The sequence below is a fragment of the Triturus cristatus genome, chromosome 6, assembly GCF_964204655.1.
Source record: "Triturus cristatus chromosome 6, aTriCri1.1, whole genome shotgun sequence".
NCBI lineage: Eukaryota > Metazoa > Chordata > Amphibia > Caudata > Salamandridae > Triturus > Triturus cristatus.
This window is the reverse complement of record NC_140589.1, coordinates 831,036,771-831,108,859: the sequence shown is the minus strand read 5'-3', so window position 1 is coordinate 831,108,859 and position 72,089 is coordinate 831,036,771.

The window sequence follows — 72,089 nt, the reverse complement described above, 5'->3', positions numbered from 1 at the left end:
TCCATAATTGCTAGCTGGACTGCAATAATTAACGCCTCCCTGCTTCACAGATCGATACCTGACTCTCTGAATGCCGGTCAACTCCTACACATCCTAAAAAAGCCGGCGCTTGACCCTGCCTCCCCTGACAACTTCAGACCTATCTCTAACATCCCACTCCTAGCTAAAGTTCTGGAGAAGTGTGTGAAACAGCAGCTGAGGCAACACATCACCAACTTCCACCTACTAGACGACTTCCAGTCTGATTTCAGGACAGGGCACAGCACGGAAACCACCATTCTCCACATCATGGATGATGCCCTCCGAGCCCTTGATCAAGGCAAAACCTGTCTCATAATCCTCCTAGATCTATCCTCGGCCTTCGACACGGTCAACCATGAAAAACTACTCGAACGCCTCAAACTCAGGATGGGATTGGATGGCTCTGTTCTTGAATGGTTTAGGTCCTTCATCCACAACCGCTCTCAGAAATTCCTAATTAACGGCAACCTGTCTGCTCCCTCTCCAATCACAGTTGGAGTCCCCCAAGGATCAACCCTGTCCCCTACCCTCTTCAACCTTTACCTCAAACCGCTTGCCGAAGTACTACATACCGCAAATATCTCCTACCACATGTACGCTGACGACACCCAGATCTACATCAAAATCTCCTTCCTCGAAGATATTCTTTCCATGAATGAAGCCCTGAAACTGGCTGTCCAATGGACCTCCTCCAATCAACTCAAAGTCAAAGCAAAGAAGACAGGATTTCTACTAATTTCCCCTCCCAAATCCAATCTTGAGACTCAGGTATGGATTAAGGCCATCACAGCCTTAAACTGTCCTCCGACCACCGTGGACTCTGCCAAATCCCTTGGAATAACCCTTGACTGTAACTTGACCATGCGGGACTACATCAACGCGATGGCCAAATCAGCCAGATTCCACCTGAGCTACCTAAGGAAAATCAAACCTTTCCTTGATACTCCCGACCTAAAAATGGCAGTCCAGTCACTTGTCATCTCTAGACCCTCTCCTGTCTACCCAAGATCTCCCTGGCACCTTTAAAAGCCTGCCTCAACGCGGCCGCTAGACTTCTAACAGGCTCAAAGAAATTCGACCACATTTCACCATATCTGAAAGCTCTGAGCTGGCTCCCTTTACAGGCCAGAATCCAACTCAAATTGGCATGTATCACGCACAAAGATTTATACTCAAACTGCCCTGCATATCTTGCCCAGAAACTTGTGATTTCCGGAGGCACCAGAAACTTCCAATCCGCCAGAGACCTCTTGCTCCAACCTGCATGTTTTCGGAAAAAGAAAATTTACAATCGGGCTTCCTCCAGGGCCGCACCAAGAATATGGAACTCACTGCCGCCCGCCATTACAAGAATCCTTTCTCTGGCTCGCTTCAAAAAACATGGCAAAACCTTCCTAATGGGCACATTCCTTGCCTACAATTCTGCCTTCTAATCATCCAATGACCTTACTCCACGTCTGTCTAATATATTCCCCTGGAGCACTCAGACACCATCCACCTGGCACCTCCGGGCATCCCACCATGGACCCTAGGACCTTGTTTCTCATATATTATTATTGTAAAATGTAATTACTTGTCCTTTTATCCCTCTATGTATCCAGCATCCCCCCACTCCAAGTTTTTTGTCTACTACTGCGGATTCCTGTAAAGTGCTCTGATACCCTAACAGGTCAAGTTCACACTCTTTAAAAACTCTAAAATAATATAAATACAAAATAAATAAATAAAATAAAAATATGAGTGATTTCTGGTCTCTTCTTCACTTCTTGCCCCAATATTGGGTCTTTCTTAATAAATTGCCAGTGCTTATTTAAAACCTGTCACACCTCCTTATGTTTCACATTATATGTTGTTATGTATCTATGTGTGTTACTCTGACTGCTTTTTTCTTTCTTAATGTGGTTACATAGGGTTGGAACAACACATCTTCCCTGTTCAAATGTCTTGCTTTCTTAGATGCTGTTTCCAAACTTTCTACAGAGTACTTCCTGTCTAAGAAGTGATGTTTCATGTCATGATCTATCTTGTCATACTCAGAAAGGGTACTACATGCTTTCCTGGCTCTGGAAAATTCCCCAAAGGTGATACTCCTGATAAGGGGTGAGGGATGGGAGCTCCCACATGCAAGATAGTATTTCCAGCGGTGGGTTTTCTGAAAATAGTACTCTCAAGTCTCTCCCCTTCCACATACACCCTAATATCTAAAAATTAATATCTAAAAATTCTACTGATTGTTTATTTATTTGACCCACAAAGTTCAAGTTCAGGTCATTATTATTCAATTCATTGATGAGTTGTTCTACTTCAGCCTCCATGCCCTGCTACAGCACGAAGACATCATCAATAAATCTGGAACAAATAAGAATCTTCTCTGACCAGTGCTCCAGTGGCCGGCCCCTGAGCATCTGCTCCTCCCACCAGCCCTGATGTAAATTAGCATAACTGTGGGCCCATGGCCGTACCTTGTTCTTGCAGGAACAACTCCTTCCCAAACAACAAAATATTCCTAGTTAAACACCATTCCATCATTCATTTAGAAGAGCATACGATTATGGTTGACAAATCTCATGGGTTCATCCTTAGGAAGTGCTCTGTCGCTTTTAATCCATTTTTATGCCTGATGCTTGTGTATAAAGTTGATGTGTCCAATGTCACAAGCACCATGTCTTCCTCCCACTTAATGTCATATATCTTTTTTAAGAAATCAGTTAAATCTCTCAGATATGACGGAAGTGTTCTTACTAGTGGGTTCAAGTAAAAATCAATGTATTTAGATACATTCTCAAATATGCATGTTTGGCGGATGTTATTCGTCTCCCAGGGGGATTGTTCAGGTTCTTGTGAATCTTTGGCATCCTGTAGAACACAGGGATGACCGGGTCTTTCGGTCTTACAAACTGATATTCCTCCCATGTCAGGAGTTATTGCTCTTTCCAGTAACTCAACCGTTCATTAAATTTCTCTTGCACATCTTCATATTCCCTCATGCAATCCGTTTATAGCACTCTGTGCTATTCAATTGAAGTAGGGCTTTCTTCTCATATAAATCGTCCCCTCAAAGGACTACATTCCCTCCTTTATCAGAGGGTTTTATGATTGTATTGGAATCTTTCTTGATTTTATTCAATATCCTGAATAGTTTGTACTCCTGTGCTTTTTTCTGGTTTTACAATTTTTTTTTCTTACAATATAATTCCCTCAAATCCTTTGTGACACTGTCCGAAAATATATCCACATTGTCTCTTGTTGTTTGTGGGACAAATCTGGAACTGGAACGGAATGGAATGTGGTCCCCTTCCAGTAGCGTGAGGTTTGACAATTCTACAGACTGATCCAAGACCATTGTACTATCTTCAGTGTCCTCATTTTGTAGTTCCCACATTTCCTCTAAAATAGGTAGGTCGAGACAGCTAGATTTCTTAGGGATTGGAGTGATTGAATATTTGGTTCTTCACTTTGATTAGTTTCCTTAGTTCTTACTCTATGTATTTTTGTCAGTTTCAATTTCTGGACAAACCAATATAAATCCATTCTACTATTTGTGTAGTTGAAACTAGATTGATGGCAATATGACAGGCCAAGTTCCACGGTCTCTTTATCATCTTCTGTTAGTAATGTAGAGCTCAGATTGATAATGGTATTATTTTTTTCACACTCCCTTGCTCTATTTCTTTTTGTTTGATTGCATTGATCTCCCTGGTTTTTCTCCTGTTGTTTCTTTGGTATCCCTCGCCTCCTCTTCCTTTCATGGGAAGATAGATGGTCTGTTCTCCTGTCTAACTGTAAAAAACGTAATTCGTCTGAGACAGTGAGCTTCATTGCCACATTTTTTCTTCTGATATTCTCATCTTGTTCTACTTCAGACCCTGTGTCTGAACTTATTTCACTCTGCAAGCTCACTTCTCTGTTCACACTACCACTCTGTACTTTCTGTCTTCTAGTGGTAGCAACCCTTCTGGCAAAAGTATAAATCTGCCCATTCTCTTAGTCCAATTTATCTCTTAAAAATGTAGTTGCTTTTCTGTCTTTAATCCTTTTTTCATACTTTACTAGGCAATTCTTCATGACACTTTTACATTTATTAATTCATGTCTGGACTGCTTCGCCCTCTAATACAGAAAGAGTTTCTTTTAATTCATTCAGTACTTCAATCCTTTCAATTTCTGCATATTTGACAAGTATTCTTATCATATTTGCTGAACTTTCTGCATTATTTTCAGCCCATTCCTTTAAAAGTCCTGGGTGCGAGTTTTCATAAGTAGGAGTAATCATTACTCTTAGTCCTCTGGGTACACGGCCCACTTGTAGATACTGTTTCAGAGAAGCTATCTCCCACCAGCGTGAGATTTCCATTTTCTTTAGTTTTTCCAGCCTTTGTAGATTTCTGCCAATGTCATTGTTCATTGCCTGTAAGGAAGTATTTTCTCCATTCTTTGATGCCCTTTGGGGAGTCTGCAAATAATTTTAATGCCTCCTGCTCTCACATCACACATTCATCCCCACTCATAATGGATTCTTCGCCGATTTAGTCCTGCTTTGCCCTGCTGTTATATCTCTCCCTCTCGCCTCCAGGAGCCAACAGCTGCGTTACTAACACCCGCTTTCCAATGCTGCGCTCTGCTTACCGGGATTCTGAGAGCATCATCATCAAGAACCCTCCGATCTCCGCTTCGTTTGCCTTTTTCTCCCTGGATACTCAGTCCTTTTTTGCAGTCCTCTGTCTCGTTACGGCTCTCCTTCTTTCTCTTGCGTAAGTTTACCGGCGTGCTTCCCTAACGTCAGTGGTACCGATCAAAGACTTCCTCCATTGCCTTTTAAATGTACACTAAAAAAACCTCCTTCTTTACAAAAAGGAAAGTGCAATCGGCATTCTGCAGATTTTCAATCTGGTTTTTATTCCATTTGGTGTAACATCAATGTGTTTCAGCCGTTACCTCACAGCCTTGCTCACAATGCTAAGCCACATACAGGGTTCCATTTAAATACTTTAAAAACCTGCAGTGCATTGGCATAGACATTAACAACAGACCATCACTTTCTCAGTTGTGGAAGATGTAATTTGACATTAAAAACATGGCGGCTATCTTGGAACATGTTTTTTTTCCACATTACTCCAATGCACCATAGGTTAAATACGGACAGTTCCAAAAACATTATAACTTATTCTTTTCATTGTTCAATACTCAATTACTTATAATATTTTTTATTTAATTAAAGTGCATAAGAGCTGCTTTTGGCGACCACATTTATTCTTATAATTTCTTAGTCATCGTCAACTATGACACCAAAAATGTCATTCTATTTTTGAAATTCTTTATTTTCTAAAGTGCTAGTGCTTAATAATTATGAAGTGCTAATGCTCCCATGTGCTAATATTTAAAGTGCAATCCCATTTTTTTCTAAAGTGCATGGTTGTTTTTAATAAAAATACATATCAATATCTGGGTCAAATACCCCTTGTCAAAAAACAGATACATTTATCTTATCTCTCTATCTCTCTCGCTCTCTCTCTCTCTCTCTCTCTATATATATATATATATATATATATATATATATATATATATATATATATATATATATATATACCAAGATTGTCCATAAAAGAAGACGCACTCACAGCAGATGAACTCCCCAGAGTTCTTTTTTTAAGGTAAACCAGTATGTTGCGCAAAGATAATTTACTTGCCTGACGAGTTTCAGACCTCTTGGTCTTTGTTCACAGGCACAAATGGAGCTGGAAGCATGCAGCACACAGCACTCTCCACTGACTAGATTTACTCAAAGCATGCTGGAACTTGTAGCGCCTTAATAACAATTTTTCCCTCCAATGGATTTGAGCCACAACATTTCAATAATAATTCTTTTTCAGCCCCCAGTGGGCCTCTAAATTTAGCAAGCAGGTTAAATCTGCTTGCTAAATTTCAATCTGCTGTACTGGTGCAAGGCTCTGACGAATTCAAAACCTCGGTCCCAAATTATACTCTAGTGGTGGTGCAGTCTTCCTGACCGGACTGTCGTTATTATCATACTAAGATTGTCCATAAAAGAAGATGCACTCAAAGCAGATGAACTCTCCAGAGTTCTTTATTCAAGGTAAACCGGCATGCTGCATAAAGATAAATTCCTTGCTTGGCGCGTTTCAGACCTCCTGGTCCTTGTTCACAGGCACAAATGGAGCTGGCAGCATGCAGCACTTCACTCTCCTCTGCATGCTAATTCGATAATTGCCCTCCGGCGGGCCTCCCCAGTGAGTAGATATCCTCACAGAAAGCTGGAACTTGTAGTGCCTTAATAGAAACTGTTTCCTCCAAAGGGTGTGCACCATGGACAATCTTGCTCTGATATATATATTACCTATTACCTACTGGCGGTCGCCAGTAGGTAGTTATAGTTACAACCTAGTTTCCATAGGAAAAGCATTTTTTGATTTGCTAATAACTTTGGCGTCCTTTGATTAATCTTCTCAAAATTCTCCCCCAAAAAGTCTATCCAGGTCAGCTCCTATCCTGAAAGTTTGTGGGTGATTTGTCAAGCGTGGGCTGAGAAAAAAGGGGGTCTCATAACGCGTTTTCCCCATGTAAATTACCATAGGAAATTTTGCGACGAGCTACTGCTGAACGGAATTACCCCAAATTTGGCAGAAAGGTAGAGCTTGGTTCAGAAAGCGACCCTTTTTTAAATGGTATAAATCTGTTCAGTAGTTTTTGAGAAATTCAAAGAATAATAGTCCAAAAATCAATTTCCCATAGGAAACTTTGTGCAAGGCTAGAGCCGAAACTACTGAATGGAATTACCCCAAATTTGGCAAAAAGGTAGTGCTTGGTTCAGAAAGCGACCTTTTGTTTAAATGGTGTAAATCCGTTCAGTAGTTGCTGAGAAATTAGAAAAATAAAAGTTTCGATATCTGGGCGGAGCCTAAGTCCTGTGCACGAGCTTCACTGTGATTGGATGTCAACACTCCAAACCAGGAAGTTTTGGCAGCCATCTTGTGGCTCGGTAGAAGCGAATCACCAGAAAACAGAGGAACAAAGGTATAAAACAAGAGAAGGGGGCAGGGTAGAAACACCCTGACCCCCTAGGCCTGCTCAGGGGGTCCCAGAACGACCCTCAAGGCCAAATAAAGCATTAAAAAATATATATATATATCGGCAGAATTTGCGCTGGGGTCGTGAATTAACACCACATCCTCTCCCATAAGTGCAACATGTAATCAAGTGGTCAACTGGATAAAAAAATAAAGATAACAAATAATTTAAAAGTGCTTTGTCGCTATTTGAAAACTCAGAAAATATGTCCTCATTTTAGTTTTTTAGAGCACTAACCATAATTTTGATGCAAATAAGACCCTCTCATATATGTAATTTCTAAAGGAAATGCTCTAGGTATTACAGTTATGATTACATCAAGATGACATCAGGCGTTCCACACGTGTGTAATAAATACAGAATGTTACCAATCTAGTTGTTCATTAGGATACTGTTGAGAGGCAGAGGCCAGGGGCACGGTGTCTGAAAATTGAAGGCAGGTAGGAGGGTGCAGAGGCAACAATTTGACCACACAGGGCAGGCAGGAAGGACAGTGGCAGCACAACAGACTATGGAGGGCAGTGGAAAGGGGGCAGGGGCAACAAACCAACAATACTGGCAATATAATAGACCATTGTGGGCAGAAGGAAGAGGCAAAGGTAGTATAACCATACATGCCAACAGACCCGATTCAGCCAGGAAACGCCCAATGTTTTTAAGCTCAAATGGGCTTTATTTGATCTGTCTCCTATCTACAATCTCCTCTTTTTCAATGTAACTCAAAGGGGAAAATCAATACCCAAGTTTTTTGTCAAAATCTCCCTCTTACCAAGCTCAAAATGTTCGCAAGTATGGTACATTGGATCATGGAAGGCAGGAGGAATTGTGGTAGGGACATGGACTCGCATAACAGAGGACCGGTGGGACATGGAGAGGTGCACCAAACTAACGCTACAGAACAGGCATCAGAGTTTGCAGCAGCACAATACACCACACAGGAAATGCGGGACGGGAATGCAGCACAACAATCCATAGAAAGCGATAGTGAGGGGACAGGACCATGCACATGGACAACCGAGAACAGAGGGGAAAGAGGCAATGGTAGCAAGCTGATCATAATGGACAGACAGGAGAGAAAGCTGCAGCATAAAGGGCAGGAGGGACGGATCAGGGTCATTACTATGGAACAGACAAGCCAGGAGGGAGGGAATAGGGGTCTGCACATGGAAACAGAGGGCTGGGGGCAAGGGGGCAGGGCAGGAGCAGCAAGATGACCATGGAGGTCAGGCAGGATGGGCACTAGAAGCAAGACACACCATGGACAGCAACAGTGAGACTATGATGGCATACACACAGACCATGGAGGGAAGGTGGGAGGAGGGCAGGGGCAGCTAGCTGACCACACAGGGAAGGTGGGAGGGGCTGTGGCAGCACAGAAGACCATGCATGGCAAGCGGGAGGGTTAGAGGCTGCACAATGGCTATGATGGGCAAGAAGGAGGGTATAGGGGCATGCACAATGGACCATGGAGGATAGAAGGGAGGGCCAGGACCTGGGCACAGACAAGAGAGGTCAGGGGAAGGGGCCTCACAACAGACCACGCGGGGCAGGCAGGAGGAGCAGTTGCAGCATAACAGACCAGGGAGGGCAGAAGGGTGTGGCAGTAAAATGGACCATGGAGGACAGGAGGTAGGGGATAGGGGCATGGAATGTGGACATGCAGGGTGGAAGTTGCAGGGACAGATCACAATCATCTGACAATGCTAGGCAGGTGGGAGGGGAGTGGCAGCTCAACAGAACACTCAGAGTAGATAGGAGTGGCAGGTCCATGGAACATGGTGGGCAAAAAGGATGGAGCAGGGGCATGCACAAAGACATCGGAGGGCAGGGGGAAGGAGAATATGGGCAGCAAGCTAAGCACACAGGCTAAGCAGGAGGTCAATGATGGGGTATAGAATTGGGCAATGGACGGCAGGAGGAGTGGACTGGTACATCATGCTAAATGAAGGGCAGTGGCAGCACATCAGACCATGCATGGCAGGAGGGAGGAGGCTAGTCCATGGATTCAGACAACAGAGGATAGGGAGGAGGTGGATGGGGCAGCAAGCAAACTGTTCAGAGAAGGATGGTATTAGGAACTTAATCGTTTTTAAAATGTGTGTCTGTGTGAACTACTTAAAATATGAACAAGTATGCAGCATAATCTCACTTTTATTCAGGAAGAAGAGGACGTTTGTGACTGTGACTCCGGGCTCACTTGGCAGAAACACCCCCTGACCCTCCATCCCCCATTGCTAGAATATAGTCCTGAGAGCACGATTGAAAATGAAAACTAGATGTAGTGTATGGTATAAACTATGCACCAAAAAGTGTGATATAAGATGAACCAGGCGTGAAATATAATATGCAATACATTGTGCGCAATGACAGATTCATTGGAGAGCGCAAGATAGCACAGGCACTAGCGTGTGCTATGCGATATGCACCTTGGAGTGTAATATGCACAGGGCAGTGTTGTGTAACTTAACTAGTCTCTAAAGTTGTAATATAAAATATGTGCTGGGTAGTGTAACGTTGCATATGCACTGTGACAAAGATATGGATCCCAGATTGTAATATGTATGGCAGAGCGCTGTGCGTTGTAACATAGGCATCGAGGAAGGCACGTTAGATGGGGTGATATAACCCGTGCGAAGGCAAGTGTGGCATGACATATTGACGGGGTGGTGTTACAGTACACATGGGCTAGAGAGTGTCATAGCATACGCACTAGCTGGTGGAATACAACACAGAGGTGTGTGGCACTCGGCGGGCACTGGTGGGTGTAAAACAGCATTGGGCTCAGCCAGGAGCACGCTGTGACTCTCAAGTGATGTTCGTCTCCTTTCCAGAGAGTAAAATAAAAAGCATTATACATTTGGCGGTGGATGTGTGTTTTGTTAACCGTGAGGGGGGTTTCTTGCATAGTTTTGGTCTAATTTTTGTCGAATCCCCTTTGAATGGCTTGGTGTGCGTGTTTATTAAATGTGCCCATCAACAGCTACCCATGTTTGTATAAATGACAAGGGTGCCTACTTGGAGAGTACCCGCTGGGGGGGGTGCCGGGATTAGGCACCGTAGGGCGTCAGACACGTCAGAGCTTCACTAGCGGTGTAAATATATTCCACGTGGATTCATTGTATGCATAGTCGCCTTTTAATGAATATCACGCAAATCGTCATGGTGATAGGTATGTACAGTTTGTCCAGCATGTCCTAGGTGTTTCTATAAATAAATATTTTAAAAAAAAATTGAAAAACAAAGGCCAGCCCTGGGGGATGGGGTCCCTAAGGGCCATAAGTGGCCTGAGCTGGGGTGCAACACAGCCCCCCTCCTAAAGATTTTTTTTTTAAAAGGCCATGCCCCGGGGGTTGGGGTCCCCTGGGCCGATTAAGGCCTCGGGAGGGGGGCAAAGTGGACCCCTTCCAAATTTTTTTTTCTAAAAAAAAAATTACAGGGCAGGCCCTGGGGGATGGGGTCCCCAGGGCCAATAAATTAAAAAAAGAAGGGGGGCCACACAGGCCCCTTCTTAAAAAAAAATAATAAAGCATCGCACCGGAGGCAACAGGGATCTCCAGTATGCGCCAGGGAGCTGCGTTGCAGACAGGTGTTCTGAGGCCACGCCCCTTTTTACACCTCTCTGCAACGCAGCTCTGTGGCGCTTACTGGAGATACCTAGTGGGCTAGTTTGACCCTAGGGACCCTTAGGATTCAAGGGGACTTAATCTCTCCACTTAGAACGGCCACAGGGCGTGTTTGCACAGTGGTGAATGGAGGGGACGGGGCCTGAGGTGACGTGTGCAAACAAGCCCTGTGGCACATTTTAAGTTGGGGAAATAATTCCCTTTCAATCCTGAGGGACCCTGGGGGCCAACTAGCCCACCAGGTGCTTCCAGTAAGCACCACTGTGCTGCGCTGCAGAGAGGTGGTCTAGGCCGTGCCCCATTTTACATCTCTCTGCAACAGAGCTCTGTGGTGCTTACTGGAGGTACCTAGTGGGCTAGTTGGACCCTAGAGACCCTCAGGATTCTTTCTGCATTTCTTTTTATTCTTTCTGTGCGTTTTTTTTCTTTCTTCACATGTCCTATCTCTGTAGGCATAGTTAGAAATTAGCATTTAAAAAACCTTTGAAATTCACTGAAAAAAACATAGGTTTCAGGCACGTTATAGTTAGAAATTAGCATTTAAAAAACCTTAGAAATTCACTGAAAAAAACATTGGTTTCTGGGGCGTTATAGTTAGCTGGACTTTTCACTCGTACAAAACCATTGAAATTCCCCTGTTATAGTTAGTTCAGGTAACTATAACTTGGGCACCCGCAATGCACTGCTGATGACGTCACATATTACATCACTCATGACATGGTCAGTGACATCACTCAAAAAATCACTGATGACATCTCAAATGACATCACTGATGACATCATCCTTGTGATAGAGTGGCAGACCTCCTCTCACCCTAATATAACCTTTAATACAAACATTCAAAAATAGAAACTAAAATTTTCAAAACAATGGACATACCAATACCATTTACAACAACCTATTCAGTAATACTAAGATCCACATACACATCCACTCATTCACCAACAGTCCTATACAGTCACTCATACATGTACTCACTCATCATATGTACTCATTCACCTCTACATCCTGTTACACAACGCCACTCATCCATAAAGTTACTCACACACATAGTCACTCATGCTAATAAAGAATCAAACATCCATTTACTTGCATACACAGTTATACACAAACCACCACACTTACTTCTACAGAAACTTACAAATACCAATAGTCTTTTAAACAATCACTTATAGAAACACATACTTATTCATACAGGAACTCTTCCAATCTCTCACTCTCACATATACTCACTTATATACACCAAAAGTCACATATACTAGTTTAAAACATATGTAGTTACTCATAAAGACACTATTGAGACAGTCATTCACTCACTAACACACCCATACACACACTCATCCACCCATACAGTTCTGCACACATGCTGTCTTCAACACATACAAACAGTGAGTCACTCATTCATACATCTATGCACTACGTAATCCCCCCACCGAACCATACAGGCACTCAGACGCTCATACTGATACTCAAAAAAACAACTAATAACCTATATAGACACTCATGTAGCTACTCACCAACCCATGCAGCTACTTATACACAAGGTGAGAGACTGATACAGATATTTACATATTAAAACATTACTCACTAAGTCATGTATTCACTAAGATACACTTAATCAGTCAGTTATACAATCAATTTTTCAAAAAAATCATCCATTTAGAAACTTATATACCCATTTATTCTTCCATTGACCTTGAGATATACATATATAAAACATATTCAATTTTCAGAAAAACACACATTCACTGGATGATGTTATCTGTCATCAATGATGTCATTTGAGATGTCATCAGTGATGTCATCAGTGATGTCACTGACCATGTCATGAATGATGTAATATGTGACATCATCAGCAGTGCATTGCGGGCGCGCGAGTTATAGTTAGCAGAGGAATTTCTATGGTTTTGTACGAGTGAAATGTCCAGCTAACTAAAACACCCCTGAAACCTATGGTTTTTTCTGTCGATTTCAAAGCTTTTTTAAATGCTAATTTCTAACTATAACGTCTCTGAAACCAATGTTTTTTTCAGTGAATTTCAAAGGTTTTTTAAACGCAAATTTTTAAGTATAATAGTAGTTATACCTATTTTTTGTACTGATTTTCTACAGTTTTTTAACTGTTTATTTATAAATATTTTATTCATTAAATAACATATATTTTTCTGAAAATTGCACACAAAAAAACATTTAAACTGAAATATTGTTTATTTTTTTGCTTTATTTTTTTATTTTAATGTATTTATATTATTTTCTTTTTAAATTTTTATTTCCAAAATGTTTTCGGAGTCGCGCACCCAAAGCGCACAAATCACGGTGGGTGTGCAGATTCTAGCCGCCATTTTAGAAACGTCGTGAAGGATCCGCGTACTGGGGCATTGATTTTCCCCTTTGAGTTACATTGAAAAAGAGGAGATTGTAGACAGGAGGCAGATCAAATAAATCCCATTTGAGCTTAAAAACATTGGACGTTTCCTGGCTGAATGGTTGTACTACCACTGCCTCTTCCTTCTGCCCACAATGGTCTATTATATTGCCACAGCCTCTCTTGCCAGTCCTGTATTGTTGGTTTGTTGCCCTTGCCCCCCTTTCCACTGCCCTCCATAGTCTGTTGTGCTGCCACTGCCCTTCCTGCCTGCCCAGTGTGGTCAAATTGTTGCCTCTGCACACTCCTACCTGCCTTCAGTTTTCAGAGTCTGTGCCCCTGGCCTCTGCCTCTCAACAGTATCCTAATGAACAACTAGATTGCTAACATTCTATTTAGATTACAAAAGTGTGGAACGCCTGACGTCATATTGATGTAATCAAAACTGTAATACCTAGAGCATTTCCTTTAGAAATTACATATGTGAGAGGGTCTTATTTGCATCAAAAGTATGGTTAGGGCTCTAAAAAACTAAAATGAGGACATATTTTCCGAGTTTTCAAATAGCGACAAAGCACTTTGAAATTATTTGTTATCTTTATGTTTTTTTATCCAGTTGACCAATTGATTAAATGTTGAACTTAGGGGAGAGGATGTGGTGTTAATTCCAGAGCTGCAGACTTTGCAACTGGGGAACCAGGTTGGAGTTTCTGCTTCAGCTCGACATTCTGTGATTCTGGTCAAATCACTTAATCTCCCCATGTCTACAGCCAAAATTAATTTGTTCTTGTGTGATGTAACAATGCTCATGTAAAGCACTCCAATACCTGACAAGTCTTTCACAATATAAAACTGCATAAACACAAAAAATAAAAAGTGTTTTGCACATTTCTGTCATTGGGCTACATGTGAGCTACATTTGGGTGATATTTGTGCTGCATTTAGGCTCTTTTGTCTCTGGTGGCCATCTTAGGAGATTTATTTGTTATGAAGTTTCCTAATTTCCTCATTTACTGCAGTCTCCTCAGTAGGAAATGCTTTCAGTTTTTTACTTTGATTCCATCAAGAAGGTATTCAGATGTGTCACACATTTGCCAAAAATTCTGAATGTTAGCACTCTAGTTGCTCATTAGATCACTGTAGTAAAGCTACTGCTCACCAGGGAAGTCTGCTGCTGGTATTCAAAGTGCATGTTTCAGTCTACATGTCAGAATTTTTTAATGAAATAGAAGAGGATTTGAGAAGTCAAAATGTGCCCTAATTTTTCTTTCTGCAGCACTAATTATAATTTCTATGGCAAAATGAACCCCCTCATTTTGTTCCTTTGCAAATTAAATGTTTTAAATGTTACCAATTTATTCCAATCAAGATGGTTTCTGGTGTGCCATATGTTTGTCATAAGTAAGACTCTTAGCGCTCTAGTTGTTCTTTAGCACACTTTGGGACATTCTGTCATTGGGCTATACTTGGGCTACATCTGGGTGATATCTGTGCTACATTTGGGCTCTTTTGTCTCTGGTGGCCATCTTGGGAGACTTATTTGTTATGAAGTTTCCTAATTTCCTCATTTACGACAGTCTCCTCAGTAGGAAACACTTTCAGTTTTTACTTTGATTCCATCAAGAAGGCATTCAGATGTTTCATTCATTTGCCATAAATTCTGAATGTTAGCACTCTATTTGCTCATTAGATCACTGTAGTAAAGCTACTGCTCACCAGGGAAGTCTGCTGCTGGTATTCAAAGTGCATGTTTCAGTCTACATGTCAGAATTTTTTAATGAAATAGAAGAGGATTTGAGAAGTCAAAATGTGCCCTAATTTTTCTTTCTGCAGCACTAATTATAATTTCTATGGCAAAATGAACCCCCTCATTTTATTCCTTTGCAAATTAAATGTTTTAAGTGTTACCACTTTATTCCAATCAAGATGGCTTCTGGTGTGCCATACGTTTGTCATAAGTAAGACTCTTAGCGCACTAGTTGTTCTTTAGTACACTCTGGGACATTCTGTCATTGAGCTATACTTGGGCTACATCTGGGTGATATTTGTGCTACATTTGGGCTCTTTTGTCTCTGGTAGCCATCTTGGGCGACATATTTGTTATGAAGTTTCTTAATTTCCTCATTTACTACAGTCTCCTCAGTAGGAGACACTTTCAGTTTTTACTTTGATTCCATCATGAAGGCATTCAGATGTTTCATTCATTTGCCATAAATTCAGAATGTTAGCACTCTAGTTGCTCATTAGATCACTGTAGTAAAGCTACTGCTCACCAGGGAGTCTGCTGCTGGTATTGAAAGTGCATGTTTCAGTCTGCATGTCAGAATTTTTTAATGAAATAGAAGAGGATTTGAGAAGTCACTCAGCACTAATCATACTTTCTATGGCAAAATGAACCCCCTCATGTTGTTCCTTTTTAAATTCAATGTTTTAAGAGTTACCACTTTTTTCCAATCAAAATGGCTTCAGGTGTGCAATACGTTTGTCATAAGTAGGACTGTTAGCGCTCTAGTTGTTCTTTAGAACACTCTGGGAAGCTGCAGTAGAACACAAAGGAATCAACTGACATTCTCTGCCCTTGTTGGATGTACATGTTTTACTGAGAATGTCAGACTTCATTCTCACATGACTGAGAAAGATAATGTGAATTTACAGAAAATATGCTCTCAGTTTAGCTTATAGATCACCTTCCAAACCTCTGTGGGAAAAGCATGAGAAAATAGTTTTCTCTCAAACATGATTCATGATATCCCAGCAGAAGGCTTTTTCACATGGTAAAATCACCTTAGAACACACCACAATTCCTAACATGAGTATGATACCATCAGCAAATGATTTATAATGTAACTAAAGTCTTAAAACCTTCTATTAACTGCAATGCTTTTTAATGAGGTGCTATCATGTATATTGGTCCCAAGATGGCTGCCAACACTTCTTGGATGAAGTGCTGACAGCCAATCAGATCTCACGATGAGATGTGTGGTTAGGCTCCGCCCAGATATATATGTGATTTTGCTTTTTATTTTCTCAGCTTCTACTGAACGGATGTATACCATTTAACCAAAAGGCACGAGTGTGAACCAAGGGCTACCTCTTTGCCAAATGTGTTGTACTTCCGTTCATCAGTTCGGGCTGTAGCTGCGATTAAAGGTTCCTATGGAAAATTGCATGGGGAAAACACGTTTTGGACCCCCCTTTCAGGATAGGAGTGGACCGGAATACGCCACCAGTTTTGAAAATTTCGCAAAGATTTGTTAACCGGCGCCAAAGTTATTCCAAATAGAATGTTGCGGATTTCCTATGGATAATAGGTCCTAACTATAACAACCTACTGGCTACTGCCAGTAGGTAATATATATATATATCACTTTCTTCCGGCGTCAAGCGCAATTCTCAAAGAACGGACACGGACTCAAAGTAAGAGCAAATAGTGATTTACTCCATAGTCGCCGTAACGCGTATATATACCGTTTGCATCCCGCCTAAGTTTCATGATGTTTCATCAGTCCCAACCAGTAATAGATGAAGTGGCTTCCAGTTCATGGATTGACAAAATCAAGTCAATATCCTGTAATTGAAAGTTCGATTTACAGATGTACCATCCACCTTTGGATCTATTGATTTTAGCTACCTGGTTCATGGCAAACAATCTTTCATCTTAAGATTGCTTAAAAAAAACAAATCTATTTGAGTACTGGTGTAGTCAAAGGATAGAAATAATAATATGGCTCTCTGTGCCTGGAGCAGACTTCTACTGGGTGCTCCCTTGTGTCTGGACAGAACTAAACCTCTCTGAAGAGCTATAATGATAGCAAAACACATGTCAGGGATTGCTTTTATTCATTTCAGGTTGGTTTGAATGGTATTTTACCAATCCAGAGCTGCAATACTGTGTCTGGAGTGGTAAAAGGCTTTTGTCATTTTACAGCTCGGTGTGGATGGCACTGTGCTAATCTTATGCTTAAAGACTTTGCTCTTAAAATGGCAAAAGACTTTGTCTCTTTTTATCTCAGCATTAATGGCACTGTGCTAATCCTATGCTTAAAAACTTTGAAAGAAAAGCAGACATTTAAGGTGAGCACATTCAGAGTGTTGCTGGTGTTGTACGGTGCTCTATGCAGAAGCTGTTCTCCACCTAAACTTGGGAACTGCCGAGGGTTCTCTGTTTTTTATCTTCAGATTTATGTGGCGATCTACGCCAGAAAGGGTATGGTATGTATATCTATATCCTACTTGTGGTCGCCAGTAGGTAGTTATAGTTAGGACCAAGTTTTCATAGAAAAATCGTTTTTCAACTTGCCTATATCGATGTTGCTTTTTTATGAATCTCCCCCAAAAAGTGCCCGATAACTCTTGTTGCACATGGAAAGTGTTGGGGGTCGATCAATCAAGCAGGGTCCGAGATTTTAGCCGTGACTATACCCCGAACTGCTGGATGGAAATTCAGCAAATTTGCCAGACAGGTAGCTCTTGGTCCAGAAAGGCCCCTTTTTTTTAAAGTTGGTGTATATCCGTTCAAAAGTTTTTGCAAAATAAACATAAAAACAAATAAGTATATATTGGGATACAGATTCTCCGAGAATCCGATAGTTCCCGTGCTGAAATGTGATTGGCTGCCAGCACTGTAACCAGGAAGTGTTGGCAGCCATCTTGGGACTGGGCTTCAGCCGAGTCCCAGCAGAAAAGAGAAGGGGACCGGGAAGGAGTACTTTGACCCCTCTAGGCCTCTTGGGGAGGTCCCATCGGGCAAAAAAGAGTATTTTTAAAAGTATTTTGGAGGGACCGCACTGGATCCATGGCTCCCACCCAAACAAAACAAGAAGTTCAGCCTCCCAGCTGCTGTTATATTTAGGCCCAAGGTGGGTCAGGTCCCAGGGACATGAGAAATTCTATAAACGAGGGGGCCACATGAGGCACTTGAAGAAGTGCCCTGAGGACTGCCATCTCCCCGGGGCACTGCTTTTAATGTATGCGGGGGTACCCCCGTTGCACCCCCCATGCCCCCCAACTACGGAACCTCCTGAGGCACAGCCGGGAGTAGGCAGCAGTCAGCGCATTGGTCGCTCTTTTAAAACTTGTGGAACTGTTTTAAAATATTCACTCACCCCTTTCCTTATCACACGATCTTGGTGTGCAGGTATCCCCCCACTCAGCCGTACGAGCGCTGGAAAGGGAAATCGCCGTCCTACTCCACCCGCCTTCCCTCACGCCCAGACAGTGACACGCCCACTCTGAGGCCACGCCCCCTGCAACCAGCATAAAAGCGCGCTGAATCACGAGCGCGTTAGATAACTACGGAACCTCCTGAGGCACAGCCGGGAGTAGGCAGCAGTCAGCGCATTGGTCGCTCTTTTAAAACTTGTGGAACTGTTTTTAAATATTCACTCACCCCTTTCCTTGTCACACGATCTTGGTGTGCAGGTATCCCCCCACTCAGCCATACGAGCGCTGGAAAGGGAAATCGCCGTCCTACTCCACCCGCCTTCCCTCACGCCCAGACAGTGACATGCCCACTCTGAGGCCACGCCCCCTGCAACCAGCATAAAAGCGCGCTGAATCACGAGCGCGTCAGATAACTACGGAACCTCCTGAGGCACAGCCGGGAGTAGGCAGCAGTCAGCGCATTGGTCGCCCTTTTAAAACTTGTGGAACTGTTTTTAAATATTCACTCACCCCTTTCCTTGTCACACGATCTTGGTGTGCAGGTATCCCCCCACTCAGCCGTACGAGCGCTGCAAAGGGAAATCGCCGTCCTACTCCACCCGCCTTCCCTCACGCCCAGACAGTGACACGCCCACTCTGAGGCCACGCCCCCTGTACTTTCTCCTACACTATATAAATGTGTAGTTTCCGGAAGCGCAGCGGACGAGCGCAGCGGGCGCGACGAATGCGCGCCGAAGGCGCGCTTAAGGCAAGCTCGTCTGCGCTCGTCCGCGCCGAGTCCGGGCACAGGGCCGTACCCCCTACCCATCAGACACCAGAGCTCAGGCACTACAATGCTGAAATCCTACACAGTTTAAGACCCCCAGCCACGAACTGCTCACGGCACCTCCTCTCAGCTGATGACATCCCTCAAACTTGCCCCAAGTGTAATTCGCTTCTTAAACCTAAGCCCAAAGCCGATTTAATCCACGATTACCACATGCTCCTGTTAAATTGCAGATCTCTGCCGAAACACAGGACAGAAATCGCCCTGTAACTAGACGAACTCACTCCGGACGTAGTTTTCCTGACGGAAACATGGCTTACCACAGACTCGGATCCTGCCTTAGTGAGCGCTCTCCCTCCTGGCCTCCAAATTACTCGGCAAGACCGTCCTGATGGCAGAGGTGGAGGCCTAGCAATTATCCATAAAGAACAGTTTCAATGCCGTGTCATTCCTGAAACCATTCCCGACTGTGAGAGTCTCGCTTGTAGCATTGTTTTTTCCCCGAACAACTGCCTCTCCAGTACTCTTATCTACCGACCCCCAGGTCCCCTTAACAATTTTCACCTTCTTCTCCCTCAGATTGTTGCAGAACGCGTTAGTACCTCGTCCAACTTTACTTTGCTAGGTGACCTTAACCTTCACTTTGACTCTGTATCGGATCAGGTAGTCACCACACTGGTAGATGACCTAGCCGCGATACAACTCACCCAATATGTCAAAACCCCCACTCACGTTAAGGGTCACTTACTGGACCCGGTTTTTAGCAACTGCTCAAACTTCTTAGTCGACTCACCTTCCCCGCTCCCCTGGACAGATCACTTTTTGGTGCCCTTCACATGGACCACATTTAAGCCTCTGTCGAGCGGACTAACAACTAAATTCATCCGCGCCTGGTCCCGCCTCTCAATCAACGACTGGTCCTCGAAGCTCGCTGCCAATCCACCTCTTTACAATGAGGACCCAGGCCTAGCTAACCAGGCCTATGCTGACTGGATCTCGCAAACTCTTGAAAAAACCCTCCCTAAAAATATAATCACGCTAAAACGCTCTCACAAAACGGCTCCTTGGTATACGGAGACTCTCAGGGACAAGAAACGCCAGTGTAGAAAAAACGAAAGACGCTGGCGTTTAGACTACTCTTCAGGAAGCAAAATCAGTTATCGAGAGTCAATCAGCGAATACAAAGCGGAAGTCAAACTTGCCCAGACCACTTATTTCTCCAACAAAATCCTCTTAGCTAAATCTAAACCCAAAGAAATCTTCCAGATTGTAAAAACACTAACCAATCCCCCTTCTAGCTTGCACGATACAAAATCCTCAACCCACTGCAATGATGTAGCTGAGTTCTTTCATCAAAAAGTCAATAAAATCTGTTCCACTTTCCCCCCAGCAATATCCCCTCCCCAGCTCAGTCCAACGCAGTCTTAACCACTCCCCTCCCTCAGCCTCATTTTATTTTGGACCACTTCCCTCTCCTGGATCTTCTCACTCTGGAAGCCATAGCTCGGAAAGTAAAATCTGGTTCTCCAGAAGACCCAGCCCCTCCAGACATTCTAATGTCTGCATCTCTAGTCACACTGCCAATCATCAGGGATGTACTGAACGCATCGATCATCTCTGGCTTAGTTCCTCCGGCATGGAAACAAGCCATGGTTCGCGCACTATTAAAAAAGCCTAATCTCGACCCGTCAGATCTCAGCAATTACCGGCCCATCTCCCTGCTCCCGTGGGTGAGCAAAATCCTAGAAAAATACGTCAACTGTCATCTGGTAAAGTTCTTAGAAAATGCCCAATTGTTAGACGCCACCCAGACAGGCTTCAGACCTAAACATGGGACTGAGACCGCCCTCCTCATGGTCACGGAGGAATCCAGAAAAATCCTGGATCAGGGAGGATCAGTGGCAGTGATCCTCCTCGACCTCAGCGCAGCCTTCGACACGGTCAGCCATGACACCTTGCTGCACCGTCTGTCCAGCGTCGGAATTAAGAACAAAGCCTGGCTCTGGTTCAAATCCTTCCTGGAGGACAGATCCTTCCGAGTCTTTGATGGCGAGGCCGTCTCCACCAGCAGACCTCTGGGGTGCGGAGTCCCTCAGGGCTCCTCTCTAAGTTCAGCCCTTTTCAACATCTATATGAGGCCACTGGCCAATGTCGTCCGCCCATTTGGGATTAAGATCATCTCCTACGCGGACGACACGCAGCTGGTGGTCTCACTGGCACAGGGAGCCAATCCTCCCACGTCAGGCGGACTCAGAGACTGCCTAATAGAAGTAAAAAACTGGATGTCCTCATCATCCCTTAAACTGAATGGGGACAAAACGGAGCTTATGCTCCTGGGCCCCTCCGACCCCCTTCTTTTCAATTCCCTGTGGCCCTCAGACCTAGGTCCCCCCCCAACACCTAAAGATAACATCAAAAGCCTTGGGGTCTGGTTGGACAGTTCCCTTTCATTTAAGACCCAAGCGACTAAGCTTTCGGCAACCTGCTTCGGCCTCCCCAAAATGCTTAAGAAAATCCTGCCTCTCCTCCCTATGGAAGCCAAGCAGGTAGTCACTCAGGGTCTGATACAGTCCCGCCTGGATTTTAACAATGTGTTATACCTCGGTGCCCCAGACTACACCCTACGCAGACTCCAGATAGTGCAGAACTGCGCGGCCCGTCTACTACTCGAACTCCCTCGCAGTCAATCTGTGAGGGCCGGGCTGGTTAAACTGCACTTGTTGCCAATTCGTCAAAGAATTCGTTTCAAAGCCATGTGCATTGCTCATCAGTCCTTTTGGGACACAGGCCCCATGATCACCCGCGATCTAGTCACCCACTACATACCCACCAGAAACCTCCGCTCTAGCCAAACTTTCCTGGCGACACCCGTTAGAATAAAAAAGACCAGGTCAGGCGGCAGGACGTTCACATATAACGCTGTTAAGTCCTGGAATGCTCTCCCTCTGCATCTCAGAGCCAACTCCAACCTCTCGTCATTCCGTAAGAAGCTAAAAACTTTCCTTTTCAACCTTCCCTACTAGTTCCTCTCAGCCACCTTATCAGGTTCCTCTCTAGTATCTTCTAGTGCTTGGACGCCCCCGGGCAGCAATTCGCGCTCTATAAATGTACTTCCATTCCATTCCATTCCATGCCCAGGGGACAGCCACTTCCCTAGGACAAATCTCTATATTTAAATGCTGTGGGCTGCACTGCCCCCTCCCCACAGCCCTGGAGATCGCCACCTCCCGGGTACTTAAAAATGTGTATGCGGGTGAATCGGTGGCCCTGCATGAGAATATGTATGCAGAGAAACAGATGACAACATTGCTTTTGCATGTAGGGAGCTGCATTTTCAGCAGCTCCCTGTGTGCAAGAGAAATGCAGGCTCCCACAGGAGGTGGGGAGCCAGCTATGTCCGCAGGGGCCTTTAGGCTCTCCCGGGGGGAGAGGAGGAAGAGGCAAAGTAAAGGTCAGAAATTAGGAGAAAGTTGCAGAATAAAGGTCAGAAATGAGCAGAAAGATGCAAGATAAAGGTGAGAAACTAGCAGAAAGAGGCAGAATGATGGTCAGAAACAAGCAGAATGAGGCAGAATAAAGGACAGCCACAAGCAGAAAGTGGCAAGATAAAGGTGAGTATCGAGCAGAAAGAGGAAGAATAAAGGTCAGAAATGTGCAGAAAAAGCAGATTAAAGGTCAGCAACGAGTAGAAAGAGGTAAAATAAAGGGCAGAAACAATCAGAAAGAGGCCGAATAAGGGTAAGCAATGAGCATAAAAAGGAAATATAAAGGTGAGAAACTAGTAGAAAATGGCAGAATAAAAGTCAGAAACTAGCAGAAGAAGCAGAATATAGCTCAGAAATGAGCAAAAAGAGGCAAAGCAAAGGTCAGCAATCAATCAATCATTCAATCAGTGTAGAGCGCACTACTCACCCGTGAGGGTCTTAAGGGGCTCGGGGTGGGTGAGAACAGCCCTGTTGGGGTCATTTGAAAAGCCAGGTCTTGAGGTCCTTCCTGAATTGGTGAGGTGTTGGGCTCCATCGGAGGTGAAGGAGGAGTTTGTGCCAGTTCCTGTCTTCGAGGTAGGAGAAGGATCTTCACCCTGCTCTGGTCCTGTAGAGGCATGGGGACAGTGGCTAGGGAGAGGTCGGCTGAGTGGAGGTTTCTCTTGGGGGCATGAGTGACGGTTTTCCTGGAGTCGGGGAGAGCTACTTGAACGTCTTGCGTAGTATGTGGAGGGCGTTGAAGCATACGGAGGAGACGGCATTGATCTGACAATTCATGGTGAGTGAGGAGTCCAGAATGATGCTGAAGTTGAGTGCATGGTCCATAGGGGTGGGTGGGTTTCCAAGGTTGGCGGGCCACCAAGTGTCATCCCATGCAAAAGGGGTAGAGACATGGATGAGGACTTCTGTTTTCTCCAAATAGAGTTTCAGGCAGCTGTTTCTCATCCAGGTCGCAACGGCATTCATCCCTTCTTGGAAATTGTGCCTGGTGATGTTGGGTTCCTTGGTGAGGGAGAGGATGAGCTGGGTGTCATCAACATAGGAGATGATGTGGAGCCCGTGGTTTCTGATAGTGGTTGCAATAGGGTCATGTAGATGTTGAAGAGTGTGGGGCTGAGGAAGTATCCTAGTGGTATGCTGCATCTGATCTCTGTCAGTTCTGAGAGGAAGGGCATTAGTCGTATTCACTGTGTTCTGCCTGAGAGGAATGAACGTAGCCAGTCTAAGGCCTTTCCTTGGATACGAGCGTCATGGAGCCTGGTGGCTAGTGTGCAGTGAGAGACGGTGTCCAATGCTGCTGATAGGTACAGGCGATGAGGGCTGCCATATGGCCTTGGTCAGGGAAGGCAGGGATGTCATCAGTGGTGGTGAGGAGGGCGATCTTGGTGCTGTGGTTGCTGCAGAATCCAGATTGAGAGGTGTCTAGGGTGTTGTTGGTTTCTATGACTTATGTTAGCTGGATGTTGACAGTCTTTTTGGTGACTTTGGCTGCAAATGGAAGCAGTGAGATGGGCATGAAGTACTTGAGGTCCAGCGGGTCTGCTGTGGGTTTCTTTAGAAGAGGGTTCACTTCGGCGTGCTTCCAGTTGTCGGAGAATGTGGCTGTCTTGAAGGAGCAGTTGATAGTTTGACGTAGCTCAGGTGCAATATCAGTGGTGGCCCTGTGGAAGATGTGCAGCGGGCAGGGGTCAGAGAGTGCTCCAGAGTAAATTCTCTTCATGGTCTTTAGGGTGTCTGTTGTGAGAGGGGTCCAGGTGAGAAGGGTCTGTTGGGTAGCGTCGTTGGGGGTGGGTGTTCAGGCGGTGCAGTAGTCTTAGACGTTAGAGTTGTTGTAGAGCGTCTTGATCTTGAGGTGAAAGAAGGAGCTGAGTCTGTAGCAGAGGTATTGGGAGTGAGGGATGTTGATTGTTTCGCTGTTGGGTTAGGCAAATTCCTGTATGATGGAGAAGAGTTCCTTGGAGTTGTGGGCTTTGGAAAGGATTCTGTCTTGGATGAAACTTTTCTTTGTTGAATTGATGAGTTGGTGGTCTGCTGTGATTGCTTTTTTTTGCAGGTGGAGCATGCTTCTGGGGTTTTGCTGTTTCTCCACATGCAGTGGGGGTGGGTCCAGAGCAGTTCCATGGTGTGGCTGAAGCAAATGTTGTTTTCTCTAGCGAAGATGGGACGAGTGTGTGTCCTGCTGGGTGAGTGGGGGTGGAAACACGTTGCTTGTGAGGTTCTCAAGGAGGGCGGTGGTGTTGGGGTTGCTGTGGTTGTCCAAGTGGAAGTTCAGGTCTCCGTGTAGTATGTAGTCTGTGGAGATGAGGGCGTGGGGTGCAATGAGGTTGGCGATGATGTTGGTGAAGGGGGTGTGGAGTCCAAGTGGTCAGTAGACAAGTATTCCATGGAGCATCCTACTGGGGTTGGGCTGGATCTGGAAGTGGATGCGTTCCATGGGAGGGCGAGCTGTCATCCGAGTTGGTGGTTGAAAATCGGAGGGAACCTTTGTGGATGATGGCAAGGCCTCCTTCTGGGCAGTTTGGGCAGTCTTTTCTCAGGATCTTGTATCCGTCGGGGAGGGTGGTTGCAATGTCAGGTGCGGAGCTAAAATTGGTCCAGATCTCTGTGAGGAAAGCATCAGGCATGTGAGTGTTGAGGAGGTCCCAGATTTCTACACTGTGACTGTGCAGGGAGCATACTTTGAGGATGATGCAGCTCATAGTGTTGTGTGCAGTGTTGTCCGGTGGGCTGGGGGTTGCTGTTGGGGTCCAGAGGTAGGGGAAGGTGCAGTAGCAGCGTTGACAGGAGATAGGGCTTTGGGTGTTGCCCGATGTCAAGAGCTGGCAGTTGTTGTTGCTCTGTCTTGGGTTGAGTGAGTGGCGAGTGTTAAGATCATAGCAGTGGGGAGTCGGGGACCAGGGTCCCTGGCGCTGGTCGCAGTCAGGTCACGGAAGGGCACAGATGGGCTTGCCTTTGGCACTCTGGCGACTCGGCCGCCAAGCAGCCACCATTAAGTAGAGGTCGGGGGAGGGCAATTAGCTGGGAGGCGGGAGCAACACGCTAGGGGGAGGGACTGCAGGAGCAGCAGCGTCGGGGAGTGCTGGAAAGGGAGCAAGGAGGGCTTGGTCAGCAAAGAGGAAGAGGTAAAAAGACAAAAATGGCAATAAGAGAGAGGCAAAAGAGAAAAGGCAGTGAAAGAGATGCAAAAAGCGAAAAGGCAGTGAAAAGAGAGGCAAAAAGAGAAAAGGCAGTGAAAAGAGAGGCAAAAAGAAAAAAATTGCAATAAATGTGAGGCAAAAGAAAAAAGGCAGTGAAAGAGAAGCAAAAAGAGAATAGGCAGTGATAAGAGAGGCAAAAAGAGAAAAACGGCATGGAAAGAGAGGCAAAAGAGAAAAATGCACAAGGACACACAACATAGCCGAATAGCAGAAGAACAGGCTGCTATTCCACAAGACCACCAGGGATGAGGCTCAGGCAGGAGCCTACGGGTGGAGGAGGGCCCTGTACACCTACCTAAAAGGGGTTCAAGGTTAGAGCCTTAACGGTGGTGATGCGCAGGGGAGTGCAGTGACACTGACCAAAGAGGTCAGAGGTCTTGCTCTTCTTGCCACGCAGTGGCCACCATTCAGTAGCGGTCTGGGGGAGGGCAATCAGCTGGGATGTGTGAGCGGGAGTGATACACCTGGGGGAGGGGCCTCGGGGACGCCAGCAGTGGGGAGCACAGGAAAGGGAGAGAGGAGGGCTTGGTCAGCAAAGAGTAAGAGGTCAAAAAAAAGAAAAACGGGAATAAGAGAGAGGCAAAAGAGAAAAGGCAGTGAAAGAAAGGAAACAGATAAAAGGCAGTGAAAAGAGAGCCAAAAAGATAAAAATGACAATAAAAGCAAGAGAAAAGGCAGTGAAAAAGAGGCAAAAAGAAAAAAACGGCAATAAAAGCGAGGTAAAAGAGAAAAGGCTGTGAAAAGAGAGGCAAAAAGAGAAAAACGGCAAGGAAAGAGAGGCAAAAGAGAAAAAGGCACAAGGACACAGAACAGAGCAGAATAGCAGAAGATCAGGCTCTTCTTCCACTAGACCACCAGGGGTGGCTGAGCAATACTCCGCTTGCTCACGGAACTCCACAGAATTTGGCAGAGTTTTTCGGTAACTCAGTGGAATTCTACTTAGTTAGGAAATAGATATAAAAAAGTACAAATTCACTGAAAGAACAAAAGGTTACAGGAACGTTATAGTTAGGAAATTGAATTTAAAAATCCTTACAAATTCACTGAAAAATACAAAGGTTAACAGGGAGGTTATAGTTAGGCTCAGTTTCACTAGGCTGCTAGGGCCTCCCCTGAAGCCCCGGGGAACACCACCTCCACGGGGCACTGTTGTATGCAAATATGGGGGACATTCAGCCCCCTTGCAGCCCTGGGGACCGCTGCCTCCCTGGGACTAAAATAAATAATGCGTGGGGGGGCTCCAGCCCCCATGTAGGCCCAGGGACTACAGTCACCCTCTTGGAGCACTACATGGCCCTGGGGACTGCCCCCCTCAGGGCTGCCTCCAGCAAGAGAGAGCATTTTGCTCTCACTTGCTCAAACCAGAGCACAGCTTACTTTTACACAGATGGAGCTGCATGTCAGCAGCTCCCTGTGTGTAAAAGCAAGGGTGGCTCCCGCAGGTGGCGGGGAGCTGGTAGGGACCGCTGGGGTCATCAGGTTCCCCCCATGGTCCCCTACAAAGTGGCTAGGGGAGAGGAGCCATGCGGGCCCCCTCTCCATTTAAAAAATATATATTAAGGCCTGGCCCCTGGGGATGGGTCTCTGGGGCTGAAATCGACCAGGGAGGGGGGCCGTGGGGCCCCCTTCCTTTAAAAAAAAAAAAAATTAAAAAGGGCCAGGCACCGGGGACGAAATGGCCAGTGCGGGGAGTACCCGGACCCCTTCCTTTAAATTATTATTTTTTTTAAATAAAAGGCCGAGCGGTACCCCCTTCCATTTTAATTTTTTTTATTTATAATAGGTTAAGCCCTAGGGGATTGGGTCCCCGGGGCCAAAAATGGTCCAGGGAAGCCCTTACTAATAAAAAGAAAAAGAAAAAAAGCTGGCAACTCGCCTGAGACGCCACCCTCTATCTCCACTACTCTGCTACTGGTTGGGGGATGAAGCCCTCTTGGCTGCTGATGGTCCTTGGGGGCCAACAAGACCTCCTGTTACCTCCTGTAAGCTCCTTGTAGTGGGATTGCTGGGAGGTGGTCGGAGGCCACACACCCTTTCTCCACCACTCCGCAAATGCGCCTCTCAGCACACTGCTGGTTTGCGTAAGAGATCCCCTTGCCTCCGGAGGGCCTCAGGACTGAAGTCGGTTTCTTCCCCCAAGAAGCAGTGCACCAAGAGGAGAATTTGCAGAGTGGTGGAAAAAGGATGTGTGAGAAGGTGGCCTGATATATGCTGTCCACTAGTTCTAGTGGGCACCTTGTATAAGTCCAAACAACCCCTTATGGTGAATTGGTTAAAGACAACCTTTATTGAAAGCTATCCTAGTGGTAGCTATGGAGAGCAGCCTTCAGGCTAAGTCTTGAAGGAATGTAAAGCAGCTTGTTTTACCAGTCTATAATCTCTTGAATGATCAAATGAAAAGACAACCACACCAGGTATATATTCAAAATATATGTATTTAGGTTAAAACACACCCCTCTAGTCTCTTTATGAGACTGGAGTTCGAAGTACTTTGTTTACAAGTTAGCAATTATCAGTAATAGCACAAATACACGTTCGGGCCCTAGGGGTGTACCAAACCATACACCAAAAAAGTGGTATAAGAACCACGACTGGGATAGACACAAGGCCTAGACCCTGTAGAATCGCTGGGACCGCAAGGAACCACCCAAGGTAGTGACACAGGGGACCCACGGGGACTGTATGCAATGTGTAAACACAACCGCGGGTTCTTGTTAGCTTCTATGGGCAATGTCGCGGTTGGAAATTTAAAGATTAGGGACACTTCTAATCGAGTCAGGATCAAACCCTTTTGGACTTAAGAAGTTCTAGGGCTAGCACCCACGGGAGCACCGGAGTACTCGAGTTACCTCACCCAGGGAATCAGGGTGCATAGGTGTCTTTGGGTGTCGGGTCATGTCGTCGATTGCAATGGAAGCCTGCAAAGAACTGCTGCTGCTGTGACCGAAGAGATCCAAGCCTGGATCCAGGATGTAAGGAACCTGAAAGCAGAGGGGACAGAGTCTGGGTCACAAGCCAGTGACCGAGGGCAGGATGGACCAATGCCCACAGATGTCGAGTGCTTCAGGTGAGTTGATGGGTGTCTTGACTCTTCAGCCACGAGGTCCAGGAGATGTCGACAAAGTTCACGAGTCAGATTCGAGCTGTCCCACAAATTCTGTCAAGTGCTGCGGTGTCAACGACCAGAATGGACCCAACAAGGCTTGGCAACGGCAAGTCACTGGAATTCAGAGAAAGGACTGCGGTGCAGACCAGCAAGGTCTGAGGGACTCACCCAGCAAGGGTAAGTCAGGGCACATCTGGAGCAACCAGAAAAGCCCAATTAGAAGAGAAGTTGCCTTCGTGGGGACCTGCTAGCCAATGGGCAAGTGATCGTGAAGGAGCCTCGAGCGGTCGCACTTGAAACGAGCCCACGGATCACCCGTGGAGTGGAGGCCAGAAATCTTCAGTACAGAAGGTGCTCAAGGCTGGGGCTACTCGGAGCCCAAAGAACAACTTCGAGGAGGACCAGGAAGATAGTGTTGCTGCAAGAGTTCACGGAGTCCAGGGGTCACGGTTCCACGTCACCCACGATAGCCACAAGCCTCAGCTTTGCTGTGGAATCAGGGTAGCCTCTGGGAAATCTGGAAATCCACCTCTGGTGATGCAAAGACTTTGGCGTCCGGTGGGAGCTTCAGCGATGCAGACTGGTCATTTGCTTCTTTGGTGCCTGCCAAGCAGGGGAGTCATTCCTTGACCCCAAGGGAGATTTCTTCAGTCTTCTAGTCAGGATAGAAAGTCGAAGGTCCAGGATATATGTTGCAGAGTTTCGTCCAGGGTAATCTAAAGTTGCAAGGACTGGGTTCTCATACTTATCCTAAGTTTGGGGGTTGGACATACTCTAGGGACCCACCTATGGGAGGGTTTGGAAAGAGGGGTGGTTACACCGATTTCCTTTGTCCAGTTTCATGCCAGAGCAGGGGCAGGTAGCCCCTGCAACTGGTTTGAACTGGACTATGCACAGGGACACCAAGTGTGCCCCCAGTGCAGGACTTCAAAGCACCAGTTGAGTGCTCCCGCCCAGCCCCAATACACATCTGCCTGTCTGGGGAGGTGGTTACATCTCCCTTCGACAGTAAACCTATTGTCCAGGCCTCCCCTGCCGGAGTTTTGGTCAGCAGCAGGAGGCCTGACCCGTGGCTGTGGCAGAGGCATCCATTTTGTGATGCCAGGGCTCAGGAAAGTCCTACCCGGTTAGACCAGTGTGAACATGTCTCTCCCTCTAGAAGGGTGGAATGCTACCCCCGCTGCCAGAACTGGCGGGGGGGGGGGGTAGTATTCCAAAGTGTTTGACATCAAACACGACATGTTTTGATGCAGCCATTCCAAAGTTAGCATTTACAGCGAGGTTATAATGCACTTAAGAGTATATGGTATGGCTGTATCACAGAACAGCCATAAGGAAGGATTTCTGAAAGCTGTAGAGGGGCTCAGCTCATGCTTGGGCACCCTCTCACACAAAACCAAGCACTCTGCCTTCAGGATTGTCAAGGCCTGCCATAGGAGTGACTTATAGGTTTATATGTGTCTGTATATATAGGTGGATATAGATAGCCTATACCACTGTAAGGGGTGCAAGCACACCCTTACCCAGGCTGCAGTAGCAGGCCTGTGGTGCTATTTTGGAGTGCTTCCCAGGGGTGGCATAATACATGATTCAGCCCCTGGTAGGCCTCTGAGGTACCTATGCCCTAGGTACATAGTATACCATATACTAGGGGCTTATAAGGCACTGCAGAATCCAATTAGATATGTACCTAATGGACATGGAAACCATTTTAGAGAGGAAGCAGCTAGGCTGTGGTCCTGATTAGCAGGGCCACAGCCAGACTAAGGTCGAAAAACAGTGAAACACCAGCAAAAAGTGGGGGTACCCATGTGAAGCAGATCCTACTCTCCTACAGGATGTTTCTGATGGCCTCTTAGAAATCCAGCAGTGTGGGTCTTACATAACATAACAGGAGGGCCCGTTGGCCACTATGGACTCTCAATAGCCAAGGGGACTTCATCCCCCAACTAGTAGTGCTCCAGGAGGCGTGTTTGCAGAGTGGGGGGCCTGGCCACCGAAAACCTCTCAGCAAACCCAATGTGTGGGACTTGCTGGAGGTAACAAGGGGGTTAATTGGCCCCCAAGCAGCCTCAATAGGACAGGGGACTTCATCCCTTTACCAGTAGTGCACCAAGAGGCACATTTGCAGAGTGGTGGAGAAAGGGGGAGTAGCCTCCTACTAGGTCTCAGCAATCCTGCTGTGTGGGACTTACTGGAGGTAACAGGGGGGTAGTTGGCGCCCCCTTTCCCCCACCCTGCAAAAGCAGTTCATGGTGCACTAATGGTTGGGGGATGAAGTCCCCTTTACTCCTGAGGGAACTTTGAGGCCAAGAAGCCCTCCTGATACATCCTGTAAGTCCTACACAGTGGGATTCCTGAAAGCTGGTCGGAGGCCTAGCCCCCTTTTTCCTCCACTCTGCAAATGTAACTACTAGTTAAAAAACCATAGAAATTCACTGAAAAAAACAAAGCTAACAGGGACAATATAGTTAGGAATTAGCATTAAAAAACCTTAGAAATTCACAGAAAAACCCAAAGATTATAGGGACGTTATAGTTAGGCTTAGATTGTATTTGTGCAAAACCAGTGAAATGCAGCCGTTATAGTTAGCTGAGCTAACTATAACTTGCACCCCCTCAATGTACTTGTTATGACCTCACATATTACATCACTCATGACATAGTCAGTGGCATCACTAATGACATCACTAATGACATCTCAAATGACATCACTGATTACATCACTGATTACATCACTGATTACATCATCACATAATCTCTGAGGCACCCACTCACACCCCAATATAGCCTTTCATTTACCCACTCCAACCCTCTACATTACCATTCTCAAAACCATTGACATACCCACACCAGTAACTACACACCCACTCACTGTTTCATAGGTCTATCACTCAGTCACCTATACAGCCACTCATACACCAATTCACTCACTAAGACAGCCACTGATATATTCATTCATACAACCATACAGCCAATCAGATACTGTCAGTCACCCATAGAGCTACTCACACACCTACTCACTCACCCATAGAATTGATCATACAATCACTTTCTCACCTATACAGTTATACCCACACACACCCTCACCAATTCATATAGATACTAACACATACTCACTCACCTATACAGTCACTGACACAAACACACACTCACCGATACAGACACTCTCACAATCACTCCTTCACACATACAATCACTCATATACTCCAACACTCACCTATATTGCCTTTCACATATGCAATTACTCACCCATATATCTCTGTCAAATCAATTCGCTCACTTACGCAGCCATACACACACTCAGTCACCCATACAGCCCCCTCACAAATGCACTCACTAACCCGTAAAGCCACTGACTCATCCACTCATTCACCCATGTGCACACCCACCCACGCAGACACTCATACACCCATAAGGTACTGAGACAACCGATCAATCACCCATAAAGCCACTCACATATCCACTCACCAACCCATACAGCCACTTAGACACCAACTGATAGACTGATACAGACATGCTTGCAACCTAGTCGCTCATCCGTACAGTCACTGAGATACCTAATCACTCACTTATACAGTCAGTCACACACCCACTGGATCATCCATAGATGCACTCATACACCCATTGATTCACCAATGCACCTTGGCATATATATTTAACACTTACAGTCACTGGATGATGTCATGAGTGATGTTACTGACCATGTCATGAGTGATGTAATGTGTGAGGTCATAAGCAGCGCATTGGGCAGGAGTAAGTTATAGTTAGCTTAGCTAACTATAACTGCTGAATTTCTCTATCTTTTTTACAAGTGAAATCTGAGCCTATCTATAACGTCTCTGTAACCTTTGTTTTTTTTCTGTGAATATATGTATAGAGAGGTAGTTATATTGATCTATATAGATAGACAGATAGATAGATAGATAGATAGATAGATAGATAGATAGATAGATAGACAGACAGATAGATAGATAGATAGATAGATAGATAGATAGATAGATAGATAGATAGATAGATAGATAGATAGATAGATAGATAGATAGATAGATAGATAGATAGATAGATAGATAGATAGATAGATAGATAGATAGATAGATAGATAGATAGATAGATAGATAGATAGATAGATAGATAGATAGATAGATAGATAGATAGATAGATAGATAGATAGATGGATAGATGGATAGATGGATAGATGGATAGATAGATAGATAGTTAGTTAGTTTAAAAAAAAAATTTTAACAGAATTTTCTATAGTGTGTACTTGACCCGAATCGGGTATCAGAGCACTTTACATAGCACTAGTTGCACTACATGAAGACAAATTCATTTTTGTTAGGCACGGGGAGATTAAGTGACTTACCCAGAATCACAGGATGTTCAGCGTCATTGCCAAAACTCGAACCTATTTCCCCAGATTCGATGTCGACCGCCCTCGCCATTAGGCCAACTCCTCTCCCGAATAGGGAGAGGAGAACATATGTTTTAAAACACTGAAATAATTAATTAATTCACATAAAAAATGGGAAGTATTTGGTCATGGAGAATGAAAACATTGTAGTGTATTCCAAATTGACTAGAGTCCAAAGACCAACATACTCCTCCCATCAGATATGGATAAGTGGGCAGGAATAGTCCACAAACTAAATGTGTAGCACAAACAGGAGGACATTAGAGGCAAAGATTTTTTTTGGCGATGGTGGGTGTCTTGCCATACCCACCTCCTGTAATCTTGCGTGGACGTCCCATCTCTCTGACAGAGGGGAGATCTGCACCTACTGAGTGAGGGGCATGTGCAGGCATATCTCTGACAGGGCATCACTTCTTGTGGCTGAGGCAGATGTTGACGGCCTGGCGGTACTGTGACCACATAAAGGGCTGGATGCAGGTGGAAAAGCCCTGCAGAGGGTGGTGTTGATGTCCTGCAGCACCTCAACCAGGTAGGCCATGTTGGTGTTGATGCTGGCCACCTCGGTGTGTTTGCTGGCCACCTCTTGGTATGTGTCCCTCTGCAGCTCCTTCATTTTTCAGATTTCAGTCAATACCTGGCCCATCACACTTTAGGATTCATGGTAGACTCCCAGGACTCGGGCGGTGGGCTCACTCAGTGTGTCAAAGTTACCCTCCCATGACCCCTACCTTCATGGACCTGTGCCCTTGGCACAGACTGCACCCTCCCACTGGATCTTGGTTCCTCCTTGACTGGGGTGGTGATAGCTGCCACAGAATCCAGAACTGGGGGCACCGATGGTACTGACTGTGCTAGGTACACAGGTTGTGATTGCAGTGGTTGGCTGTGTTGTTGCAGCTGTGGTGGGAGGTGTTGTTGCGGGAACTGTAAGCCCCACTGTTGCCGTCTGCCCAAGCTGACCAGATGGGCCAGGACTGTCATCCATGTCCACATTTCTAGAAGCGTTGTCATCACTGGGGGCTTCACCTGGGGTAGAGAGGAACTCTGTTTAGTTTCTAACCTCTGTGCAGGTGCTGTGGCCAATAGACCTGTTGAGAAATAGAGAACTTTGTTATTAGTGGAAGCATCTGCATTCACATTTTTTGTGTTAAAGTGAATAGGGACTTAGGATGAAACAAAATAGTTAGAGATTAGTATTGTCATCTATTTGCGCAGAGTTGAAGTTAGTTACTAGGCATTTCAAGACATTCATTACATGTAGTATATTTCAACAGCTCATTAGATGTGTAGATATGTGGCATTTTGGCCTTAGGAATAAACATGACATCTCCAAAACAATTCAACTAACAGTGTAGTCGTAACATGTGTATTTGTCCATTACAAGGCCTAGTTGTGTATAATACTGGAAAACACACAGCTTGGTTGTATAGTTAGCATTGTTCATCATGTGAGGAGTGCAAAGTCAAGTGGTAACCTTCCTCTGCTAATCAGCTGATTTTCCTTCATGGCTTACATATATTAGGGGTACATCATTTTTAGGGTGTCACTCATGCAAGCAATAGTTTCAGTTGATGAGACCAGGACACCATGAAGCAAAGTGTTCAAACATATATCTGAGTAGAGCGTTGTCTGTTCATTGCACACTCCATGATGAGTTTAGATGAGTTGTAGCATGGCAGACAAGTAAGAAAGGGCAAAATGACTCCGTCTAGTAGCTTGGTTCGAGCTGCAGTTACAGGGCCTCATGATAGTTGGAGTCACTTCAATATCACTTTGGTGAGACTTGACAAATGGTAAGCTTCATGATAACTGAACATCAGTTGAAACATGGCAGACAAGTGAGAAGGGGAAAAAGGAGTCTAGAAACTTGGTTAGAGTTGCAGTCACATGGCCTCATGGTAGTCTTAGGGGCATATGTATCAAAGGATTTTGTATTCGTAAACGCTGCGAATCGCAAAAAAACAGCGTTTGCGAATACAAAATCGCAAAAGGAGATGTATGAGGCATTTCAGCCTCGCAATCTTAAGGAATCGCTAAATTTGCGATTTCTTAAGTTTGCGTAAGCATTTAAGAAATCGCAAATTGCGATTTCTTAAATGCAATATAACAGGCACACAACTTGTGCGATTTCTCCTTAAGAAATCGCAAATTACCTCCAACTTCAAGTTGGTGGTAAGTTGCGTTTTCTTTGAAATATGCACTTTTTTGCATATTTCAAAGTGCCATGTGGTACACATACATGCCCTTAGGGCATGTATGTGTGCCATATGTGCACACATGCTGATTTCAGGGGTGCATCAGGGTGTCATCATGACACCCTTGCACCTTTGAAAATATTCTCAATTTGCGATTAGCAAATAGCGATTCGCAAATTGAGAAGGACTTCCCATTCATTGCTATGGGCCTCCTGGGCCATAGGAATGAATGGGAAGGTATTCCTTAATTGCGATTTCGCAATTTGCTAATCGCAATTAAGGAATTTTAAGAAATCGCAAAATTTGTGCGATTTTTTAAATACATCCCGTTTTGCAATTCTCAAATAGCGATTCTCAAAAAATCGCTATTTGAGAATCGCAAATGGAGATGATGATACATATGCCCCCTAGTCACTTCACTCTCTCTTTACCAACACTTTACAAATGGTTAGAGTACCATACCTCTTGGCAACATGCATTGGGGTGGACCATACATTTGCACTTTCACACATATCAATGGTCCTGGAATTATAGTTTTAGTTATTGGCCTACAAACAGCATTGCAATATGTGGCATGTCATGGAGTTGGATACATATGCTCGTATATGCAACAATACACATTGACACAGACCAAAATCTCAGATACTTTGTATACTGCATGTTAGAAAAGTAGATGAAGAACACAATGGCAAAAGTAGAGTTGAGAGCAAACAATATATTGTGATGTTGTGCTAGTTATTGAAGAGTAACTTACCAGAGCAACTACCACAGCTAATCCTATCAAGCGCTCAGAATGCATGATGGCCAAGACCTTCTCCTCCCAGGAAAAGAATTGTAATGGTGCACTGGGAGAGCCACCGCCAGTCCTCTGTGCCTCCAGGTGGTGGTTGTTGTACTGGGTACGCACCCTCAACCTGAGGTCAGTCCACCCCCCCTAATGCTGTTCTGTGTGCACAAGGTGTTACCAACAGCATTCACTCTGTTGACTATCCTGTCCCACATTCCAGTTTTCCTACTGATAGGAGTATGCTGAACTTGGGAACCACAAAGTTGGGGCTCTACTCTAATGATTTCATCCACCATGGCTGTCAACTCAGTCTCAGTGAAACGTGGGTTTTGTTGGCGAGCCATGATGGAAAAACACACCAATGTGAGTGACTACATGAAAGGTAAAACAAACAAGTTATACAGGTAATAAGATGCATAATAAAAAAATTACAGGTGGTGGAGAATGCTCAATGGGAAGATAAACAAAGTGGTACCTTGTCTCAAAATGCACTAAAGGGTGGTGCATGTCTTGTGGCCTGCAGTTGAGAAGCAAAGCATCCTGGTCAAGAATGGGGTGTGTTTTATAGTGTGCTTTGCAGGTGTGTCCACCTGGCCAAAGCACAACAGCTGTGTAGTTTTTTAATCCATCCAATAGTCACTATTGTGGTGCTTTGTGTGAGCAAACCGCGGTGGTCTACCGCCGTTGTGTAACCGCCCCTGGGAGACTGCCAGTATGATTATGTAGTCGCAATAGGCTCTGCAAGTACACCGTAGCCATTACAGCATCGGAGGATGCTCTGCCAACATTGCAGACTGCTGCGGTCTCAGCGGGAAGACCGACGTGGCTGTGGTTGGTGTTTCAGATTGCCCAACTTCTAATACGGCCAGCTGTATACTGCTGACACTGCGGTTTCTGGAGGACGCGGACGTGGCAGTCGGGCGGTCCGACTGCCGAACTCGTAATCGACCCCTTCATTTCTATATCTATGTAGGTTGCATGCTTCTTGATATTATAAAATTGGAGAACAAAACATATTCGAAACAATGAACTTTGGTATGCCAAAATGGAAAGGACTAAAGCCTTTGAGGAGGAATATGCCAGATGAGTTGGGAGTCTGTTAAGGTTCTTAGCAATTTGGAAATCCTTCAAGCTTTGTGGGCACAATGCATCTCCATGGATAAGCTCTTTGAATAAATAGTATTTCAGCTCCCTTATGAATTTTGAGATTTTATTTTCCTATTATAGGATATAGATACATACGCTAGCCAATTTTTTATCAACTTGAATTAGACAGTGTGTGTGTTTACAACCAATTGAATTGTATTTTTGCACTTCATCATTTACTGTTCAATATTTAATAGGAAGTGGCAAAAAGGCAGCTTCTTTAGGGAGTACTGGATTGGAATCAGAGCCGACAAGAGCCACGGATCCACTGGTTAACAAGCTTAGCAGCGGCTCCTCTGCGAAAGCTGGACCATTGCTTTTTGAGCAGTGCAAAAAGGAAAAATAAAACGACAATAACACAATGGTATTATCATTCAATTTATCTGAGGCAGTTTTATGGGATGGAGCTATCGTCACAGCAGGGGGGTGGATGGCACTTAAGTGCTCATGACGATCGGCCGGCAGTCTTGGGTCGGCCAAACAGTCATGCGCACTTAGCATGTTGCCTACCGGATTGTAATGCACAGCCTGGATGAAGAACATGCAGAGGCTTCTACTCCCTGTCTGAGTGATGCTGCTGTCTTGCTGGTGACAGCAGTGTCGTGATTTGCTTAGGGAAGCCTGTGTGCTTCCTGCTTCCAGTGCGGGATGACCAGAAGAGGACAGAGGAGAGGCGGCGGCCGGCAGCCAGGTAAGTGGAATGTCATATATTTTTGGACCTACCCCCACTTCACCCGTACTACTCTGTGGCAGCCGCCACAGTTCAAGCTGTCTTTGAAGAAGTATCACTGTAGCACTTTATTATTCTGTAATATGTCAATTATGAGGAGGGCCAATATCAATATCAATTTCTCTTGCTGCTAAGTGCTATTTATTACATGTTGCAATCGTTTTCTGTATATTCATGATGTTTTCAAAGACGCATCATTGTTGTACTTTATTACTCTTGTTGCACTTTAATCAAGAGGAGAGGGATTCGGATGATTTGCTGCTGATATTAATATATGTTGCTGGAATCGATAGTTATTTACTATGTGATGGAATTATTTCCTGTATATTCATGATGTCTTCACAGACATGCCATAATAGCACTTTATTATTCCTATCCACTTTATTCAAGAGGAGAGGGATACGGGTGATTTGCTGCTAATATTAACGTTTGTTGCTGGAATCAATTGCAGTCGTCGTAATATTGGTTATTTATTATGTGATTAAATTGTAGTTTGTCACTTTTTGTTCTTCTCATTCTGCTCAACAAAAAAAAAGAGAATGTGAAGACTGGTAATTTTGTATAAATGAGGTGCTTCAGAATGTTATGAGGTACTTTTTTCTATGATGAGGCATTCGTGCTGCATAAAGAGTTTACTGAATCAGCACTGTTACTTTCATTGGTGACAAGAATGGTGAAAACTGCATGCTATTGAATTGATGGGGTACAGAATAGAGGTGGTGTGTCAGAAGAGATATTGATCTACATGGATACTCTGCAACTGCTGCAGGAACCATGGAATGCCAGTGTGACAACTGCATCTTGTTGTAAGCCTTGGATTTTGTGTCAGTACCCTGATTGGTGCGTGGTTTACAGTATCCCTCCACGCTGACTGATGCATGATTTACTGTATACCTCTGTGACGTGGGAAACGTTGTCAACTGCAGAAACTGCCACTTTATTGGATAGAAATATAATTTATGTTGACCTTGCAATTTTGAGATTAGGAAGCACCTATGTTATTCAAAAGTTGGTTTACAGAAAAACCTTTTTTTCGATAATAATAGAAATGTCGATTTGAGAAATAGAACCATCATATTAATTAAAATCAGTTTTACGATCCCATATACACTGCACAAGTTAATCCTTATACAGCAGCTTGATGCATGTTGGCTAACCATTTTAGTATATGAGTGTAAATGACTACATTCGACATGGTGGCTCATTTTAGTGCCTATAACCATAGATTTCGGATAGTTAAAAACAGACGTTATAGCCAAAATAAAGACACATGTCAAAGGAAACTGTAAATGACAACAAAAAATGACATCAGGAACTTTGTCTCAAATTCATCAGATAATATTCTAAGACAATTCAACATTAATCAATGTGGCTATGTTTTGAAAATAAGTTTGCTTTCTCCAAGCAGCTTCAATGTAAGGAGTATGCATTATGAAAATGGGATGATCATCCACTAATTTGCCCACAAAATAATGCTTATTTACATTACCAATGTTATTTTATTTGAATGGTGGTATCAAGTAAAGTTTGTGCAAGTGCTTCACAGCTAGTATTACAGATACTACACTCAAATGTTAAAGTGCTTGTCCATCATCAAGTCCTACAACCTGAGGTAAGGACTCCCTGCCTCAATTTGGCATTAATGGAATCTTTCGAGCCTAGAGGCATGTGGTCCTTGGGCTTCTTACAACGATGAAGAATTACTCCAATAGTCCTACCTTGTGGGACGCCAAATAGTGATTCGCGAAGTCGGAAATTTTTGCCTAAGCAATTCTATACCCCAAATGCGAGAGTTTTCCAACACGTGTGGAGAGACTCTGTATACAAAAATCTGTTACTCAAGTGTAAACGTGGGAGTGTGAGGAAAACTGAGAAAATCTACTTAAAAGTGGGAGGAATAAAGTAAAAAATTAAAACATGGAGGCGCACTAGGAGGGCAGGTATCAAGATATGGACAACATTAAAGTAAGTGAAAAATATTTATATTCTGTTAGGGAGTGCTGTTAAGGTTGCAGTTCACATTTAGGTGGGGGTAAACAGTGTAGAGATGTAATGCTTGAGGATGAGGATTGGGAGTAAACTATAGTGTATATAGGAGGCAGTGGCGGTTGGGTCAGGATCATGTTGTGAACAGGGGCAGGTGCGTTGTAGTGGTTAATAGGTCATGCACATGGTTGTATATCACCAGTTTTCAGAAGTGTATGACTTAGCACTGCAGCTTACAGTGTGCTCCTATTATTAAAGAACTGTGCCTGCTAAATGATCTTGGCATGTTGCCTTGCAACCTCTTACCTAGACAAGTGGAACGTTTCAGATGCAGCTCAAATCCATCTTGGAGCATTTTGTCTGGATTCTCCAAGACATGATCAGTGCTCTATCAACCTTATGAGGTCTGGCTGGTGTGTGTCAATACTTCCCAAGTGGGTAAGTACTGGTGCGCACGTTGGCCCTCATTTCAGGAATGTCACACCACACAGAGTCCTGATGGTCAAAAAACACATCCTCAAAGAAAGCCTCTCTTGCCCAACCCAGCCCACAGAGATGTGCCCATCTTTTTAGAATCAATGTTCAGGGTTGACAATAGTGAAAGTCAGCCACCATACATTTCTTACAATTTCTGGGCGTGACTAATTGAAATGTTTTTGCAGACCTCAATGATCTTGATGGACATATTGACAAAACTTGTCTGTTGGACAGGGTGGAACATGACTGGTGAATAAAGTGCAGTAGGCACTTAACTTTGAACCCTATAAGGACTTCTGCAATCAGCATCAAAATCATGCAGTGCATACTTTATTTGCAAGAGATCAACTGTCTGCTTCTCACATTCTGCACCAACTGTAGATCAGCTGACAGCTATTTTGATATACTATATGACAATTATTTACATAGTTGAGATTTCGTAAGACTACGAATTTTATGACTCACATCTTCAAGAAGAATGTTAGGAGCTTCTAATTGAAATAGGTAGTTCTTCACTACTGAGGAGACTAGGTGTGGACAAAACTAATTCATAAGGAGGGGCAGAAACACATGTGGGTTTTCCTGAAAATATATGAGCACCCAACCTGATCTTTTTTGTGTGTTCCACGTATCTCAGAAAACCTGCTTGAACGTCTGCTTGGATTCCAGAGCTCCTTCCCAAATTCTGCATTTTGTGACAGGAAGGGAATGGGAGCATTTAAAAAAACAACGAAAACACAAACACACTTTGGGGGAGGGCAATACCCCACAGACCGTGTAAGCTTTATTTTTCTAAAAAAAACAAAATGCCCTGCTCAGGAGGGCTGGAACTCCAAGACAGTGCATGTTTTTAAAGCCTTGCAGGGAAGTGCAGCTCCTGTGCACAATTCTGTGATCTCCTGCCTCTCTCACATATCTAATGGCATCGTAATTCGGCCTATAGTGAATCCATTCGGCAATAGAAGCCTATCTAATATGTCTATCGAGTTAATCTCACTGTAGTTATAACAATCTTTATACCTATGAAGGGGAGTCTAAGAAAAGATCCTCAAGCGTCATAGATTATTATGGCTGTAGCAAGTTGACTGTAAAGATAGTAATCTATCTTTCATGCTTCTATAGGAATGTGGTGGAGAAGCAGACTTTCTTTGCTAAGGCCTTCACTCCACTGCAGGGTAGAAGCAGGCCCTAGACAAGCTCCACCAGCCCCCGGAAGAACTCCATCAGTCCCCAAACCCCAAATCACAAGAAATGTCTGGGTTCATGCAAATAAAACGACCAAGAATTATTGGAGAAATTGTTTTTTAGGTTCACATTACAATCAAAAGGCATCCTTGGTCTTAACAACATGCACTGAGGGAGGGCTGAAGTCTACGGATGAAAGTCAGATTAAATGTGACCACCCCCATAATCTTTCGTTTGGCAGACCAATTTTGGCTATATACTTTTCATCTAGAGAAAGTCATTTATTGAAGTTCATACATGCTAGTATTATTCCGGTTCACTGATTTAGCTCAAGCGCATGACGTCAACATAAATAGGGAACTATACAATCTCAAAATGTGATATCGCAGACGACAATGGAACTCCATAGTCGGACACATGTAAACACAATTAAAACAGTCCAAGTTTGATACTTTGGCTCTGATCGGCCGGTGAGGGGAAATGATAAGGAATGTACAGCACATGATAAGTGCGTCTTGGGGGGCAGCCGAGCGTAGGGAGGTCTGCCCCCGGGATGTTTGGGGAATTAGAGCGGCTCAGGCATCTGCTCCGTCCCCTTTGGGCTTATTGGGCTGGTTGGTCTGATTTTATAGCCCAAGGGATATTTATGTCGCCATTTTGTTCTACCAGCCACCTTTTTGTGGTATTCACGGGGGCTGGTTGTAGGCAGAACAGAGTTTTTTTCTAATTTTAACTTAATTTAATTTGAACTTAATTTAGTTTTAACTCATTTAGTTGGGGGGTGGGTTTGGTGTTACCTTTCATGTCCCGTCACCCTCACATTGGCCGTGCTTGTGAGCCTAGTCGATGCGGCGGCTTGCGTCTGACACGGGAGAACTCCACAGGGAGGCGAGCCGCGTCGCTGCGGGGGCTTGCATGTGCCCTCGTCGGTACTTGACCGCAGGTGAGAATTGGGTTGCTCTCGTCTTCAGAGAGCCAACCTGATGGGGGTATTTTGGCGCAGGGCCCCCCACCCCCTCCTGTTGCCCACACGCCCCTTTTTAGGAGCGTATGAATGCGTTTTAGGCCTCGGGGTATAGGGGGAGGAGAGAGAATTTCCCGCGCGGGGGTGGAAGGGGAGCAGCCTGTGTTGGGCTCCCAGAGGCACATTTGGAGCCCACAAATTTTGTGCAGGGGCTACAAAAATTTCAGGGGGTTGTTTATTCTTCCATCATCTTACCGAGTTTTGAGGCAGGTTTTTTTTGGAGGGGTGAAAAGCAACATTGTTTCATTACAAGTAGATGGTCTTTTTAGGACCAGTGCATTTATTTGGGTGTGGCTGTGCATGGGCTCGGGTAGCTGCCTCTGTCCGGGCTGTCACCCTCGATGAAGGGGGGGCTGGACCCCTTTGAGCCTAATGGGCCTTTCGTGTTTGATTCTGCCCCCACTCTTCCTTTTGAGATCGAATCTCGGTGAGCTACAGCAAGCAGAGGTTGGGGTTTCTGGGGTGTGGGGCTGAAGGTGCTCTGTCCCTTTTTCTTTAATGTCCTGGTTGGCAGAGCTGCGGCCACAGTTATATGTCGGCATTTCACGCATATCTCATTACTCTGGGCATTACAGCACATTATGTAAGGGGGTCAGCCCTTTCTCTTTTCCTCAGAGCGAAGTGGCTTTTCCTCACCCACGCCAGGGGCACTTACCTGGATACCCCTTTTGGAGGGTTAGTTATGTAGGAGTAGGCCCGGGTTCATTGGGATAGGAGATCGGGATACAGGCAGCGACCAGCACAGCGTACCATATATTTGCGGCGGGAACACTTCTTCAGCTTTCCCGACACGGGAGGGCACTGTACAGCTCCATTACCCTGTGGTAAAGAGAAGGCTGAGCCCAGTACGGCCAGGCTGGAGAGCGTCTGGAGACCACAAGACCACTGCCCCACGTCGGCCCCGTATGGCTTTGGTGGTGGAGTTTGTGTTGATATTTGGGGTACCCTTGGCAACATATAAGTCAAGTATCCCAGAACGACACTGGCATTCGGGGGCATCAACATCGAGACTGTGGCCACAGAAGCACGGCTGTTTGAGGGTGATTGGAGCTGACAAGCCTGTTACGTGTTGCCGGAGGAGGCTTGACAGTTATGGGAGGCATGGGTGAACCTGGGGAATAGTTGACAGCATGGAAGGCAGCCTGATCAGCACGGCACAGTCATTGCTGTGGTATGACATTGAGTCTGTGATCATGGAGGTACTGTATAAGGGTAGGGATTAGAGAGGATAAGCCCGGTTCCACAGACTGTCAGAGGATGCTGGACCGTGCTGGGAGCCCAGGGGCACACTCAGAGCACTTTTGGCAACAAGGGGAGCAGCTGGACCCAGTACAGTGCTGCCACTCATGGGCTTTGTAATTGATACCATGGCCAAGAGGGCATACTTAGCAAGGGGATAGATCTACCAAGCCCGTATCCATGGGGCCTGGCTTAGGGGCCTGTTACAAAAAAGGCGATCAGTGGGTCACTGTGCTGGGCTGACTTTGCTGCTGGCTTGGTATGCGCAGGTCAACATTCGAGGGCATGGTAACGGCGTGTCATGCATCGGGGGAGGGCTAGAACATCGCAAATGCTTCCTCCAGCTCACAGTTGGGTGAGTTCCTGTAAGAGGTACTCGGTTACAAGGCTTGCAGTGCTGTCCTGCTTAGCAAGGAGCAAGGGAGAAGAAAGACCAGAGTGAGGATTGAAGATGGGTACAGTTTCTTTGGCAACTGCTCGAACAGGGATAGTCGCTAGTGCATGAGACAGCAGGAAGGTCCACAGCCGAGGGTAGTTTTTGGGCAGCGACGCTTCCCATTGGCGGACAGGTGGGGTACAGGTTTTCGGGGCTTGGGGGGATTTTAGGAGTGGGATTCTCGCTTTGACGCCAGAGACTGGGGCATATGTGCGGAGGTTATTCTCTAAGTTTGCGGATGTGTGGCTCTGGTGTACACTATAGTGGTTGTTCTTGTCCCGCTCATCTGGGAGCTTTTGGGTGGTTATTTATTAGGATTTGAAGTGTTCTGGTTAAAAGGAGGTGAGTTCAGGGAAAGCCGCCCAAGGACAGCATATATACAGAATTTTGCAAGTCCATGACAGACCGTAGAGGTCTTGGCAGATGTAGGGTGTAGGTATCCAGTTTTTATGTTGCCCCTGGGACGTGTGGCACTTCCCTGGGTGAAATGTGGCACCGGGCAGCGGCTTTTGGTGTCACAACGGTAGGCAAAGGGGCGACTTTTCCACTGTTCTCCGTCCTGCTGGGGAGCTGCGGACACACAAGTTCTTGGTAGGCTTGCCTTTGGGTCGGAGCAGGGCAGTCATGAGGGCTTGGGGAGAAGGACATGTAATGCTGTTTCCAATGTATGCAGGTCGGGGTGGAAGTGTTGCTAAGATATTTCATTTTATGAAATGTTATTGTTGTTTTTCAGGTTCAGCTCTAGTTGGAGGTCTCCGGTGTGTCTGTTTCGATACTGGAGGATTCTTTGGTAATATGGGAAGACCAGCAAGAAAAGAGGTGCAGACTCTGGGTCTCTTGGGATACGCTCCGTATCGTTTGCACATGGGATCGTATAGGAGAGGGGGGCTGGGGGGAGGTAGCCGCTACCCCTTTTAAGATAGGTTATGGGAGGCAGGGGGTAGGGGTTAGGAATTTAAATGCAGGTGAGTTACGCCAATGGTCAAGCGGTGCTACGTGGGTTGAGTTCTGGCCATGCGGGTGTGGATTAGGGACTGTGCACATGGAGGCAATAGGAAGGCTTGGGAAGGGTCTATGGTGTCAGGACGTCTTTTCAGGAGGTTCATGCGGCGGGCTTTATCTGATGACTCTGAGGTATTTTTAGGGGGTTGGCGTGGTTTCCTTTTTCAGATGGGCCGGATGGTGTCAGGTGCCGGTTTCCCTTGCGGAAGCTCTGCCGGTTCCTTGGCTTTTGGGGGGCAGAAAAAGAGGTAGTCCCCCCCCTCTTTTTCTGGGTGGCGGTTGGCAGTTAAGTTGGCATATTTTAGCCAAGTTTATTCGTTATTGACAAAGGCAATCCAGGCTGAAAGGGAACAGGTAGACAAGTTCACGAGGTAGGAACTTTAAGGTGCTTTAGGAAGTTAGGTTAGTTACAGGTTAATAGTCATAAAGGTTAAGGTTGAAAGGTCCTAGGTGAATGGGTAAAGTTTAAAGGTCAAAGTTCAAAGGTAAAAAGGTCATAGTAGGTGGGTAAGGGTAAAGGTCAAAGTTCAAAGGTCAAAAGTTAAAAGGTCACAGTAGGGGGTACTGAATTGCAGGTTTAAAATGTTGTGTGGGGCAACCTTAGGGGTGGGGGTAGTGTAACTTAGGTAACAGTTTGTATAGTTAGGTTCTAGTTTTGTAAGTCATCAGGCCAAGGGCCTTTTAATTGTGACGTGCACCTGTTTCAATACAAACAAACATTTTCACACTATTGCGGTGTGAGTGGTCTGTGCTGCCCCCATATTCACCAAGGGGGTCTTGGGGGCAGCCGAGCATAGGGAGGTCTGCCCCCCGGGATGTTTGGGGAAAGGGCATCTGCTCCGCCCCCTTTGAGCTTATTGGGCTGGCTGGGCTATTTTATAGCCCAAGGGATATTTATGTCACCATTTTGTTCTACCAGCCACCTTTTTGTGGTATCCACGGTGGCTGGTCGTAGGCAGAATAGAGTCACCCCCCCCCCTTTTTCAGTTCGTGTTTGGGGGAAATTCATTTTCCTGGCTAGCAATTTAGGTTTTGGGGTTGGCTTTGCATTAGAACAGGTGTACAGGGTATCTATGTGTTTGTTTTAGGGTTGTTGCTTTGAAGCAGAGGCGGTTGGCATTCAAGTTGGCATGTTTAAGCCAAGTTTATTAGTTATTGACAGAGGCAATCTAGGCTGACAAGGAATGGGTAGACAAGTTCACGAGGTAGGATCTTTAAGGTGCTTTAGGAAGTTATGTTAGTTGCAGGTTAATAGTCGTAAAGGTTAAGGTTGAAAGGTCAAAGGTGAAAGGGTAAAGGTCAAAGTTCAAAGGTAAAAAGGTTCCAGTGGGGGAAAGGGTAAAGTTCAAAGGTCAAAGTTCAAAAGTCAAATGTTAATAGGTCACAGTAGGGGGTACTGAATTGCAGGTTTAAAATGTTATGCGTTGGAACCTTAGGGATGGGGGTAGTGTAACTTAGGTAACAGTTTGTATAGTGAGGTTGTAGTTTTGTAAGGCATGAGGCCAAGGGCCTTTTAATTGTGATGTGCACCTGTTTCAATTAAAGCAGCCTTTTTAACACTATTGCGGTGTCACTGGTCTGTGCTGCTCCTCATATTCCCCAAATTACGTATTTCCAAGGGTTGGCACTAAGAGGGTGCAGTAAATGTCTCAAACTCTGTTTCCCGCTGGAAAATGAGCAGTTAGTCACAGAATCATATTTCTTCACTGAATTCTGTGTATAACATTTACTGCAGATTTCGGTCTGTAAATTTTGGCTGGTTTGTTCCCCAAAATTTGCCAAGAGAAAATTATTTGGTTTACCGTAATTCCTGAATGACTTGGAATTGCGATCTCTGTGCCAGAAGCCGATTCCACAGAGATCGTAATATAATACCCTACTTGTAATCAGGCCGTGGTGTTGTGTATTGCCCAGTCAACAATGATCTACCCTACTCCATTGCTGAAAACAAAAGGACAGATTTACAAGCCCTTTGCGACACTTTTGCGTCACTTTTCCCATGTTTAAAGTGACGCAAAAGTAGCGCAAGGAGCTCGTAAATCTGCCCCAAAATGCTCAGCTCAAGGGCTAATATGAGCAGTGCATTGCGGCAAGTTGACACTAAGATCATGAAACATTGTGAAGTTGCATGAGCTGTGCTGAAAATATCCCTAGTTCGCTTTGACCCAAGTCAACAAAGTCGAGCTGTGCCTCTCACCTCGAACGTATACAACGTTTTCTTCACTGTACATCCTTTCACTTTAATGCCTTTAGGATCTATGCTGCTTTATTTTCTAATGACAACCGTTCTTTCCACAGGTTGTTTCTAAAACCTCACTGGCTCCCTTGTGTTTCTCACTCTTCTTCTCTCGTTTTGCCAGGGTTTGCTTGTTTGAGGACGTAGAGAAGACTTCTTGAGTTTTGTGACAATCTTTGCACTTATTGACTGAGGAGAAGCCGATCGATTGGGATATCGCCTTCCAAGAGCCACAGCAGCGAAGGTCAGAAGACTACTCAGGGACAAGGGCGGCAGAAAGGTAATAGAAAAGCTGAGCAGAAAAGCACTATAGAACATTTACATTGTGCGATGAAGGCAGAGCGGCTTAGAGAGAGGCGGGGGGGGGGGGCTGCAAAGGTCAATAGAAGGTGAATTTAATAACATTTTCAAAAGAAAATACAAGCCACACAGTTCATGAATACAATCAGAAATATTTAACAGCCTCATACTTGGAGACAACAGTGTAAAATATTCATAGCTACTGACTAACAATTTTCCAACAGCTTAAAAAAAAAAGCAAAAGTCATCAGTGTTGGAGCAGCTGCAGATAAACTGCGGCTTTGAATTAGTATATTTTTGCAAATTTCAAATCCAAGTCACGAAGGATCACAATTGCCGTGTTAAGTATGCAAAGTCCTGAGGTGTGTGTCAACAATACGTATGTGCCTACCGACTAATCTCTGCAAAAGGGAGCTGGTTTGGGAGCGCCGCGGCTTACAGATAGAGAGAAAAATAAATTGCAAATGCTGATCATCCCCGTAATGAGGCGCCTTTTTAAAGTGGGCTTTATCTTGATGCAGCCTTCCTTCTTGGAAGGGATCCAAGGCAGAAAATAGGCCTTCTCCCATACTCATTAAACTGTGCATAGTTTGATGCAATCAGACACATATCATTTCCATCTGCAGCAGTTTCATCTAGCTCTTCCTGCCTTGCGCCAGTTCTTAATCAAGCTTTGCCTTTTTTTCCCTCCTTCCACTCAAGTTGATAAATGAGTCGCTGGGGCCTTTCTATATTCTGGAATTATTGTGCAAGCCATGGAGGTATCAGAGAGGGAGGCGGAGAGTCCGCTTGACAGTGAGTGAGAAGAGAGGGAGCAAGAGGGTGAAATACACCAGTAAATTGGTCACTATCACTTTCCGTAGCAGGATACTAGGTACGTGTGAAGGATGTCCATTCCTTCACAAGAACCCAGGGGGGCATATTAGCAAGGCCTTTATCGCCGCTGTAGCGGCACTTTTTGCCGCTAAACCGGCGATTTTTTTAATGCCCTATCAGCAAGCTGCCGCTAACAGGCGTTAGCGACAGCTTTTCGGTTTTCCTATCACCTTGCCTGCCAGCGATAATTATCGTTAATGACATGCAAGGTAGGCGTTCCCAACTAAAAGCGACTGAAAACAGTCGCTGACACAACTTCCCCTATTAGCAACGCAGGCGAAGCGATAATAAAACTTGCGCTAACTGCGATTAACGCTGGATTTTAACACCTGCTTAAAATCCTGACTTAGCCATTGTTTTCTATGGGAGGTGGATTCTACGGCTGAATCCTCACATGCCTATTAGCGACCTTTTCCTTAGTAATGGGAATTCATCGCTGGAATTCCCGCGTTATTGATGGAGAATCGCTGCTATCGCTGGTTTATTATCGCCTTGGAGATAAACGTTGATGATAACGCGTTATCTCCGCAGTCTAAACCAGCGATAGCCGGCAATAAAAAATACAGCGCTAAGCACGCTTTGCGATGATTATCGCAAGTCCTTGCTAATATGGCCCAGGCTTCCTGTTATTTTCATCACAATAGGCCACCGATCTATACGTGTGAGAGCGTGTGAACAATATGTATTTAAAAGCAAATGTTCATGTTCTAATGCACGTAAACAACCAGTGGGAGAACTAGTCCACGACTTCACAACAGCTTGTCACACAAACTAACAATTTTACAACAAAATGAAGGCGGTGGCTAAAGTGACCCACGTCACCTGTAGCTCGCGATCACAGTACAGGAAGTGACATCAAGCATTTTTGATCGTCTGATGTAAGTTTTCATTGCGAACTCGAGCCTGCAGCATGTGAAGTGTTGATGAATTCTACTGGGAAAGTAACCACCATTATTTGCTCACTCTGCAGCTATAGTCCCCTATGGGGGGGGGTCGAGTTACTAGATGTTAATGTTGGTTATGGCATAAGGTTATTGTGGCAGCCGTCGTTAGGGTAACGCTGAGACTAATGCACCCTTTCCTGCCTATTTTACATTTCCAGTGGCATTTCCGTTCTGCTTGCCTCTATGAGTTAAAGAACAAGCTTGCTATTTTGCATTAATTTCTTCTTCAATGCCGTGACTACTCTGTTCCATTTTTATTTTTTAGGTTTAGCGGAACTGGAACTGAAGACCGAAGACAATTCCTTAGTGGAAAAGTGGATACCTGAGTTCCGCAGTGGAAGGCGTCTGGATCACAGACTGGGAGCAGAGACCAACCACACGGTGTAGAAGTCTCAGCATGCCTAGTGAAGAGCAAAGGAAACATGACAGGCATTTTTTAAACACTCTTTCAATTTCGATGTTTTTATGTACTCTTGCAGCATTTGTAACTCCTGAGCATAGCCCCGGAAGTAGGGGTGCTGGGGTGCTGCAGCTCCCCCAAAATTACCATGCTGCTAGGTCCAGAAAGTGAGTGAGCCGTAAACATGGTTTTATATTTTGTTTTTATCTTGTCAAATGTGCTGTCCTCTAAACACTGGGGGTAAAATCTCAGAATATGTCTTCTGAAAAAGTGATTTTTGTTCTTTTAAAGTGGAGATAGGTGTTTACCCTCTCTGACTGCAAAATGAGAGGATTTGGATAAGTGAACTATGTGCCAATTTTGCTACAGTACAGGGAGGAATGGTTATAGGATATAATTTATTCCCCACACACAACAAAATGAAAATGCCTGTAAATTAACCATACAAATATTGCAGAATATATCCGCAGTCAGGGAAGCAAAATTGAAACACGTTTTTTGTAATTCTGAAACAAAGATTTTAATAGGATCAAAACAAATCTAGACACTTTTCTTGGTGATGCACAAATGAAACATATTCTCTGGAATATAGTTTGTGTGCTGTATCATTTCTCATTAAACTTTACGCCTGTGCAAATGTAGTGGCCATTTCAGTTGCAAGAGGACTGCCTATAAATTATAGTGCACTACCACACCTCATGCTTTACTTAGATATTTGCAGCACTGTGCTCCAAAATTCACCATCAGCTACATAATGCACCCTTACCACTCTCTTGCTGAATACATTTCCTGCTCTTGTTCTTTGTGTGATGCTTGGATTTTTCACAATCCCTATCACTTCAGTGATCTAACATCGATGGTAGCGACCCCACTCTGAAAATTGTTCCAGCACCACTACCCATTGAGGTTTTGGTATCTTATTTTTGTCCCGATTCCTGTGCTGTTGTACATAAAATCCTGCAGCAACAGAAAAGTAAAGAGAGGATGGAGAGTTTGCTAGACCGGTGGACCTCGAAGCTGGGGCACCGGTTTCGAGTCTAAGCAATGACGCTCAATATCCTGTGATTCTGGGCAAATCACTTAAACTCCCTGTGCCCAACAAAAATGAATGTGTCCATCTGTAACGAAACAGGTGCTCGTGTAAAGCGCTCTGATATTTTCTATATATGCTATATAAAACGCTAAAAAAATAATAAAAAAAAGGAACCAGAGCTGCAGGCATTCAGGGCAACATGTCTTGAGCACTTTCTTGTGCCATGTGCCAAGATCACATAGCAAAACCAAAGGGGATGATGGACGTAGTGTTGAACATTGCAAGCACTCACCCCCAGTCAACTGATCTGGGTTTAATCCATCATCATTCTTTAGCTCACTCCACCACCCCAGTTCAGACATGGCCATATGCAAATCAGTCTGACCCTGTGCCTCATGGGAACAGTCCAGCCCGAACTACCAAGTCATGTCTTCCCTGGACCGGAAACAAGCATCCTGGGACTGGTTTCTGGCTAATAAGCCCTCATCAACCAGGTTAGGTTGAATCCAGTGGCAAAGTGAGCAAGGGACCCCACGTCTGGGCATACCCTGCCAACTTAGGGCGAGCAAAGCAAAACCAAAGGGGATGATGGACGGAGTGTTGAACATTGCAAGCACTCACCCCCAGTCAACTGATAATAAGATCACATAGACCATGTTTGGGCTAAGAAGGAGCAGGTGAGGGAGCTGCCATCTTGTGATATGCATGGTTTGCTATCTTGATATCATGTCCTCGATTCAGACTTTTAATTAACCTACAATTCTGGCACACAACAGTAATTAGTGCTGGCTCAAACTTTTCTGATTGATTGGCCACATCTAATCTAATCATGCAATAGAGGATGCTAATTAAATGGTATTGTTCTCTGCTCTTGGCTGTGGCGAATGTTAATTGACTGCCCAGCAAATATAGTGAGGCAGAAAATTAACAGCAGTTAGCACCCCGAGGACAGGGCAATACCGCTTAATAATAATTGAATTTATTTTTGGATAATCGTGTATAATATTGCAAAAGACAAAAAAAAAAATGTCACTTAGCCACCACTTCTAGAACACAACATTAAGGGAAATGGCCAATTCCCAACAAACACTTTAATGAGAACTTTTAAAGAAACTCTATTGGTCCATCTTGGCAAAATCATTCAGGCCTATTCTGCTCAGAATAGAATAGTGGACAATCACTGGAGAAAATAGGAAAATCACTTTTTCAAACCAACCAACGAAGGTCTAATAATTTACAAATAAGTTTGATCAATGAAACACTAAAAGCACAAAGTGAAATATGAGCATATATGCTTTCTGACAGAAATATAAAATTGTCACCTATTTCTTCAAGTAGGATTACTATTTCATTTTCTGAATTGATTTAAAAAGGAGCTAGCTAATGCTCTCCCTTTGTCAACCCTCCCTCAACACATCAATAGTTGCTAAAGCAAAAAGAGCTCCATTTGGTATCTTATCGTCCATAATCAGCAGCTGTATAATGTAAAATTGAGTAAAACAATGTTGATTCACCAAAATATCAGGAAAAATAATATTGAAAACCTAAATATCGTCATCCGTATATAAACAAGAAAAACATAAATATTGACAACATCAAAATTGCTAAAAATCAAACGGTGTCTAATAAACAGGTAAAAAGACCCCACCTCCCCAGCACTTGGAGTCATTAACCCCTTCTGTGCCACGCCCTTTCCCCCTCCTGTGCCGGGCGTTACATTAGCGGGTGGGGTTCATGACGAGATAGTCTCGTCATGGGCACAGCGCGACCGTGCTCCATGACGAGACTATCTCGTCATGGGCACAGAAGAGGTTAAACCACAAGGAGAAGACAGCATACACCACTTCAAATAGAATACAAACATGTAAGTATAAAATTTAACAAACTGAAACGAATTTTCTCTATATAAAATAGCAGCAAACTCATTATATTAAACCTATTAGCCAACTACCACTAATTCTAAATTTAAAAGGATTAATTGCACACACTAAAAAAGCCACAAGCAAAATACCTCATGCGCCTAGAAAATACGAAGACATTAGCATACGAGAACACCTAACTATTAAACACCATAAAAAATCCTTTCTTCTGCAAGACAATAGAAACAATGAGTGTAAAATATTAATTCATACCAAACAAAACAATTTACTAAAACTCACCCAATGTGAAACTTGTATGATAGACGGTATCTTCAAATCTTGTCCTTCACCATTCACATAAATATATACAATCCATGGCCACAATCAAGATACTGACATTCCTATAATGTCTGTAATATTACCTAACAAACAAAGTGCAACATATTACAACATTTTAAATTAAATTAAAATCCAAACCAATAACTAATACTCTCAGAAATGTATAACTGCTTTTGAATAGGCAATGATCAATAAACTTTAACCAAAGCCTTTGGAGACACCTGCAAATATCTGCACTAAGTTTCGAATAAGCAACTAACAGTGACTTTGCCTATGAATTTTTTTTTTTTAAAGAATAGCTTGGGCATTCATGCCTGTCACTGAAGTTGCTCACCATTACATTTTACTAATTGAATCCCCATATTATCATACACATGAAACAAAATCTAAACTTTCTCATGAACTACTTTGAAGACACTTGGATTGGCAGTCTGGACTGCTCTGGGCACAGATGCCAACCAAAGTTTCGAATTACGTGGTGAAATGTATATAATAGTACCCTAAATAAACAAACTAAAATCAATAGTGCAGTAGAAGGGTGGCGTAACTCCTTTCAAGCCTCACATGGCAGAAGGTACTCAACCCCATACAATGTTTTTAGAAATCTAACAAAAATAACAAAGTTACAAAGAGCTAAGAGTCTCACAATCAGTAAATCAACTAAAGACTAAAATAAAAAAGAAGTGTATGAAATGCAGCAATTTAAGTAAATTGGTTTGTAAACAACCAAGTACTACACTTCCTAGAACTAATAACCACCTCAATTCTCTACACAAACGATCAATATAAATAGACAGCAAATCCAACATTGTAAATAAAACAAACTTTAACATTCAATATTAAGCCTGATAAATAAAAATATTATTATTTTATTTATTCTAAATATATATATTCTGCGCATTTTACAAAACAATTGTCATAAAAAGTATATAGAGCATAAATTCTGAAACTAAATAAAACACAATAATTAGAATAAAAAATAAACAACTTTTTTATAACAAATGCCATTTACCCACACCAAATCATAATATGAAACAGCATTTCCGATTTTGTACCAGGGGTCCCAGTGCCCACTTAACCCAACAACAAACAAATCCACAAATATACAAAACAAATATGATTGTCTAGGGCTAACAAGTTGTGGATTCTTAATTAGTCTCACTTTCATTCTGAGGATACAATGTGAGTGTGACAGATTGGAAATCAGATCGGAAATTTACTGACTCATTTGCTCTGGTGCTTCTAATGGCACCACATAATATTGACAGAAGACATTTCCGTACATCATAATTGAGTTTAGTGTTTCTTCAATTTGAGAAAACAAGTTAGTCCTGCTTACATTGATTGTTGCACCAGCTAAAATGCATTCTAAGTATACATTGACTACAAAACACAACGGTCATTTTATTAGCAACCTGCTGGTCACTCCTCTTTTTGCTCATGGCAATATGCCAATGGCTCTTGATCTAATAGGAGAGTTTTTTTTCCTTTACATACTCCTGTACCATCTTTTCAAACGTAATTTTGTGACAAAAGATCATTTTTAGCTTTCTCCATCTCCGAGGTTGGCTCCAGTTTTGGAACTTCTGTAAGCAAACCCAAAAGAAGGCATGGTGTTAGTGACAATGAAGACGTCTTGATTTTGTATTGTATTAGGAGAGGTGAGGTAATTAATCTACTACTACTCATAGCTAAATCCACCAAAGGTGGTTGCTGTTGAGGAATCAGTCCTGGATCCAGGACTGCACTCTTCATAGAATGAGGAAGAGAACACTGTAACAAGTGGGACAAAGAAGAAATGTATAACTCTTTCAAGCTCATGTGCAGGCACTCTTATCACAATACAACTCCTGTACTGTTCTGTGATAGGAATTAAAAAGACAGTCATGTTTATACCATTAATCCAGAACAGAGGCAGAAATTTAGTCCTTGAAGGGAGAGGCATATCTTAGTCAATAATATTAGGGGGGTTTTACTCTGAAATGTTCCCACAAGCAACTCTGTGTGACAAGGAGGTGGGCTGGAAGAGGTGGTGGAATAAGTGTACAAACTTGGCTGGATTTACAACCTTCTAGATAAGCAATAATTGGAAATTTAACAAATTTAACAAAACTTTGCTGGTGGAAATAAAATTCTGAAAACCCCCACCCAAGAACATGCCATACTACCCAATTGTGTGCAAAATACATATTAGTGAATGCTGAAGCCTTTCACATGACACAGTGGTACATTTACAAAATACATTAATGCAGAATGCCGGTTGTTAGACCTGGCACCATTAGCATGGTCTCCCCTGTATTTTTGCCTTTGCCTCCTGTGTTATTGCTGTGTGTTGGACTCTGTTTTTGCTGGTCTAGATGTTTTGGGCACTTTGCCACTGCTGATCAGCTCCAAAGTGCAAGTGCTCCCTGTGTAAATTGTTTTTATGGATTAGCGATTCCATGATTGGCATATTTGATTTACTAGTCAGACCCAAGTACAGTGCACTGAGTGTGCCCAGGGCTTGTAAATCAAATGCTGCTAGTGGGCTGCAGCACTGATTTTGCCACCCACAGAAGCAGCGTGTAAAATGTAACACTGGCCTGCCATTGCAAAGCCTGTGTGCAGTCTGGTACTGCCATGATGACTTGCCAAGTGTGCACACTTCCCAGTCCCTAACCTTCCCTTTTCTTACATGTTAGTCACCCCTAAAGTAGGCCAAGGTACCCCTGTAGGCAGGGTGCATTGTATGTGATAGGTAGGACGAGCTCTGATGTGTGTGGCATGTCCTGACAGTGAAATACTGCCAATTTCGTTTTTCACTATTGCAAGGCTACCTGTACCCATAGGATAGAATGGGGAGTTTGTTTATAACATCTTATAAACATAACTGCCCCTGGGAACAAGGTAGGAAAATAAAGTTTGGACTCAGATTGTTAAAATGCATCTTTTAGTGAGGGTGATTTTTACATTCTGTGTTTGAAAATACCACTTTTAGGAAGTAGGTGTTTTCTTGCTTAGCCATCCAGTATGCCTCTGCTAGGTTTGTGTATTGCATGTCTGGCTTTGGATGAGAGAGGGCTGGGGGGGGAGCAGTGGCTCCAGAGAGCCTGATGAGTCAGGGCTGGGCTGAACAGACCTGGGCTGCATTTAGAGTAGGGGGAGGAGATTTCCTTTCACTTGAATGGGCCTGGTCTGGCTTCAACCATGCTGTCTACACCTCCTGCCAGAAAGCTGCACCAGTGAGGACAGAACTGGGGTTGGCTGGGTACAGACACTCTCTGCCTTCAGAGAACGAAGGATTTTTGTGTATAAAAAGAGGGGCCCAAACCCCAGACTTCAGATCACTTCTGGGAAATCAAGAGGAACCTTTGCCAAGGAGAAGAGCCGGAGAAGATGAGGAGGAATACTGCCCCTGTGCTGTTTGTTGTCTGGGGTTGGCCTGCAGCGGCTACTTGCTGCCAAGGAAAGGAGAAAAGGACTTTGCTTTTTACTTGTCCCCATCTTGGGGAAGATCTCCAAGGGTTTGAAACTGAGCTTGCCTCCTCTTCTGAAGTCTCAGGGATACAAAGACTTCCCCACCAGCTCCACCGAACTTCCTTGCTGGGAGCTCTGATCTGCAAGAGGTGCCTGCTGTGGTTTTAGACCTCTAGAGAACTGTTTTGAGCTGGGAGCTTGAAAATCAATGCAACATCGAAGAAGCGTGACGCATCCATACCTGTTTCGGATGCTTAACCGAAGAAACCGGTGCAGCGGCTACTGCGGCTCGAGAAATCGCCGCATGACACTGATAGAGTGCAACGATCTCCGAAGTCCGAGATCACCGCACCGATTTCAAGGCAAGGCCTGCTGTGCGGCTGCAAGAGTTCACGCATCTTTCCGGATTGTGGCATCGCATCGAGGCACCAAGTTTGTTGCATAATTGGGGTATGCAGTAAGAAACCGATGCATCACCTCCCCATACAGTAAGAAACCAATACATCACCTCCTCTCCGGTAAGGAACCAACACATCTCCTCCCCTGCGCTGCAGTAAGGAACTGACGCATCACCTCCCCCAGAGCAAGTAACCTACCCATCACTTTCCCTGAGTGTAAGGAACCAATGCATCACGTTTCCTTTGGCCCATTTTGTTTGCTTGCGGGTCGCATCCAGGTATGTTGTGAGAAAAGCGTTGCATCTGCAATTTGCTTTGAACTGAACTATTTCTATCATCTGAAAGTCATATTTTTATTATTGTATTGTGGATTTTTGTTGTTTAGTCTTGTTTGGGATTAGATAAAGATTATTTTTCTAAACTGGTGTGGTGTCCACTTGTAGTGTTTTCACTGTATTACTGTATGTGTTCACAAATGCTTTACACGCTGCCTCCGAGGTAAGCCTGTATGCTCATGCCAAGCTACCAAGGGGGTGAGCAGGGGTTCTTTTAGAAGTGTATCCCCTTACCCTGACTAGAAGCAAGGGTCCCTTTTTGGACAAAAGTACCTACCTCTGCCAACTAGAGACCCCCATTTCTAACACTGGTGAAAGAATTTTCTTGTGCGCATGCATTACCGTAGAAGTTTGTTCGGCTTGCTAGGAATTGTTTCAGAAAAAAAGCTACATTACGTTTATCATAAAAAACATAAAAAGCATTTTTTTTCAAACTGAGTAAAAGAATTGTGTAACAATATAGAAAGTAGGTTTATGAGGTTTAGAATTTTATTTGACCTACATCCTTTCTTCTCTGGCAGTACAAAATACAAAATTGTCATCAGTGTTACAATTGTACCTCTGCCCCATGTAGACTGTAGTATCTTTTTTCATAACTTTACCAGAATTCCTATATCGTAATCCCTTTCTAATAATTTCATGGGATCTTCACTCAAATCCAAAAGCCAATACCTACACTCTAGAACTTCTATTTATGCCTATACCCTCATGTCTCTACCCCTACCTAGACCCAGTACGTCTACACTAGCTCCTCTACCCCTTCAAGTACTATTGTACTGCTATCTCTACCTAAGCAAAATTATCTACAAATTAACCTATACTATGGGAATCCCTCCCCTATATATCCATCATTGTATCCCTAGCCATAACTAAACCCCAGGAATCCTACCTATCCCTAGTACCACTTAATTAAACTCTGGTGTCTCCTATCCTACCAACTCTTCAATATGCCTACCTTTGTTCTTCTTACCTGTTTACGTGTGCTACTTGGTTCAAGGCAAAGCATGTTACTCTTTTTGGAAATTCAGCAGAATACAGTTTCACCAGTTTATGGTCATGAGAGTTGTGTTTTCCATTTTGTTTTTTCTTATAAACATGTGGTAATAAATGGTAAACAATACACAGCTATTCTTAGAACAATCTCCTTCATATCAGGTGATATGCAGAAAACATTTGGCAAAATGTATACAGCTCGTTATAATGCTTCCTGCCATTTTTTTACATAGAATCTGAAAAAAACACACATAATCCCTCTAATCTCCCACAATGAGACTAATCTGTTAAAACAGTTCCAAATTCTCTTCTGTCCAGAGCTTCCCATTTCAGGGATAAATGATGGGTGGAACGCTGCAGACTCAAAACTAATGTAATACAATAGAACAACTCAGGGGCATATTTTCAAGGACCTATCGCCGAGTTATCGGCACTTCATCGCCCCATTCACAAGCTAGTGCAAACAGCCGATATCACCAGTTTTCCGGCGATAGCATCCTCAAAAAAGAGCGCCACGGATGACCCCGGCAACTATCGCTAATGAGATGCAGAGTAGGCGTTTCCGAGCAAAAAGCCGCAACAACACCTCACTTCAGCATTCTCAACGACCAGCCCTATCAGTGATAAGATCTCAAAACATGCGATAAGACACGTTAGCAGCAGGAAATGAACACCTGCTCGGAACCTGGTGTAGAGTCGGACGACAACCTGCACCATCAAAGGGAGCCCAGACCACAGCCACACATGAAGAACAACAGATGCCATGGCGCCACTGATCATGCATCCTGGAGCCCCAATAGGGCAACAACACCCACCGCCACCACCCCCAGGTCCGACACCCCCCCAGATCCCCCCAGCCTCCCCTCGGACCACCACAGAGGCAGCGCAGACAAAGGCAGCGGACCCTCTGGAAATGCACCAGCATCACAGACCCAACACCAGACAATGTCAATGCCCACTACAGGCTCAAAAGGACAACTATCCTCCGCATCCGGACCATCATTGCCCACAGGCTGACGGTACCAACACAGCGGACAACCAACATACCACCTCAGACAAAGCTGCTCACTGTGCTGCACCTGTTTGCCTCTGGTACCTCACAAACAACATCCGCCAGAGTCGGAGGAGTTCCACAGCCAGCCCCATCCAAGTTCTTCACACCTGCCCTGGATGCCATCATCAGCTTGGTACCCCAGTAACTATACGTCCCCCACAAAGCGCAGGAACAGCTGGAGACCAAGCATGGACCATACGCCATAGCTGGATTCCTGCACGTGTTGTGGCCAATCGACTGAACACATGTCCTACTTGTGCCCCCTGCCGACACTGCACACAATTACTGCAACAGAGAGCAGACGCATATCATCAATATGCAGGCAATAGTGGACCACCGGTGAGCCTTCACCAATGTTGTATCCAACTACCCAGACAGTGTGCATGATTCCCTCATCTTCCGACAGTCCAACATCAGCCAGCGCTTCCAGGATGGCACCTATGGGAATGCACTGCTCGTTGGCAAGTACCAAATGAACAGACCACACACCTCAAATACACAATCATGCAACTCACAACTCTGGCAATGCACACGTCACAAAATCACATACAACATGCAAAACAACATGCTGACCCACCAGACACGACAGCACCACTTACTGTGTTAACCTTGGTTAGCCATGTACATGAGCCATCAACGGCATGGCACCTCAGCCCCACAATAGCGGAATGTGTGAAGAGGTGGGAACCAGGCATGTGCGAAGGAGGCAAGTGTGCGGAATGGGCTGGCCTGGCGTAAACCAGGCCCGCTTAGGGGTATGAGTAAAAAGCACGTAGCTCTGGGCGTGGTTCTCTTCTGGAATGCCCAACGTGTCTGCCAGGGCGGCGCCTCCCACCCCACAATGAGGCCGTTGCCGTGAGCGGTGTGGCCTGCGATCCTGTGCCCCTGCTGCACCCCAGGCCGCTGGTCCCCGAACCCATCATGCCCGCTCCTGTGCAGCCTGGCCTCACTGCTCACCTGCCAACACCGGCGTGTGTCAAAGAGGGCCCACCACATGCCAGCGCTAGTTTCAAGCCCGAGGGCCGCAACCTTGGCAGCCTCCTCAGACTATCACGGCTTCCACGACACAGGCCCACTGTACTCCTTTCTCGTTGACGTACTCTACCGCTGCCTTCGGCGTACACTACGGTCAAGTAGGTCACTCAATTGGAACTGAGTCTTGATTATGCAATGGCAGAGTAAACACTTCATGGCTGATTTTATGTCACTATACTCCCTTCGATGTGGTGACACCAAGTCTGTGCATGGCATCCCAACCACAAGTGTCTGTGGGGCCTTGACCACACCTTCGGCCTACACTGCGGTCCAGCAGGCCTCACACCAATCCAATCCAGTCTGTACCAGGCAGGACACGGCATCGTCACTGGCTAAACACCCGCTCAGCTCTGTTGCTTCTACCTCCGTCAACCCCAAGTCATTCCCACTTGCCTTTTCAACGTCGTGTGTCAGAGTTCCAGGAGGAGCTTGCCGAACAGCGATTGGCCTGTGCTGACTGCTGCCACCGGCCTACACAGCGGTCAAGTAGGTCACACAGTTGGAACTGAGCCTTGATCTGTGTATGGCACAGTTCATATCATTATACGCGGAGAGGAGTAAGTGGATGATGTGGTGCAGTCCGGAGGATAAAAGGATCCTCATCACGGGGGTGATCGAACACTGCCAACAACTTCTCTGGTGTCACTAACTCTGTGCATCGGAGCCAACAACACGTGGCTGTATGCCCCTGCTGACCGCTGCCTCGGGCCTACACTGCTGTCAAGTAGGTTGCACATTGTGAACTCGTTCTTGATTTATTTATGGCAGACATTATCTCATTGTACTGGCCTCATCGCAGACTGCATCCCCTTTCAGCTCCGATGCCACTAAGTCTGTTCCCCGACATCCATGGACACTTTCTAGTTGAACTTCGGTGGCGACTGAGTCTATGGACTGGGGATTGTCTTCTTCATCATGTCGTTGATACTGACTTTGTGGCAGAAACGCGGCTGTAGCATTCCACTCCTCCATTTGCCGCTTCCGGCTGGCTTCTGCCCTCTTCATCATGCCCTGGAGTACACCTTCCACTGACCCCCGCAAACCTCAGCCACATTCACCTTGTACATCTACGAGGACCCGCTCAGCTCGCGTGGCCCGATCTCACTGCACCCCAAGTCATCATCCCGTGGCGGTGTGCCTGTGCCAGCCGCAGTGCATCCGGGGCCACTAACTCTGTGCAGCTCAAGTCATGGACCCATTCTAAATGAATATTGGATGGCCTCTGTGTCGATGGCCTGGAGCACATCAAGGCCATGTGTCTGTGGCCCTGCGCTGTCCGCTGCCTCTGGCCTCAACTGTGGTCCATCTGGGCTCACACAATAAATCGAGCCCTGACCTGCCCGGACGTCGCATCACCACAGGATGCACACGCCACCACAGTCAGGACCAAGTCCAAACAACAGGTGCCAGAGTTGGAGGTGTCTTACTGCCAGACTATCAGAGTTGCTCACACCTGTCGTCGGTGCCATCATCAGCTTGATACCCTGCTCAGCTCTTCAGGTGCCACTGACTCAGTGCACCACACCTCATGGACCATTGTGATTGCATATTGGGTGAACACTGTACTGTCTCCGGCTACCACCATAATGCTTCACAGCTGTTTCTATTATGCTTGTGTTTTCTGTTTTCGCTTTAAGTGTGATAACTATTCAAGTTGGTACCAGCACCATCGACTCCGTGAGGGCTGGCTTACACTCACCCCACACACATCCAGCACAGGCTTCACTGTACATGTGACCCTGACAATAAAGGGTGCGGGCTCACGTGCCCGTAGCCAGTTCAACGAACTATCTGAGTGTGTCTGTGTGCTCATGATGTATGCATTAGGGCCCCAGGCCCTACAACATAACATTGTGCTGTGTACAGCGGATGCAGCCATGTCACCGCAGGCAGCGGGTGAGACCTTGCACATATGGCTTTGTCGTCCCCCACTCCATACGTGAGAGGAGTGAACTGGGCCGGCATACACCAGTCAAGTGTGGGGGTGTGGATGATTATCCCGTGGCTCTAGGTGTGATTCAGTGCTGGAAATGTACAAAGGCATATGTCCCTGTCGGCGTGTGTGTCTCCGTCGGGGAGTGTAGGTGGTCCCTGATGGGACTTAGACATCCACGTATGTGATCTAGTCCAGCTTCCATGAGGTAGAACCCCACCCGCGCGTGTTCGGCCACCCCCTTCTGGCAGTCTGACACCTGGCCTTGGAATGCGATGTGTGTTTTGGTGGGCTGCTGGGAGCCAGCCTTGGTGGTGGGTGCGTCCAGCTGTGTGGTCTGTGCAGGGGCTGGGCTATCCTCGATGCAGCTGGGATGCCCTGCTCCTGAAGGTCGATTGCCTAAGATGTCCATGTACAGTTGTAGGGCGTCTGTGTCGAAAGTGTGGAGGTCCTCTTGAGCATCACTGTTGAGTTGTATGGTCTGCTCTGCTGGAGGTGTTGTTTGTCCCTCTGCAATGTGAAGGGGAGATGCTTGTTGACATTGTGTTGGTATGTATTTTGACACATTGTTCAAGTTTACATACAGACTGCATGGCAATGTACATTGTGACTGTTTGGGAGGAGCGGAGAATTTGATGCGGGACAGTGGACATTTAGACTACATGATGTAGGTGAGGTTGTACACGTACATTTTCATCTCACAGTTTCCTGCTATGTCAGATGTGATTGGAAATTTTCTACGCACAAGCAGACCCAGTTGTGTCCTCTGTTCTGCAGTGTAAGTGTTGCACTGTGTACCACATTGATGTCCATGTGGATGTGCTGTTATTGCTATGTGTGTGTGCTGCATTGTGGGAGGGTCACCCCTGCAGCTGTGATTTTGCTGCCCCTTATCCCTTGGAGGTGGTGTGCCTTTGACCTTTGTGCTTTTAAGGTGCTGTGATGTTGGCGACTTGGGTCATTTGTGCACTTGGACGGTTTTTTCACTCTTGTGCATTGTTTGTCTGCATATGTGTTTTCGACAACATGGGTTGTAGGTGCACGTGGATGTGTCAGAGTGTGTCCTGCTCCGTTTCGGATGTAGTCCACACTCAGCCACCTCAGTGTCGTGGCGTGCTCAATGTCATGGTGTTTGTTCTCCAGCCAGCTGCTGGTCATGTAGTGTTACTTGCATTGTCGGTGTGGCTCACAAATACGCATCTTTGCTGTGTTTTGCACGGGTGCATGTGTGTGTTGTGGAATTGGTGATATGTGGGGGGGACCCCTTTGGGCACATGGTGGACGGGGGCCTAGTTGTTGTTTGTATGTGTGCTGCAGTGTGCCACGGGGATCAGGGACATGACCCAGGGTCATTGTGGGTGTGTGGTGTGCTACACGTCATTGTGCATGTGTGCCATTGTGCCCGTCCCCCCCGTCCTCCGGTCCCTGTTAGTTACTCACCCTGTTGATGTTGTGTCAGGTCATGTCGAGCTGTGTCCGGACTCCCGACTCCTTGCGCCGTCTCCACACTGATGACTGTGGCCGCCATTTGCTCCAGCTCCTCCTGTGGCACAGGACTCCCACCTCCATCCGCCGTAGCTGCATTCCTGTTGGCATCGGGTTTTTGCTTGGTTTGGCTTTTCATATCATTCCAACGCATCATGGCCTCCTCGACACTCCGACTACATTCACAATGAGATGTCATTTTTCCGGCTGTGTTGCCAATGACACGGCGGAGGTGACGGACAGTTGTCGTTAGTGTTCTGTCACCTCCGTGACGACGATCCGTTTGTCATGCGGACTGTACCCCGTCTTCCTCTTCCTCTTCTCCTTGGCCTTCCCCGAGCCTGAGGTTCCTTGCTGCTGGTCTGTGAGGCTTGTGGGGTTCGCGTTGACCTGGGCACTCGGTCCAGGTGCATCCATGTTGCTACACAGTTTATCTTGTTTTTGGTGTGTTTTTCTTGTTCTGCTTTTATAGTGCATTTTCCCGCATGATGCGTGGGAATTGCAGGCCTGTTGCTGGTTTTTGCTGGTTTTTTGTATCGCTATTGGCCTCATCGCAGCTTTTTATCCGTTTGTGCTTTGCATTTTTGCGGCATCGCGTTGACTTTATTGCGGACATTTGACGCGTTAACGTGAGCCTATCGCATGGTACTGCCGGGTTGAGAATGCTACGTTACCACGGTGTTATTTTCCCGCGATGGACTGCGATGTGCAAAGTTGCGTTAAGCTAATTTTGCGATGATTATCACACGTTCTTGAGACTATCCCCCATAATGTCCTACTATTAAACAGAGGGGCAAATAATTGGTTCAGAAAAAGGCAAAGTAGATGGGACCATAAAAAGCCAAGCGGGCAGATTACTGCATGGGGAAGAAGCAACAAATTATCACACCTGAGAGGGGAACATTTGCAATTTGTTTTTGTTTTGGGGGGGAATCTACAATTGAGTATCACTTCTATGGTGTCAGGATGTTTGGGCGGAAATCCCAGATTTTTCCACTGTGCTACAGGGGCTGTGTTGAAGTGCATTGCAGGGTTATCTCAAGAAAATACGACCCCACTTGAAATCTATAAAGGCACTTTATTGCAGAAATAGCGCTGCTCCAATAAGCTCCTGTAAATGAAGCCTGCTCCGGCTTTAGGGCAGTGCGACCGGTGCCGTCCCACTGGACGCTAGCCTTAAGGGTGCTTTTTGTCAGGACCAGATTAACAGACAAATGGTAGGGCAGACCTAGTTTGTGGACTTGGGGGGATAGACTAAGTGAACAGTTTCCAAGGCGAGCTGGAGCACAAGCTACAATATCCCCATGTATACCCAACCTTCAGTCGGCTCCTAAGCCATACTTCGCAGGGATGAGTATAAAATAGCTAAGAATTTTCTCTGAACATATGAAGTATCTTTATGTGCAGCTCTGCAGCCACTCTTCCCTTCAAACAGAACAAACCCTGGGTTAATGAACCTGCTCACTCTGTCTGGGGCTAAAAGGGGAAACTGAAGAAGGAGCAGGTCCGGACTGGGAACAGCACCCAGCCCTGGCAGATTGCTGCTGCACCGACCCCCTTGCTAGTAAAAGCACCGCTTCCGCTTTTGTTAATGGGGGCGATTGCAAAACTGCCCCCCTCGGCCAGAAAACCGGTCCCCACCCCTCCGGCCCACTGGGGAAATGCCTGGTGCCCCCTACGGCCAGTCCGGCCGTGAGAAGGATGCGGGAGTAGCAACAGAGTGTGCAAAGAAACCCAGGCTAAGGGCCCGACATTCACATATCTTTTCGCACATTCACATGCAAGCTAACACCCATACAAACCTGCGCTGGAGCACAAGAACATATGTAGACATGATGATGTGTGGACAAATGTACATTAGCAAACATGTAAACATACACATATTTTCTGTACTGTCCCCACACCGTGTGGTATTTACTCATCAACACAGATACACAGACGTGGCTGTAAGGGACTAAAAGCTAGCTCGGCGTACCTTTGAAAACAAAGATGAGCCTTACCCTATTTTCAATTGACCCTTTCTGAAAACCGGGACATGAGCAACATTGGCCGAAATCTGCCAGGACGCCTTGTGGAAAACCGGACTGTCCCTGCAAATCCGGGAGGCCTGGTCACCCTACAAGAGATGTCTCAATTTTATTATAGTGGTTCCTTTATTCAAACCAAGAAACGGTGCTTTTGTTCACCAACAGTAAGTTAGCACCACTGTCAAAATGCAAAAAAACTCAAACTCTGCATTTCAATGTTTCATTCCTGCACATACATGTACCCAGGGCCCGGTCCATCTGAGTCTAAGACCCAGTAGTAATTAGAACTGGACATTGAAATGGGTCTCTAATGGGCCTTGTATTCATGTCCTTAAATTTAAGGTCAAAAACACTGATTGATTTCTTAGCAACTAATGAAAAAAGTATGCTAAGATCATCTATGTCAGTAATTTAGCTTCCCTTTATATTTCACGTGTTCTATTTAATATTGTATTTCACAAGAGTGTTAGCTATTTCGAGGATGTTGTGTTTCTTTGTTTTTTTTTCTGTGTAGCATATTTCTCTTGTATAAAGAGGTCTATCACTGACCACAAGTGAGAGTTCTGGAGGCAAAGGCAATGCAAGTTTCTCAGAATGCCTGTCCACAGGACAAAAGTGTGTTCAGCATACATGGTCATATCCACTCTTTAGCCTCTCTGCTGAGCACACGGAGCATGATGAAGTATCCCAGTTGCAATTGTGATTCTGTTCTAATGTGTGTGAAGGTGGTACATAGTTGTCAAAATATTGAAAAGGAGAAAGTGAAAGAATATGCAGTGCTTACAGGTGAGTGGGTGCTTTGTGAGTTTGAATGATAGTAAAGGAGATGTGAGGAAGCAGAATCAGGATAAAGTGAAGAAGGGTGCTGAAGAGGAAAGAGAGGAGAAAAGACATTCAGGAGACACTAAAAAGACAGTCTTGAAGAGTAAAGAGATGAGGTGCTTGATTTACAGATGGACGAGATGTGGAGAGAAAAAGGGCGTACAAGTCTAACAGAGTGAGCTTAACAGGCGTGACTGAGACACTCTGAAGACCTTTACTGTTTAAATCACAGACTCATAATTTTAGAATTGAAACTTTTTCAAGATTTATTTATTTATAACAAAATCATTGTTGTTACTCATTTATGTTAAACAGCAATTAACAAAGTCAATACTTCTGGCAGGTTTTAGGTGCATATCAGTTGTTGTGTTATATATCAGGATCCAATAACAGAAATCTCAGGATTCAGGAATTTAAATACCAATTGGGTGGCTTTCTATAGGAATCTAAGAAATTTAGGGGCTTATTTACAAGCCCCTTGCGCTGCCAGTGCATCACAAAAGTGACACACCAGCGGCGCATTTTTCTGTCCCATATCTACAAATACAGCCCCAAGCAACATCCATGAAACCTGACACATATCAAGATTTACGAGAAATTGTAAACCTGTAAATGTGTCAGAACGCTAAGCCTCTCAGGGAGGCGTAACAAGGAGAAAGCATTCATTTCTCCTCATTTTTTCCTCTTTCTATGTGTGCTGCATTCAGCAGCACACATAGAACGAGGAAATCACCTCTGATGATTGTTTATGTGCAGGAAGGTGTCCCTTCCTGCACATAAACAATCATAACATTTTTTTATTTTTCAAGTTCTATGTGTGCTAATGCAGCACACATAGGAGTTGAAAAACACCATTTCAGATTGTTTATGTGCAGAAACAGGGCCGGCTTAAGGGCGATGTGACTGGTGCCACTGCACCGGCATCAAGCTTGGGGAGGCGCCATGTGTGCTCATAAATCCACACCATTCGCATCGCCCAAAAGCTTGCAGTGCGCACCGTTATCCCTCTTTCATTTCCGCAACGTGGGTCCTCGTGGAAATAAAAGAAGGACAGCTGTGTTCATGCGTGCCATCACAGATTACGTAGATTTACTGCCAGACCCCGCCGTTACTGCTCTGTATTCTCAGAACAAATGCTTGGACCCGTCCGGGAGACAAAGAAAGTTGTGTTCCTTTTCGTGGATTAGCAGAGATACAGAAAGTGAGCTTCGTTCTTGGTATTGAATTAAAGGTCAGTTTGCGCACATTAATTTTTCTACCAAAGTGTTTTACGTGACGTTCACCTGTTTCATTAAAAAAAATAGCAATTGGAATTCAGCTCGAAAAAAGCCATATAGTAAGTAACATTTTACGTGCTACGGTGTTTAAAAGCTATAGAGAAAGCAACATTCAGCTTGGTGCAGTGTTTCAGATTTGCTGCATGCTGTAAAAGGTTAGACCTGTGAATTAAAGGCACACAGAACGGGAAGATTGCAATTACATAATTGAACTAAAAACATTAACTTTTCTGCCTTGATGAATGGTATGGAGACATCAAGTTTTGCCTTCCTTACTTTCAAAAACATTTCAATACATATGAACTCCCAAACACCAATGAAAGTTTGCTTCCTAAAGTTTATTTTTGCTAGCCTCAAGACAGGAGAATATGCCTGCTGCAAAGAACCATACAATGCAGATTGCTGAATTGTATTTAAGGTAGATAGCTCAGTGTGTTACTGCTTTTGTCACAAAGATCATTTTGTTACTTGCAGTTCATAGGTTAGAATCATAATAAAGCACAGTGACCAATGAACTGTTGTTGAAGAGCTGCATGGTATAGGTTAAAACATTGATTTTTCCACCAGTCTTTTATTATCCTAATGTTGCTAAAAAGCGTTCGTTTTGGTAGAAATATTTTCTTATTAGTGAAGCTGAACCAAACCACTGTTATATTTTAAATCTCTAGACCAAATGATCTTAAAATATGCTGCTTACTGGTATGGATCACATGTGATTCCTACATCTTGTAATCCTCATTGTGTTATGCAACGTTTCCTATAATCTGAATTCCTCACATATGTTTCATTGTCTCTATATATTGTGTGTGTGATGTAAAGTGCTCTGACACCCTACACTGGTATGAGCAGTGCTATAAACCAAAATGCATGTAAGAGAGGGGCTATGGAGAGATGAGGGGCAATGTTGAAGGGTGGTAGGGCAAGAATCTGTAAAGCAGCTGGACACGGGTGGGGGGGCCAAAAAAGGCTGTCGCACCAGGCGCCAACAATGCTAAAGCCGGCCATGTACAGAAAGGGACACCTTCCTGTGCATAAACAATCATCCCCATGATGTAGCCATCCTTGCACCATGGTGCAATGGTGCCTGTGTCAGCACATGGCAGCAAATTGTGCGCCAACACAGGGGAGAGCAAAGGGATCCATTATATCCTTGTAGATATGACACATCCCTGTGCTGCGGCACCCTCTTGTAAATGAGGCCCTAAGTTTATGTGTTCAAGCCATGCGCTTAATTACACAGAGCACGTCCCTTAGGCACCTCCTACTTTTTAAATCCTACTTAAAGCCCTGCATGTACCCTCCCACACAGATACACTCGCACACATACACCCATATAAACAAAACACATCCCAAATATACACACAAACACGCACATATGCACACACATGATGCACAAACATGCAATCAACATAAAAAAAGCTTTTGGAGTGAGGGCCCCAACAAAGATTGTCGCACCAGGCGACACCAACGCTAAAGCCCGACCTGAATGAAGCCCACAGGAAGTATAACGCAATTGCGAGGATCTGTCAGTTCACACTGCTATCAAAAGCAGCACTAGGTGAGGATGGAAATAGCAGTTGAACTAACAAGTCAAATAACAACATTTTACATATCAGAATAAAAGCATTCTACAAGTGAAAGGAAGGCCTGGAACACAACACTACAATTCCAAATCATCAAACTAAAACAACATTAACATATATATAACAGGCTGGAATAGTTCCAGAAATGGAAAAGGCCATCTGTAAATGTAAATTAAAAACAGAGTACAGCTTTGTGTGCCCTCCCCAAGTTTACCACATCACTAAAAGATAGCATATCATGGTAGGCCAGACAGTTTAGAAGGCAAACATAAAGACTATGGTACAGTGTGCAAAGCCCTTTTGCTACAGCATGCAGCACTGGGACAATAGCAGCTGTAAATACAAAGAATGCCCTATAGGCTCAGGGATCTAAGAGTTGTAGGTGATTTCCTGTAGTGGTCCTATCAGGTGTTAGAGTCACAGATGCCAACCAGGACTGCAGTATCCTAAAGCACGGAAGATGCTTCTATGACTGCAAGAACCTCTCAAGTTGGTATGAAAAGACCCTAGAAGCTGCTGGGGCTGCCAAACTCACTGGCGCAATGAACTCATAGGATGAGGTAGGGCCATGGGATGCCACTGCTCTAAATCAAGTGGAAGCCCCCAGACATGCAGAGCTCGTCACTGAAAGAGTTGCAGTAAATAATAATGCTTTATGTTGATCAGTGAGCTTTTTCAGTACAAGTATCTCTTATACATGCATACAATACCTTGTAACAATATCCGGTGCAGAGAGGTCAGAGTGACCCTGTATTGGCATGTGCTGTGCCGCTGCAGAGGATGCAACTCTAAATGTTGTTACTGTTATAACATATTAAAGCAATAGATCAGGGTGGCATGGGGACCCAGTCGTACACCGCATAAATTGATGATGCACTCTATTAGCCCCCTCCTCCAAACTGACATGGTTGTGAAAGATGCACTGATTTATTTGCATCATTAAGGACCTTGTGCTGCTCATAAAAGCACTGAGTTAGACAGTGAAATCAAAACTGGCTGGACCAGGTAACCCTCAGAATTTGGATCTAGTATAGATACAATTCAGAAATGATTCTGCCAGAAAAATGTATTAACACAAACACGTTTTTAGAAAACCAGCTTCTTGCTAAGGGGACAAAAAATCCCCCTTAAACAACTAAGCCGGAAAAAAGTATATTTTAGTATTCTAAGACAGCAATATTATGTATATGGATTCTCCACAAGGTGAGATCGGCACAGTGCTCATGAAAATGGGGTCACATCAGAAGCGAAATGCACAACATATATTTCATTAATAAGACCATGTGTACAGTTATATACAAAGATGTTCACATAGAGCAAGTTGTCAACTCCTTGTTTAGATCTCTAACAATCAATCTGCATCAAGATTATAACTTATTTGACAACTTTTTGACCCATGTATGATTTGGAACCAGGTCTTCCTCAGGACGACAAGGAAGGGAAACACCCTCAAAAACCACTTAATGGTGAGCAGAGGTGTGAGAAATTGGGTTTTTGTTTGACTGGAGATGTGAGCCCTGGTCAAGCAACAGCAACAATTCCTTGCAGGGCGAACCTCAAACAGCCACTAAATTAACCTGTGCTTAATTCTGGGTAGCCCGAAACAAAAAGCAGTCAGGCTTAACTTAGAGGCAATGTGCAAAGTATTTATACAGAACAAAACAGTAATAAAGTAAAAACACAACACAAGAAAAATCCCATATCAATTTAAAATAATATAGTACTTCGTAATAAAATATTTGACACTAACAAAACAAAATTCCAATCAGTAGAACCAGAGTTATGAATTTTTGAAGATTTTAGTACTGACTTGTGCCTAAAAGATCAAAGCGCCAACTGCAGATATCTAGTTGCACGCGACAGGGTTGAAGTAAAAAATGGCGTGTTGTTCGGGTACAAGAAGTGGATTGGGCCCGGTCAGCGCTTACTTACGGACTTTCTGAGAAAAATGTTCTGAGAAGGAAAAGTTCAGTGGACCACGGCTGGAGGAGGTGACCGAGGAGGGAGAATCGTCATCAGATAGATTAGGTCGAAGCCGCTGTGAAGATTTCTACATTCATACTTTGTCTCTGAACTGTGGGATGAGGCAGAGGGCTGTAGCCAAAGACAGTTCCACAACGCCAGATATCCCTTTGGTAGAGGACCGCTTAACAAGATTTTCTGCTGCAGTGAAGAAAATAGTCCCATATTCAATTCAACTGGCAATGCACCTCAGGCGGACAGTTTAGCAGGTTGGTCTCAGTCTCCTCTTGGTTGTCAGAGCAGAGTCTAGT